At 43.5% G+C, this 72,089-nt stretch overlaps 1 gene segment (V, D, J or C); it reads left to right on the plus strand.

Annotated features, from left to right (window-relative positions):
- The first annotated feature begins 15,447 nt into the window (after window positions 1-15,447).
- LOC140203965 (Ig heavy chain C region-like) lies at window positions 15,448-47,854 on the plus strand. The segment is given in 10 exon segments: window positions 15,448-15,554; window positions 15,666-16,264; window positions 17,027-17,297; window positions 22,560-22,880; window positions 23,899-24,201; window positions 25,924-26,241; window positions 29,534-29,854; window positions 30,019-30,339; window positions 34,695-34,855; window positions 47,602-47,854. Coding segments are annotated over 7 exon segments (1,665 nt in total).
- The last annotated feature ends 24,235 nt before the right edge of the window (window positions 47,855-72,089 follow it).

Consider the following 72,089-nt stretch of genomic DNA (forward strand, 5'->3'; position numbering starts at 1 on the left):
ACATTAGTCAATTTATCATCAAAGTCTATTGTACCCATTTGCCAGGAAGAAATTCAGATCTGGTTTGTTTGGTAAAGGTATATACTAACTTCTCTCCAAGTATACCTGACATCATAGTCAGATAAATTATCACGAGAAACGTTTCTGACTGAAGGGCTTTCGGAAGGGTTGGAACACCCAAAATTTAGGCTGTGATCCTTCGTTCTCAATTGTATGAAAGATCTACAAGTTCACTAACTTGAAACAAACACATATTGGAATATAGAATAACTGTGAGAATCATATCATTCTCTGTCAATGGCAAGATAACACACCTTGTTCTGGACCAATTGTTGAGGTTTTTTGAAAAAGATGCCATAATAACTTTCTGCGAAAATACCAGTTCCTTGTTTTAGTTCCTTTACAATTTGGAAGCTTTAAGCTATATATGCCCTCGGGGCAGACGCTAGGATTTAATTTTGCAACGAAAGTAATCAGAATCAAAATGGCTGTATAACTGTCAATAGTTAGCTTCTTGAAATTATACGGAGAGGATCGAAATTGAGGTTCTGAAAATATTTATTTATTTTGTAATTTGATGTAAATTCTGATGATTTGTTTTGCACGTTTTGCTTTTCAGAGTTAAACCACGATTTGTTCTATAAAATGGGTTACGTTCCTTTACAGAAAGTAGTGAAAAACGCAGATGAGTGGGGACATTAGAAACACGAACTATAATATCTTATATAATACTTATAAGTAAAAAAAAGACACCTCTGGAAGCTTTGCGCTCCTGCTTATGGAGCCTTCAGGCAAGGTGAAGTAGGCATTTAGTAAGAAAATGCAACAAAAGTTACAGAAGGAACTCAGAAGTTCAGGTGGCATCTACGGCAGGAGGTGAACAGTAGATATTTCCTCCACCATTGATGCTGCTCTCACCCACATGTACTCCATTTCCTGGACATACGCGCTCACCCTATCTTTCCGCCACCTTGACAGGGTAATAATGCCTCTTTTCCTATCTGCCACCCCCGAGTCTTCGTATTCAGAACATCATTCTCTGCAACTTTAGCCATCTTCAACGGGACTCTACCACTAAACACAACTGTACTTTCCCCGGCCCTACTTCCACTTTCCATAGGGATCACTCCCTTCGTGATTCCCTTGTGCGTTCATTCCTCCCCCCTCATCACCATCCTGGCACTTACACTGCAAACGGCAGAAGTGAAACACTTGGCCATTGAACTCCTCCATCACCTCCAATGAGGGCAATAAGCAGCCCTTCCAGTTGAGGGAACACCTCACCTGCAAATCGGTGTTTAATGTGTCCAATACTCTGGGCGTGGTCTCTTCTGCACTGGTGAGATCTGACGTACAATATATTGAGGGGCCGCTTTGTGAGCCCTTCAGCTGCATCGCTAAAAGGGGAATTCCTGGGTGGCCAATCATTTCAATTCTGATCCCCATTTCTGTTCCAACATGTTGGTCATGGTCTGCTCTTCTACCATGATGAGGCCATTCTCATGTTGTAAGAGCAACACGTACTCCCTCTAGGTAGCTTCCAACCTAATGGCATGAACTTCAATGTTTGGAATTTCTGGTAATTCTGTCCTTCCCTCTTCCTTCTTCTTCAATTCCCCACTCTGGCCTCCTCCCTCTTTTCTCCAGCAACCTATTACCGCCATGGTGACCATCCTCCTTCCATTTCTCCCGTAATCCACTCTTCTCTCCCATCAACATTCTTCTGCTCCAGCTCTTTTCCTATTGTACGTATCACTTCCCATCTTCTCAGTCATCCCCACCCAGCTGCCTTCACCTTTTATTGTTCTCCTCCCCTCCCTCCAGCTTCATGTTCAGTACCTTCCCTCTTCCTTTCCAGTCCTGGTGAATGATCTCAGCCTGAGATGTCAACTGTTCATTAATTTCCCTAGATGCCGCCTGACTTGCTGAGTTCCTCCAGTATTTTTTGTGTGCTGCAGTCGAAATTTCAGGCCGAGGCCCTTTATCAAGACTGAAAAGGAGGAGGGCAGAAGCCGCATGAAACAGTGTGGAGAGGGTAGAAGCACAAACAGGCGTGTGGCTGGTGAACCCAGATGGGAGACGGAAAGGAAGTAACAGCGGGGAGGATGGGAGAGTGACAATGATGTGTTAAGATGGGACACGATAGGTGGAAGCGCCATAGGATTGAAGGGGAAAGTATATGGTCGAAAAGAGCAATTTCTCTCCACTGTTACACATACCTTTTGGCTATCGAGACAGCTTCGAATAGGTTCAAAATCTGTGTCAGTATTTGTGTCTTTTTCCATACCTGGTGCGTGCATCGTGGCAGCTTCGTTTCCTTTCGCTAGACTCCATACCTCTGGTGGCTTCGGTACTGGAAGACATTTTTCATACGGCACATGGCTGAAGGGAGATTGAAGTATTCAATAGATTTCCTATTATTAGCAGAGACACACTGGTCAGACAGAAGTAGTAGTCTGTCATATGATCGTTCTGCTCTCGCCATTTCATCGGGACAACGAATGCCAATGACTTCTGAGCGCCTCTGAGCCAAGCTCTTAAAAAGTACAGCGCGTGTTGCGCAACAAATGTGAGGAGCCAAGGCTCTGTCTTGATCACGAACTTTGCACCCAAAGTAGCCTATATGTCTTATTAACTAGCGGAGTCCTGCTCCGTCTTTGACATTTAAGTATACTTGCCACAAATACAACAGAAAATATCACGGCTGTTGCAACATTGACGAGACATCTTGCTATCACAAATACTCCTGAAAATACAATTACTTTATCATAATGAGTACATACAATATGCTACGCGCTTAGAGCAAGCGTGTCAACGTGATGGCAAACCGATATACAAGTAAATGCAATGCATAGAATAGTGTGTGCGTGATGCTTTTATCGCTTTTCCAAAACAAGTCCTGCCGAGCAGCATCCGTCCTGCTGAGCTTATGGTCCGTGATGGGGATATTTCCCGGTGATTTGCATCATCAGCAGCGAAGCATCCATGAGATATGCTTAAAGGTATTCACGAAGCAATATCTTCGTTGTCCAGTGTAACTTGGATGAGAATATCGGTGACTTGATTTGCAAACTTGTGGTTAACAGGAAAATTAGCATATAACGGAAAATAAAGACATTTATCCAAGTTCGTTCTCCAGATTTCCTGGGAAACTGAACATATCTCAAAATTGAATAGGTTGAATAATCTGAGACACGTGCGAAATAATACATTTTGAGTGCATAGTTGCCTGAAGGCTATGACAGGTAGCCAGCTTGTTGAAGAAAGTGTAGGACATGAAAGCTTTCCTCGGTCAGAAGACTAAACACGGGTGCTGGGTGCCATGTCACAACTGCACAAGAGGTTTCATTAAATTTTGTCATTTTTGTGTTATCCAATTGCATCCTTTATAACTCCATTAATTTTTTTACTTAACAGTTTATGCAAGATTCAGCATTTGGCAATAACCAGAATCTGTCTATCATGTTCCAAATTTCCCACAACGTTTGGTCTATAAATCGGAGCTCTTCATTTTATCTTACTCAGTACATATATGCCCTGACTTCTCACTACTCCTTCGTTGAATTCTTCCGAACTTCAGGACCACATCTTCAGATCACTCCGATAAATTACAACTGTGCCTTGTAAAACTATCATGTCTGTCTAAGACAGAAACAGACAACATATTTTCTGCACACCAGCATGTAACTTAAGGCTCCGTTCGAGGGATTTCAATTCCACTCTGCTTGAAATTGGAATCAGAATGTAAGTCAGTTTTATTATGAATAACATATAGTATGTCGTGAAATGTATTTCTTCACAACAAAGGTACAGTGCAAGACATAACGTTAACATAAATTGCAATAAATAGGCACATAGAATTGGAATCGCAAAGTCGTACTTATAGGTTCAAGGACCGTTCCCAGAAATATGATAGCTGAAGGTGGGTGTTCAGGTTATTTTACTTTATCCTCGGTGGCAATAATAAAGAGGGTACATCTCGGCTGGTGAGAGTGCTTAATAATGGATCCCTCCTTTTTGAGACACAGCCTTTTGCAATGTTCATGATGGTGGTATGTTTACGTCTGTGAAGCAGATGACTAAGTCTTCCTTCAACCCTTTGCAACCTCTTTTGATACTACACTGGAACCTCTGCACAAGGCGGTGAAATAACCATTCTGAATACTCTCCAGCGTACATCTGAAGAATTTTGCTAGTGCATTTGGTGATATCGCTAATCTTATCAAATTCCTAATTCGTGATTCCATCAATGTTTCCCGTCAGGTATGCGTGTGTGCGTTCACATGTATGTTTTGCTATGAGTGTACAAAGGAATTTAAACTGCGCACAAAAGGTTGTTACCCTTTATCTCGTTGGCATTTTAAGTATATTCCACGAACGTTTCCTTTTCCGGTTTCTGAATCAATGGTGTCGCTAACGTGGTGTACGTGATACTTTGTCTACAGATTTTAGGACTGGGTTAGTTATACTGTTTTTACTGAAGAAATTATTCAGTGTGCACATGTGGTCACTGGGCAAACAATTGCACAACACACGATTTTTGAGAATAGTGGTCATTACAAATGAGAGGAAACATTGGTATTCGGCCCAAGATAGTTCCTCTGAGATGACGACACTCAGGAACTTGAATCTGTTTATCTGTTTCACCACTGACCCATCAATTACCGTAGGACCAGGGACTCATTTCAAAGACTTGAAGATACAGCAGCAAGGTTGATTGGCTTAGGACAACACTTATAGTAATTTTACCATATAGAAATCAGAAAGGCTGAACAAATTGGAAGACCTCCTTCCAAACACGTGATAAATTGAATTGCAATCCATTATTGAACTTCAGGCCCATTCACTAAAATCACAGCGACAATCTAATGTTGTTCGGAAAGTCAAAAACCATCTTAGCAGCCACCACTTTTCAAACTCTTGGATGAATCTATCAAACGCGTGCTCCAACAATTGGATCTGTACTATTAACCTGCCGATTGTAATAGAATTGAATACCCTTCTTTTTTGCAATTTTTGACTTCTGACTCATTCTGGAATGTAACCTCTGACGGAATATGGCACAAAATATCTTTTAGAATACCATCTGATGTCTTGCTGTTTCCCATTATTGATTCCAAAATGACTTAGAGAAACAGAGTTTTAATGTTTTCATCAGCGTATGCTTGAAGCGCACACGCCATATTGGGCATCTGTATATATTAATCGTACTGGTGATCGGTTCTAAAATCTTATCTGAAGAGTTTCTGAGGCTAGCGAGTTTCTGAGGCCACTGTTCAAAACACATGTATTGGAAAATCGTAGGTTAAAGACACAATTGAATCAGATGTTCACTTTCGTCCAACATCACCAATGAATATGCTTGTGGCTTTGATTTTTCAACGCAGTGCAGGTGGCAGCTCCGCTCACTGAAACAGTTGTACAAAACTACTGCCGCCTCCACCCACCTATTCTATCTGTCAATAATTGTATTCAGTGACTCATCCCGTAGTTTTACTTCTTGAAATTAAACTAATGCCTCCTTCTAAAAGCAGCACGGGGCAAACCCGACCCCAGATGTTGCGGTTTTCAATGAACAACAGATGGACAATAACGTATGGCAACTTAAGATAAGGATGCAACAGTCAATTACTGGTCGTTCAGCACGTTACATTCTTTTGTTGGGCTATTCTTTCACAACAGAATGGAGCAACGAAGAGAGGAATTGATTTTCAAAGCTCCATCAGCTAATTTTAAGCACCAACCTCCTTACATCCAGACATGGTACCAGGAATCAAGAATCACCCTAAGCTGTCAGTATGAATGCACATGCATAAAATCACAGCAATATCATTATATGTTCTCTTGTTAGGCTGACGAAATTTTGAATATCGATTTCAATGTCAAACTTTTTCTGCGCCTTGGTTACTGCTCTGACATGGGTAGCACATTAATTTCAAAAGATAATAAAGTATTTTGTTGGAATACTCGGCCACCTCAAATGGTGTCACTGAACAGGCATGGCTCTCTCAGAGAAACTTGGTCTCTGATCTTGGTTCCCTTGTCTATCCAATTTATTCATTCGATTGCTATTAACAGGAAATAACATTTCATAATGAAGTAAAAACTGAGGATGCCAGTGACGAGTCCAAACCCACATCAGTCTCTATGTAAAATGCATGGCATTTCAAATTTTCAATTTCAAATTTTCAAATTTCCCTCTTTTCAAATTTCCCTCTCACCATCAATGCATGCTCTCTGGTACTACACATTTCAATCCTGTTGAAAATATTTCGGTTTCCTGCACTTTATATGCTTCCCGTAATTTTCTAACGTGCTCTCAGTTCTCTCCTTCGTAGGCCACTCAAGTACAAACAACCCTAGTTTCCCCAAGCTCTCCTTATACGGACGTTACCTCTAATCCGGACAGAATCCTTATAAACCTCTTCTGCACATATCAAATTGCAACTTTACTTCGTGAGGCTTGAACACATATCTCTGACTAATAAAATCAAACATGCGATTCGCTTTCTTTACCACACTATCAAATTGTGCTGCCACTCTGAATGAGCTGTCGACATGGACCCCCAAGATCGCTGTCTACCTGAAAGGCGCACAGACATATGACATGCTCGCCTGGGGTCTCCCAACTTCTCTGAAAACGCGCCCCACTCCCCCGTTTGTCGAGCTTATCAGAGAATTAAGCGAGGAGGAGAATGCGACAGAGGCGCGTCACACCTCCGTCAGCAGGGTACAGTCCTTGGTAGTAGCCTCCGTTGCTAGTGATCCCTGATAGCCCTCATTTGGGGGTGATAAGGGAACTCGTGGCAGAGTTTAGAAGTGAGATATCCACGTTGTTATCTGCGGGTGCGACCATCCCGCATGACAAAGCCGACTAGCAGTCCAACCCTCTGACGGGACGGACTAAGCGGAGGGGTGCGAGTGAACGGGGTCCAGCGAGAAGGGGAGCGACCGGTATTGTCTGCGATAACTGTGGGGTAGAGAAACACTTCAGGCGGGTTCGTCAGGGCCGGGAAATCTTCGGAGAGTGAGCCCCCAGCTACCTAAGTGGAGAAAGACATCCGAAATTTGGAACCCAGTGAGGGAACGGCCTGGCTTCTCGGGGGGGGGGGGGAATACGTTCCAATCAATGTATCAACGAAGACCCTAAAGCAAAAAAAAAAAAAATCCTATCCTGAAGGCCTAGTGGCCCCAGGCTCCAATGTATCGCTACGGATCGAGGGTATTTGTGCCAGAGCCACATTTGACACAGGCTCTCAGATTACTCTGCTGCACCGTATGTTTTACAACCGGTATTTGACGCATTTACCATTGACGCAGTTCAATGCGCTAAAGGTCTGGAGTCTTAGTACGGATGGCGGCTCGTATGCTGGTCACTTGTCCTTGAATCTGGAGTTTTCGGAGGAAGATGAAGGAGTAGCTGAGGTCCTTGATACATTTGTGTTAGTTTGTCCGGACCCGGTCGAAAAGGGTGAAACTTCAGTTCTTGTGGGGACGAATACCCCTATTGTGAGGAGGCTAATGGGAGCCTGCAAGGAAAAAGTTGGAGCGAGTTTTCAGAGAACATTGTCTCCGAACTGCTTCTGAGGAAGTTTGTGGCCGCACTGGGCTGGATGATGAGCATAAACGAGGGACTGTGTGGTAAACCCAGTCCAACCAGTCGTGTTACGGCCTGAGGAAGTAGCTAAAGTGACGGGAAACTCCAGATTTCCCGGAATGCCTGATGTCAAGGACCTCTTGGTGGATGCTCCGGAAGACCACGAAGAGAAGTCATCCTGACCTGCGGGGGTATTGGTGAGACTCGAGCTGCAGAAGCCCTCGGTTACGCAAGTGAACGGGATGACATTCATTGTCACGAACACCTCGGGGCTGGAGCGCACCCTTAGCCGGCGTATGCCAATGGCATACCGCTTTCCGGCGACAGTAAAATCTAGTGTCCCTGTGAAACAATTCGGGAAGAAACTCTCTCCAAAAAAGGGAAATCTGACTTCTGAGTCATCCAACTTCGGGGACTCCCCGGTACCTGGAAGTTGGAAGGGAAGGTTGACAGAGAAGATGTTGAAGCTGGAAGATGTCTTTTCCACTGACGAGTTTGATGTGGGTTGTTCCAAGAGCACTCGCTACACCATTCAGGAGACAGAGAACACCCCGTTCAGAGACAGGTAGCGGCGACTAGCGTTTGCAGAGCTGTGGACGTTCTGCAGTATCTGTGGAAGCTGAAGGAAGCTGGGATCATCACTGGGTCGAGAAGTCCTTATCCGTCTGTAAACATGGTGGCCAGGAAGAAGAATGGGAAGGTACGGATGTTTGTGGACTATGGGGCTCTGAACAGGCGTACAGTCGCCGACCAGTATACTGTTCCCAGAATGGTGGACACGTCGGCCTGCCTGAGTGGTGCGAAGTGGTTTAGTGTGCTGGAAGTAAGGAGTGAATATATCGGATACTCATGAGTGTGGCTGACAAAGAAAAGACGGCTACTGAGATTCTTCCAGTTTGTATAGCCCAGGGCATATCAGGAGCCCCTGGCGACTTTCCAGTGTGTCATGCAAAAAGCTGTGGGGGATATGAACGTGCTTAAGGTGTTGCTGTACCTGGATGATCTGACAGTATTCCCGTACACCTTGAAGAAATATGAGGCTAGGCTACTGAAAGATGCTGGGCTGCCTGAAAGCTGCAGGATAAAACTTTCCCTGGACAAGTATCAGGACGTCTGTCAACTATGTGGCGTACATAGGCTCACGGTATGGAGTAGCTACTGATCCGTCAAAGATAGAGGCAGTGACCACATGGCCAAGGCCCCAGTCTGTGAGCGGGCTGCCTCGTTCCTTGAATTCTGTGAGAACTATCAGAGGTTCGTGAGGGACAATTCTAAAGTGAGTTACCACTTAAATCAGCTTCTGTGCTTTTAAGCTCCCATGGGGAAGAAAAGGAGGAGGACGGGAAGAAAGCTAGTAAAGATTATTTCAGCCCTTCGGATGTTTTTAGAGCGAGATGGGATCCAAAATCTGACGAGGCCTATCAGTTGCTAAAGGAGCTGTTGACGAAAAAGCCTGTGCTGGGTTTCGCAGACCCCCGATTTCCGTAGGTACTGCATAGTGATGCCAGCAGACAGGGCTCAGGGGAGTTCTGTATCGGGATCAGGGCACAGGGTTGACACCTGTCGCTTTCGTCAGCTGCAGTCAGTCACCCTCTGAGCGAAACTACCCACCACACAAGTTAGAGTTCCTGGCATTGAAATGAGCTGTGGAGGATAAACGAAGTGACTATATGTATGGTGTCTAGTTCGAGGTCAGGACGGACAGCAACCCATTTACTTATATCCTGACCTCGGCGAAATTGGATGCCACAGGCCATCGGTGGTTGGCGGCATTGTCTGCTAATGAGATCTTCCTGAAATGCCGGCCGGGGAGTCGGTACATTGATAGCAACTGGAGCCTTACCTGACAGGTCAAATTTGCCGCATGGCACAACGTTGAGCCCCACCAAAACGGCGATGGACCTTGTCCTAGCACCGGAGGGAGCTGCCCTGCGGGCCCTGCTTGACCTAACGCCGGCTGAGAAGCATGACTATAGGGCTATCCAAGCGGCGCAGGAGCTGCGTTTCTGGCAGAGGCCATTGGAGGAAACAATGAGAGAAGAATTGGGCAGCAGGTGTCGCCGTGTAGGAGAAAGCCTGGAGGGCGTTCGCAGCAGATCTCCGCCACTATGCTCGTCATGGCTTACCCCAGTTCCTTTCCGCGGTCCAAGAAGAGCTTGCCCTGCACGGCTTTGGAAAGGCGCTCACGCCGGAGCGTCTTCGGCAGCATGTTCCCCTAACATTACCATCATCTCTGGCAGAGGCAGAAGGGCGAAGCAACTTCACTCTCCCAAGCCATTCTAGTGTTATTCGGCACGCCGCGAGGCTGGGCTTATGTCAACGAGGTGGAGGATGAAACTGACGAAGAGGAGCCCGTGAGACAATTCCAATCAGCACCGCTCAGACCCCATGGCGTGCCACGGACTGGTCTCTGCTATCAGTATGGCAAGGCAAGCCATCTGGCTTGGAATTGTTCTGCAAGAGTGCCACGCCATAGCCCAGCGCAGCCAGCCGGCGCCGCTCGACACCTCCAGCAGAATCCTTCGGTTGTCGCCTCTCCGGGTGCGACGTTTGGGTGAAGAACAAGGCTTTTGCGTGGACTGCGCGGTACAGGGCATCAGAGGTCTTGCGTTGCTGGACACGGTGTCAATCCTCACCATTACCTATCCGGCTTTCCTCGCAAGACGGCCCATCCACACTGCCTGGGTGGATAACCACGCCGATCCAGCGGGCTACGGTTACTGGCAACTGTGCAGCGCTGAGAGGGAAGAGGTGGCTACACATCGCAGTGGGGAAAACATAGTAGAATACGAGGTGCGTATGGCTGACATCCGTGCCGTTGTCTGGTCCATGAAGTCCGCATTCCGGTTCACGGACCGGTCCATCGATCCTTATTCCAGGTTTTCCGGTTTCCCTTGTTCTGTTGGGTGCCTAAATTGGAGCAGGTGATTCTCATTTTGAGCTGGCTACATAAATAGCTCCTGGGTTCATCTTCAGTTGCTGGACTGTTCCCTTCCCTTCCCTTCCTTTTGAAGCCTTGCCTAAAGCCTTACCTGAAGCCTAGCCTGAAACTTTTGCCTGAAGCCTTTGCCTGAAGCCTTTGCCTGCAATCTTTGCCTGAAGCCTTGCCTACAACCTTTGTCTGAAGCCTTGCCTGCAACCTTTGTCTGAAGCCTTGCCTGCAACCCTTGCCTGAAGTCTTGTCTGCGTCCTTGCCCGTATTGCTGTCAAATCCTGCTGCCGGACCAAGACCGGAGCCTTGTTGTGTCTAGATAAGGTAATGTATTTCGTTGTTTGGAACTGTCGCTTTGTATCCTCGCCTTCGCTAGGTAAGTCCGGCCGTTTGCCACTACCTTGAGTTCGGAACTGTCTCTGTGTTCACTCCTTCGCTAGGTAGGTCTGGCCGTTTGTCTCTGCCTTGTGTTGAGAATCGCCTCTTTGTGCCCTCCCCTCGCTGGGTAGGTCCAGCAGTATGCCGCTACCTTGAGTGGATATCTGTCTCTCAGTGTTCTGTGTATGAGTCCCGGCCCTACGTTCTGCTCCCTAGGAGGGGTGCTGATTCTGTGTAGAGCCCCGGCCCCAAGTCCTGTTCCCAAGGAGGGGCCCCGACTCTGTGCTCCATGTTTCTGTTCTCCCAAGACCAAGTCCCTGTGTTCCAGTTCTGCCAAGACCAAGACCCTGTGTTCCAGTTCTGCCAAGACCAAGACCCTGTGTTCCAGTTCTGCCAAGACCAAGACCCTGTGTTCCAGTTCTGCCAAGACCAAGACCCTGTGTTCCAGTTCTGCCAAGACCAAGACCCTGTGTTCCAGTTCTGCCAAGACCAAGACCCTGTGTTCCAGTTCTGCCAAGACCAAGTCTCTGTGTTCCAGTTCTGCCAAGACCAAGTCTCTGTGTTCCAGTTCTGCCAAGACCAAGTCTCTGTGTTCCAGTTCTGCCAAGACCAAGTCTCTGTGTTCCAGTTCTGCCAAGACCAAGTCTCTGTGTTCCAGTTCTGCCAAGACCAAGTCTCTGTGTTCCAGTTCTGCCAAGACCAAGTCTCTGTGTTCCAGTTCTGCCAAGACCAAGTCTCTGTGTTCCAGTTCTGCCAAGACCAAGTCTCTGTGTTCCAGTTCTGCCAAGACCAAGTCTCTGTGTTCCAGTTCTGCCAAGACCAAGTCTCTGTGTTCCAGTTCTGCCAAGACCAAGTCTCTGTGTTCCAGTTCTGCCAAGACCAAGTCTCTGTGTTCCAGTTCTGCCAAGACCAAGTCTCTGTGTTCCAGTTCTGCCAAGACCAAGTCTCTGTGTTCCAGTTCTGCCAAGACCAAGTCTCTGTGTTCCAGTTCTGCCAAGACCAAGTCTCTGTGTTCCAGTTCTGCCAAGACCAAGTCTCTGTGTTCCAGTTCTGCCAAGACCAAGTCTCTGTGTTCCAGTTCTCTCAAGACCAAGTCTCTGTGTTCCAGTTCTCTCAAGACCAAGTCAAGGCATCGTGTTCTCGTCCTTTCCATGTGCCTCGTCCTGCGCAGGAGTTCCTCGTCCAGTCCCGTAGACACGCCACGTCCTGTAGCCACGCCTTGTCCTCGCCTGGATCCGGAGTCCGAGCCCGAGTCAAGACCCAGATTCCGGATCCCTGTCCAGTCTCTGGCTAGGAGTCCTTCTCCAGGTTCCAAGTTCCTAATTCCTCGTCCAGGTCCAGCTTTCTTAACCCTGTTCCTAGTACTTCAGTGTTTGTGTCATGCATTTGGGACCGCCACCAGCAAGTCCTGCCTCATTGTCCTGAACCTGCTATCCCGCTGGGGGTGGGGGGGGGGGGGGAGGTGGCGAGGCCTGGATGTACTGTGGACAATACTCTACTCCGGCATGGAACCTTCAGAAAGCGGACCTGGCGGGGGCAGCAAAATGCACCACGGTCTCACAGCGACCCGCGACAGTGCAGGACACCGTGAGGTGGCCCAACGCAACACAGCGACACTAGGGGCAAGCGCTTATGGCGGCGCTTCAGATGGCAGCTGGCGGCGATGTAGACTTCCCCACCATTGACCAGCAGCTGCACAGCGGACAGGTGAGTGATCCTCTGCTGGTCTGAGTAAAGGGATTGCTGAGCGTGGGACGATGGCCAGAGTGGGCAGAGGTCTCCGCCCTAGACCCTATTCTCTCAGTGGGCACGCTGGAGAAGCGAGACGGGTTGCTGTTCTGGCCGTGGCCATGGGGTTACGGTCCGTGCACGGTCTGGTGGGGCAGATTGTTTCGGGGTCGCAAAGACGTTGGGCAAGTTGCGCGAACGCTTCTATTGGCCAGGGGACAGGCAGGACGTGGAGGTGTTCGTTCACTACAAAGATGCTTGCACGTCCCAGAAAGAGCCGGAGTACCAGGTGGAGGCCCCGGTATGGGTCTACTACCGCAGCCGGAAGAAGAGACTATCCCCTAGTTTGTAATCCATTAGAAGGGGCCGGGAGAGCTGCTCGACAGCATCTCCGATGTGGTATACCGAGTGTGGTTGCCTGAGTGGCCGAAGCCAGTCGTGCCGAACTGGGACCGGCTGGCACTATTTGCTCCTGTATTTGTGCGTCACAGTGATTGTAACCAGGGTATGTAGTAATCACCTCCCCGTCTACATGTGACTGAGTGGGTTTCTCCTCGGGACATAGCGCCCGGTGCTTGTCCCAATAAAATCGGCTGTTGAATTAAACGAGCTTAACGAGCTTTTTTTTTCGTCTGTCATCATGGACTAAATGCACGCCACTGTGTATCTCATCACTAACGTCGGAGGTTCTGGTACGGAACAACATTAGTGACGTACTTGCAACCAGAACCATCAATCAAGTTCTACACTCTGTCTTCGGTAGGTAATACAGTCATGAATCCAAACGGCCAAGTCACCATGGATAGCATGCTTCTTAATCTTCTGTACGAGTCTCCCATGAGTGGCTTTCTCGCATATCTCCCTAAAGTCCACGTAGACATATTCTAACTCTCTACCTTCATCAATCATCTCCATCACCTTCTCGAAACCTTCAGTACTGATACTAAGAGATGACCTGCCTCGTACAAAGCTAGGCTGATGATCCCTAATTAGGCTATGCTTTTCCAAATGCTCGTAAACACTATTTCTAAGAATCCTCTACATTAGTTTCCCTACCACCGACAATAAGATCCACCAATATATTATTTCCAGATTAACACCATTTCCATTCCTGAATAAAGGACCAACATTCCTCCCCCACGCCCCCGGCACCCAACAGCATCTTCCCTCAGGGTGTGAGAATAATGAATACCCAACCAACACCTATGTATCGTCTCTAGGACAGCGTACTGCTTACTGTACTGTTTACTATTTATCTGTGCTCTGCATTACTACATACATTTATAATTATAATTTGCTAACTTATTTATAGTATACTTTGGTGTTTTGTATGTGTGTGATATATGTTGTGTAGATGCAACGTCGTCCGGAGGAACGTTGTTTCGTTTGGTTGTCTATATGTGCACTCAAATGACAAGAAACGAACTTCAAGTTGAACTTGTACAAATATGTTGGTCATGGCGCCAGCAATCACCGTTCTCGCCTTTCTCTAGAATACTTCAATAGGCCCTGCAAACACTTCAAGACGAATGATTTTAAAGATATTCCTAATCTCAAAATGTCCTGGCAAATTAGCATGCTCCACTCTGGTCTCACTACCCTCTAATTCTCTCCCCTTGGTAAAACATATGCAAAGTACACCTTAGGACTGAACGCTCATAATCGCTCTCCAAAAGCATGCTTCCTACTTTATCCATGAATGGTTCTATCCTCCACCGAGTAATCTTTGTTTCTTAATGTATGTATCCGACTTGCCAAAATATGGCTCGTTCTCTCGTTCTCTCGTTCTCTCCCCCCACCTCTCTCTCTCTCTCTCTCTCTCACTCGCTCTTCTAATTTTCTTATTCAATTCTTTTCTGTCTTATTTATATTTTTTCAGTATCACTGTTCGATTTTATCTCCCTAAACCTTAAGCATGCTTTCTTTATCTTCTTGACGAAATTTGCCACGTATGCCGCTATCCACTCTTCCCAAGAAGTTATATATTCCATTAAAATTATGTATTTTATGCATATCGGCTACCCTCAGAAGTTAATCATTTATCATATTCACTGCCCATCTTCTCCCTTTGACATCCTTATGGAATGTCGTCCGTAGTTTGCCATGTTGTTCGAATTTGACAAATCCCTACACAATGAACAATCTGATAGAATCTTCGTCCCTAAATCCATCTCCTTTCTGTCTTCGGATCAGAAATAACTCCGATTACTACCCTAAATTAGGCAGATCTGAGTTTTTTCATCTCAATGCTTTCTGTCTGGTCGAGTTCCTCCAGTATCTTGTGTGTTGCTTCGTTACTATCCACGCACATTGCAGGCGAAGTCACTAAACCACAATTGATAATAAATTTCGGCTCAGATTTTGTTACTAGGGCTGGCATCAGATTCATGTTGACTACCATTGGTGAATAGAGGAAGCAAATTAGAGAGACAAGGATGTGCTCAGTTTGTCTGCATCAATAGGAATAATCTTTAGTTATTCGTGGTGATGAACTGAATTGGTTTAGAGTATTTCCTGTGTCATAATGAACATTAGACTTTTAACGTCTACTTGCGAAGCTCTCTCCATATAACAGAGCAAAGAGAAATACATTCAGTGCGATGGAAGGAAGCAATGAAGATCTTTCTCTAAATTTCTATCCATACATTCAAGTTAATGCGTCATATATTTTACCGATGTAATTATCGGATACGGTATAATGCATATCATTATCCAAGCTATAATCGTAGTAAATGTGCAGTCATTCTGCATTATGCAAATGAGGCCAGACTCTCGAGGCTTATAAAGTCTTTGCTTCTCCACAAGGTTTCACAGACAGCCTGCGCTGATGTCTGGAACCTTCTCTGTTTAGCAGGCTTTCAGGTCGTGAAGGAACGATGAATATTTTATGTGTTTCGATATTTTTAACCTGGTTGCCGAGTAAGTGCAGTTAAGTTTTAAAGAGAATAATGGTTACTATATTGCCGTTGCGTTGTTAAATCCTGTGCTGCTTCAGATATGCGATGATTAAGTATGTTTTCCTCCCTTCAGATGCCTTCAGTGTATCGGTAGAACAGACACCAAGAGAAGCAACAAAACAACCAGGCGAAACTCTGACCATCAACTGTGTTTTAAGAGATGCTTACTGTGGCCTGTATGACACATCATGGTTCATCCAACGACCGGGTCGATCGGATTGGGAGAGGCTATCTATTGGAGGACGATATACGGAATCAGTCAACAAGCCAACGAAGTCCTTTTCCCTGCAAATCAGAAACCTAATCGCTGAAGACACGGCCACGTATTTTTGCAAAGCTAAAGACCACAGTAACGAAGCTGAGCACACGCCAATTCAAAAAGTTTGAAAATCTTTCACGCGAGAATCTCTGACTGCTTCGCCCTTATGGAAAATAAAATTACTGAGCAGCAGTTGATTCCGCTGTAGAGCGAGCGTACATTAGTACTAAGTTGGCGACAGTCACAATGCCGCTTATATCCAAGTGGACGCAGTTGGAGGTGCAGCGTCAGTATTCTCCCAGAGTTATGTAAATGGAGACCTTATTGCTATTGAATCAACCACTGTGCCAGTATATACTGTCACAGTGATCCAAAACACGGACTCTGCAATTCAAAAACCACCAATGCATTTGGTAATTGGAGAAAAGTCAATGTTAACCCGCTCATGAACTGTACAATGCAGATATACAATGTATAAAACCGTACACTATTTTCGAAGGATTATTGGTTATAAAATAAGTTGTATAGAATAATGCGAAATTAAGCTAGAGTGTAATTTGCGCCGTGACCTCGGTTTCTTGTATTAATGTAGAAGGAACCTTTCAGTACTAGTATCAATGACTGTGTGGATGGGTGTTGTCACAGTGATGAATCTTCAGTCCCGGTCATGCATAAATCGTCTCGGCGGTTATTAATGCAAAATTAATGCAAGGTATTCCTTTAGGGACTAAAACTGCTTTCATACAAACATTCTTTATCTCTGCCAGAGAATGGTATACAAAGCGCAGCCTTGCTCTATATGTTTGTGTAATTGCAGTACATATGTGATCATCATATTAATAACAACGTCTTGATATTATCTACCTGGCTGAGAGCTATTATCGACGGGATTTAAACAGACCAGTGCAACGATTTCATTCATGACCCCTACCGTCGTATCATGGACGTATGGGATTATCTGACGGATTTATGCGCCATTTCCAACAAGGAGGTTATTGTACTCATGTGAACTGATGTGCCAGTACTGTGCCACAGTAGTCTAAGCCATAGCGCAAACCTCCGAGACAGTTTTATTTTTTAAGCTCATCTATTTGTAAAAGGGATTACAAAATATGCCTTTACGTGCATGGATGTTACTCAACATAGTTTTTCATACAATTTTACTTCTCCTTTAGGTTGAATTCTACTTACAGTCCCTGATACTCAAACAGCGAAATTCCAGTTTTATTATCACATGCGTTTACAGTGCACTGAATAAATACAAGGGCAAGTGAAACTGAAGGAAATGGAATATATTGGTCAACACTTTGTTCCTGTATTATTGTGGAAAGCCTCCGTCTACATTTCAGCTATAATGCTTACTTTTTGAATTGCGCTGAATAGGAAGTTAATCATTGTGTTGTAATTACTATGACGGAGCTGGCACAAAGCTGATTGTGTTACCTGGTAAGTAACATTTTTTAAAATTACATTTTGAGAAAGCACGTACTTTTCCCCGAGGTGAAGTATAAATATATTCTCGTTTAAATGATGCAAACTGAAAAAGGCAATAGGATAATGTTATTTTGGAGTATAAGCATTTCATTAGAAACACGTTTATTGACTAAGAACCCCAAAAGAATTGAAGTACACGCCTCTATCCTCCCAAGATAATACTTTCGCTCGTTTTAAAAAAAAAAAAAAACGAAAATTGAACTTGGAGTATTTTTACGAATTGAAGCGCACAAATTCCCCTCGACCTGCTGCACCCTACCCCGGTCCGACGGTTACTTTAAAGTATTACCTGCTGTATTGATATAAGTGCCATGTCTTCATATCTTGGCATATTTGCGTGTTGATTTACTCTGCAATGGTCGTAGACCCAAGCAGAAAGAACTTTGAAGATGAAATAGGTTTCCGTTCAGAAAGGGATCAATAGATTAATAACTTGATACTTCGAGGGGTTGTTAAAACATATACTCGTTGCGAAAAAACTTGTCATTTAGCTGGAATAGAAGAGAAAATGTCCTCTATTTAGAAACGCATAACAGGCTTTAACAAATCTATACATCTGGAAGACCAGGATTAAACATATTTTTACGTTGTCAGAATCGTTGGACTCTATAACTTTGGTTATATTTTAGTGTCAATCGTCAGGATGTTCAGGGAGGGCAGAAGTAGGCGAAAGGTCTGTGCGCAAGGCCAGAATAGATACTGAATGAATTTCAACATAATTAATGTCGTCTTTGAAAGCAGGGCACAATAGTATCAAGACTCTAACTTCTCGCTGAATACTTTTGTCAATTGCCACGGTGCTACATGTAATTAAAAATTACACTCCAGATCTAAGTGAATGACATTCTAAATGTGTTAGTGTCGCTCAAGACACCAATTATAAAGGTGTACAGTGTTAAACAGACTGTGTTGTGGTACAAACGATAAAACTGTCGTCATTGAAGCAGTCTGCTAAAATATAGGTTGCAGTGGAAACATTGCTGAGAAACGGGTTTTACTTTTCATCAGTCAATTGAATGAGAGCATTTACAAGTAGTTCCTCCCCAAAACAAACACAAATGAAAGCAAACCTCTGACACTACTATGGGACCCACAAATGTCAGGGAAGCAATTTGAAAAAAAAATCTATCATTCGTCCAGTTTACTTGACCTTATTGCTGATTGCTTGCTTCATCTTTCCTAATTTTAAACATGCTGTGAAGCTCATTTGTCCGAGCTTAGTCGTGTTTAGAAGTCCGCTGAGTTTCGTTGTTTATGGAGTTTTGTGGGAACCCAGTACAATTCCCGTGTTTTTTTTTGTTAAATAGGCAAGTAAACAAATCGTCTTTGTTCGTATACAGCGCTGTGGTGTATTACTCCGTCTGCCCGGCCCGATGCAGTCCTTGCCCTTGGTTTTTGATCCTATTGGGGAAGGAACTTCTCATACATCAGGCACAACCCATTCCATGCACTTAACTGAGAAACTGGGAAGGAATCGGCATTTGAGAAGAGTACCAGAGGGTGAATGTATTAAATACGTAGAAACACCAACAACACCCCTTCTATTTTTCAATGGAATGGAACCTGTTTCTCAGTCCAATAAAGTGTATTGGACTGTTCTTTCACTTCACTGTCCTCAGTCTTATTATAAGCTCTGTATCTCCCCTCCTTCTGTAATATGCGATTACCTTTTGCTTTGCATGTCCGCAAGGATCTTTGCTTTAAAAGGTATTCCAATTTTCTCATTCTGCATTTGAATAATTTCAATATTTGGAATACATTGTGAAAGAAAAGAAATCTTTACCTAATCTCTGCCCTAAACGGGGAATCCCATATTTATGCTCCATTTTCCTCCCACATCCGAAACACGTTCAGTTGGTTAGCTAATTGGCAAATGAATATTGTCCACAGTGCTTAGAACAACGATAGAATTTGGTGGGATTGATGTTGGTCTGGGGACGAATAAACCAAAATGAATTAATGTAGGATTATTGCAACTCAATTATGTAACCCTAGCCTAATCATAGGACGATTTGCTAACCGTTATGACTTTGGACTATAGAGTTAAATGACAGTACGTGGGAATCCCACACGGTCATGGGGAGAACAAGCACGCTACTTAGAGAAGGCATCAGAATTGAACTTTGTACGCTGAAACTTCGAGTTGTGACGGTGTTGCGCTAACGGCTAAGCTACTGTGGGTCTTGCACTTCTCCATAACTCTTATTAAGTATCCATGTTGCCTTAGTCCATATCATTGAGACTTATTATAAATATTCTGAACCCAAACACCTATCCTTGTCATTCTAGTGAGCAGTTAGCATTGCCCTATTACAATGTCAGCCATATTCCAAAGATGTCTGCTATGGTTTAGTGAATGTGGGCATGCGCTGGAAACGTAGCGACAATTACGGGCAGTCCAGCACCTTCCTGACTAAATGGATTTGACGCAAACTACTCATTTCATGAGTTTGCTTCAGTTTCATTCCATAAAGCCATAAGACCATAAGAGATAGGAACAGAATTAGGCCATTTGGCCCATCGCGTCTGCTCCGCCATTTCATCATGACTGATCCAATTTTCCTCTCCTACCCAATCTCCTGTCCTCTCCCCATACCTCTTCGTATCCTGACCAATCAACAATCTATCAACCTCAGCTGTAAATATACATAAACACCTGGTCTCCACAGCTTCATGTGGCAAAGAATTCCACAGATTCACCACTCTTTGTCTAAAGAAATTCCTCCTCATATCCATTCTAAAATGGCGCCTGTCTCCTTTGAGGTTGTGTCCTCTGGTCGTAGACTCTCCCACTATAGGAAAAATGCTCCCCAGATCCACTCTATCAAGGCCGTTCGCCATTCGGTATGTTTCAATAAGGTCACGCCTCATTCTTCTGAATTCCAGCGAATACTGGCCCAGAACTATTAAACACTCTTTATGCGAGAAGCCAATAAATCCTGGAATCATTTTCGTCAGCCTCCTATGAACCTTCTCCAGTTTCAACACATCCTTTCGAAGATACGGGGCTCAGAACTGCTCACAATACTCCATCTGAGGGCTCAACAATATTTTATAAAGTTTCAGGATTACATCCTTGTTTTATATTCTAGCCCCCTAGACATGAATGCTAACATTGCATTTTCTTCCTTCAACCTTGAAATTAATCTTTAGGGAATCCTAAACAGGCACTTCCAAGTCACTTGGCGCCAACATTTCTCCCCATTTATTTCTTCTATCAAGGTGTATGACCATGCACTTCTCGACACTGTGTTCTAACTGCCATTTATTTTTCTGCCGATTCTCCAAATATATCAAGGGCCGCTCTGTGGCCTTTCTATTTCCTCAAAACTACCTGCCCCTCTACCTATCTTCTTATCATCTGCAAACATTTCAACAATCCTATCAATTACATCATTCAAATCATTGACATATAACGTACAAAAGAATCGGTCCCAACACAGATCCCTGTGGAACACCACTAGTCACCGGCAGCCAACCAGAAAAGGCTCGCTTTGCTTCCTGCTAAGCGGCCACTGCTTCCATGCTAGAATTTACCTGCAGTTCCATGGGCTCGTAGCATATTCAGCAGACTCATGTGTGCCACCTCGTCAAAGGCCTTCTGAAAATTCAAGTACATAACATCAATCCGTCATCGAACCGGGCACTGCAAATTGTCTCCCGGAGTGTAAAAATGGATCCTTAATTGGTTGGGTGGACTCGGAGATTTAAAGTGGCATTATGATCAATGTTATCTGTTGCCAGCTCTATCTCAGCTCTGTCAACTTGCCATTGTTGATTTCCACATTCAGTGCGCCTCAACAATCATCAACAGCAACTTGCAGTTTGAGAAAAATAGAAACGTGCTGAGGTTGAAAGATAACTTTTGTCCCGTTCAGGTAAACCTAGTCGAAAATTGTGCAGACTATAAAATACAATATTCTGTAATATGGACAGACTGGTGACGTTTCAGATGCGATTACCATTTAACAAGCCTATATTACTCATGTTTTTGCTGCGACTAATACATATCATCATCATTATCATCATCAAATTTCAACGTACGTATACGTCATCATACACAACCCTGAAATTAATTTTCTTGCGGACATTCACAGCAAATACCACGAAACACAACAGAATCAACGAAAGCCCACGCACATTAAGACGGACAACCAAAGGGCAAAAGACAAACTGTGTAAATCAAACAGAAAAAAAACAAATAAAATAAATAAACAATAAATATCATAAACATGAGATGAACATTTTTTAAAAACTGAGACCATATGTTCTGGGAACAGTTCAATGTCAGGGGGAACGAAATTGAGTAATGTATTCCTTCTGTTGAAGAACCTGATGTTGAAGGTGTAATATTTGTTTCAGAACCAATTAGTTTGGGTACCCAGGCTTTTGTACCTCTTTCCTGATGGCGGCAGCGAGAAGAGAGCGTGGCCGGAAACCTAAGGGTACTTGAAGATAAATGCTGTAATCCTGCGACAGCGCAGCGTATAGATGCTCTTAATGGCGGGGAAGGTTGCATTCGTCATGAACTGTGCTGTATTCACGACCACTTTTTGTAGACTGTCCGTTCAGGGCATTGATATTTCCATATCAGACCTTAATGCAACCAGTCAGTATACACTCCACCGCACATCTACCTAAGTTTGTCAAAGTTTTCGATGACATACGGGATCTTTTCAAACTTTTAAGAGAGTAGTGCTTTCTTTCTAAGTGCACTTACCAGCTGGACTCTGGATAGATCCTCTGAAATGATTACGCAGAGGAATCTGTAGTTGCTAACTCTCTCCACCTCTGACAACTATATGAGGACCTGCAGATGGACCCGCGGTTTTCTCCTCCTGTAGTCAATAATCAACTCCTTGGTCTTGCTGACTTTGAGTGAGAGATGTTATTCTGACAGTTAGATTTTCAATCTCTCTCCTCTAGTTGATTTGTACGGCTAACAACAGTTTTGATACGACGAAGAGTAATCAGGCGAAATTTCAAAGTACCATTCAAGGTATATAAAAAAAAATCACCATAAGCTGTGATACCATTATGTTGAAGGAAATATCTCGGCTTCAGTCATCCCTTCAGCCAAAAGGTAGCTCTTGACATGTAGAGATTCCTATGATGCAAAGAATATTGTAGCTGTCTTATGCCTTACAGGTTGTCAGAAGAACAACGTAAAATTGATCCAATCATCTCAAAGACTTTTGTTTTTGTTAATTTTAGCACAACAACCGTCCCCACCAAACATCAATCTTGTCTATTCTGCAACTGCCGAACAAAAAGCACAAGGTTTTGTGGAATTGATTTGTCTCATGAGCGAATACCTACCTGAAAACATCGCAGTGACCTGGCAGAAAAACGGACAAGCCGTACAGTCCGGCTTTACCACCACTTCTTCCACTGAAAGTTCAAGCGAAACGTTTACCTCAGCAAGTGTTCTCAAAGTGCCTGTAAACGAATGGGCCAGTGGTGCTGTGTACTCGTGCCAAGTATCCCACTCTGCAACCAGCAGCAACATCCGCAAAGAAATACGAGCTGAGTCAGGTAAGAAGCAGTTCCCAGTCCATAGGTGCAGTATTTCCACTTTCGTCCTCAGTATTTCATTTAGTGGGCTGTAATCATCTACGGACAAGATTTTAAAATAACTAGACTACTAAAGTTCATCATCAAGTTGGGATAAGGGACAGATAAGAGTGTGATTCGGAATGTTTAGGCAGCAAACATCAAATATCAGAGGTAAGAATTGCAAGGAAATCTTGCGAAGTATAGTCAGAAGACGTCAGGGCACATCACCGAATATTGATTTCTGATGATGTTAATGCATCTAATAGAATTTGGATATCTGAAATGGTTCTAAGGAATCCGGACATCTTAAAAGATAAGTACAGGAAAGGGGCGGTAAAAAAAAAAAAAAAAATCTTCCGTGATCGCCTTTAACTTTCTATTTTAACAGCACATTAATTTTCACTGGTGTGTTATATCTGTAGCTGGTATCAGCATGCAATAGTGAAAGTTTTGGAAAATAAATAAATGAAAGGAAGAAAGTAGTCGAGGCAGCCACTCGACTTATCAGACAGTTAAACCTCGTGGTAAACTGGTCCTTCATTCTTGCATAAATAGATCGAACATTGCATATGTATTTAGCACTTCTTTCCATCTAACGTTCACTTACATCTTCTAGCTTTCTGTGTTCTGTCCTCCTTCAGTCAATCTCTCTGTCTCGCTGCATCCCATTGACCGTTCTGCAACAAGCCACTGCCCCTTCCCCACGCCGGTGTTTCATCACTGTCGTACTTTCCGGGGATGTCCGGCTGTATCTCTCCCTCTATCCTTCGCCACACTTATTTATGAATGACGATATGTTATTCATTTTCAACCATTTCCTTTCTTTTCAATATAGAAGAGTAGCATCTGACTCACGGGGTCCCGAAAAGACGACTTACGCATGATTAAAAATGAACAAATTCCACTTTAAGCTCTTAACGTGTAGCAGGTTATTATTAAATTGAAATCTTTTCTAAACTTCAGATTCCTCATGAGTCCTATCAATTATCTCTTCTAGAATTCGCATTATTTCTCAGAGATCCTACCGTTGAAGAAATATGGATAAACAAAACCGCCACACTGGTGTGTGAAGTGATCGCCACAACTCCAGCTGAGGTTTCCATCTCTTGGACAGTGGATGGAAAGGAAAGGGCTGATGGCGTTCAAACAGAACAAGCAGCAAAGATCGGGAGTCAGTACGTGACAGTCGGCCGTTTGACCAGCAGCGTGGCCGAGTGGGACAGCGGGGTAGAATACTCCTGCTCGGTGCAGGACAATCAATCAGCTGCTCCCCAATCAAAAAGGACACGAAACGCAAAAGGTGGGTGCAATAACAACAATCGAAATGCAAAGCAGTGTAGGTGCAGAAAGAAGAACAAAAACTGCTGGATACCGGGCAGCAGTATTCAGAGGAAAACAGGCATGATGGTGAACGGGTTGCCCTCTGCTAGAGTCATAATGCATTATCTTATTCAAGGGAAGACAGGTTTTCTGACAAGTGGTACACCGATAGCGTTCCACCCAAGATTTCGTCGCATGATTTGTTGAAGTCATAGGACCCGACAGCATTGGAACAGACCCTTCGGTCGACAGAAACCAAGCCCGCTTCAGCACTCATTCAGCGAATTCCACTTTGGTCTATTTTATTGTTTCATAGCTTCAACAACTCTTTGCAGATTCTACTCTATATTAAGAGTAGGTTTTGGTGGTCGACGTGGCTAGCACTGGCATGATGTTCGATATGGAAATCGGAGAACTTAAAACAAAACTCTCACCGGTATAAATCGTATAAACTCCAGTAGAGCAGGTGATGATCGAAATCAAAGTTTCTGGAGACTTGCAGCAGGCATTCTAATAGTTGTATCCTTGTACTACCCCTCTAAAAAGTTGTAGTCATAAAACACTGCACAGAAATACAGTTGGCCCTCCGACCCCAATGTTCAAAGATGTTTCACGTCTACCTCAATCCAATTTTCAGCAACAGAAAAAGAAATTCTTTCAATGTCTTTCCTATTTCAGTGAACGACTAAATGTTTGCCAAATGCATTGACGTTAAGGTACCCTTTAAAGCTCCTTCCACTCAACTTAAACACATACTCTGTTTGGATTTCATAGTCTACACATACGAATGCTGTTGTCTACTTAGTTTACCCGCGTTGCTGATAATTTTGCGTGGCGTTATCGGGTCACTACTCGGTTTCTTTCACTCCAGAAAATAACAAGCCCAACGATTCTAATTACTCCCCATAACTGACGTTCTCCAATCCAGTTAACATACGGTTAAATCTCTTATGCATTCTTTCCAGCGCAATGCCATTCACCTTACAACGAGGCGACTAGACATTACAAAATCGAGTACACTAGTGTTTAGTAAAGTTGAAACAGAGCGACCTAAATTTCATATGCTAATCCTAACCTGTGAAAGCAAGTATACCGTCTTCTTTTGTCAACCCACCAACTACTGTTGCTGCCACTTTCAGGGAACTATGGACTTAAATCCATGTATCTCTCTGTTCATAAATATTCCTTAATAACGAGCAATTTTTTTCAATTCACGGGATACCCCCTTCTTCAGTTGCCAAACTGCATCGACACGCATTTGTCCATCTGCTGCCGCACAATCTAACATTGTATTTGATCAGTATTGAAGCAGCTTTGGGCACCCGTCATGACGATTCAAAACACCACCAAGTGTTGTCTTATGCATGAGCACAGAAATCTTATTTTCTATATGCACATACAAATTGTTATATCACAAACAACAAAGCTCTTAGGACAGTGGTTCGCGCTCGTGATACACTCCAAAACAGAAAGTTATCATCACCATTACCCTTAGCGGCTCACTAACAATAAGACCGCTCACCACGGAACGTTAAACAACTTGACCAGCGCATAGTTAGGAAACTTGCCAAATGCAAAAAGAGCCACTGTTTCCTTCATCGCAGGTACTACAATTCTTGCTGTGTATTTGCACCGTTTCGCTTCAACCACATTTCGGAAAAACAGTTTTTGGAGATTAACACTGGTTGACCTTCTCTTGCAGCCAAAGCAGTGGAACCAAGGGTAGGCCTCATGCCCTCGTCTGCAGAGGAGATTCAGACTGCGGGTATCGTTACGCTCACATGCATGATAACGGGATTCTACCCCGATGACATAACCGTTTTGTGGCAGAAGGACGGAGCCGCATTCTACGCTAACGCTACCAGCTTCCCCACTGCACTTCAACAGGATATGACCTTCAACACCAGAAGCCTCCTTTACTTGACTTCAGCCGATTGGAAGAAGGACGCAACATACTCCTGTGTCGTCACGCACCCACCTTCACAATCTACTGTGAAAGCAAACATCAGCACCTCGAAAAGTAAGTACAATTTGCCAAAAGGCTCACATCCATTCCGTGCTTTACATCCTAGTCAAGAGATAAAAATACAACAAAGCTCGGCAATGAGCAGATTGAAACGATCATTACTGTAGTACTGTATTAGTAATCAGACCTCTCCGACGGTCCGATACAATAACATATGTGAGTGTCAACTAAAATTAGTGTTATATAATCGGATCCCTGTTGAACCTGCGGAGACAAACTGAACTATGATGTGAAAATGCCTCACCAATACGATCTTAATAGGGCAAAGCTGGAAGAACGTGGAAAAATATTATTTGATGAATGACACGGGAAACGGAGCCATTCTTGGCCGTTCTAATTATACTCTAAGATCATACACCAATCGACCACACTTGTAAACAAACTTATTTAAGGTCGAGTGCAATATGATCAATAGATAAGAATTAGCATACTAATAACTTGCAAGTGATAGAGTGGTGCTTTAGTGATGAATCTCCGACATGACCGGCGTGAATAATTGGTGAGAAACATTCTCTGTAAGAAGTTGTACATTCTCCCGTGGAATACGTGGGTTTCCTCGTGGTACTCCGGTTTCCTTCCACAGTCTAATGACGTACCGGGCAGTAGATTTGTTGTTCATTCTGAATTGTCCAGTGATTAGGCCAGGGTTATATCGGGTGTTGCTGGCGGTGCGGCCCGAATGGCCGGAAGGGCCTATTCTGCGTATATCTCAAAATCAGTAAGTAATTAAATAGATAGATAGATAGATAGATAGATAGATAGGTAGATACATCTTCGATGGAACAGGAAAATAGATATGCTTCTCGGTGTGGAGAGTGAATCCACATTTATGGCCAGTTTATTTTCATCTCGCATGGTGTTGATGATGCTCGGCCCTGATCTCACAACAGCGCACAATGCCATCCACGAATATCTACAAGGACTGTTCATTCCACGCTGTACGGAGTTCAGACCATAGCCGTTTTTACGGAAAAACTGACATGTAGTTGACAGGAACATGCAAAGCAAAACTAGTTGCGTGAATCGTTTGGACAATTAGATCTTATTATACAGTGAAATACAATACATTTATTTAGCGATACAACGCGGAGTAGGCCATTCCAGCCGTTCGAGGCACAACGCCCCAGCAGCTGCACAACCCCGCTTAACCCTATCCTAATCCAAGACAATTTACAATGACTAATTAACCTACCCAGTCGGTATTTTGACTGTGTTAGGAAAGCGGAGCATCCGGGAAAACCAATGCATTCCACCGGGAGGACTTACAGACCTCTTGCAGAATGGTACAGGCATTGAACTCCGAACTCCAGAACGCTCCGACCTGTAATAACGTCGCTCTGCCTCTGCGCTACCTTGGCGTTGTGTTGTCGGTTGGCAATGGTTGGAGCCATAAATTGCCCCAAAGGAAATGATGAAAATCATTGTACAGGCGCAATAACATCATCGTATTAGATTCTCAGGGCAGGTTTTAAATACCCTTTCGGAATTTCATGAATGTTAACTTCTTCCCGTGATAATGGCAGATGGTTGCTTATGTATGCATATTGCTCAACTCAAATCACAACTCCTTATCAAATGAAGCTGTCCACGTATTGCTGCGGAAAGATCTATGTGGCAAGTGGAAGTGAAATTGCTATGACATTAGTTCCAGACAATATTTAAAAGAAACTGTAACAACCTGCGCTAGATATTCAATGCATTACGTAAAAGAACATGCTGACAACTACGAACCCCAACATTCTTCAGTCTCCGACTATTTATAGAATACACTATCGTTCTATTCATTTGTCCTAAGTTAGTACCCTCACGTTTTCCACCAATTAGCTAAGTATTAGCAAATTATTTTCTTGTCCATATCCCACCAAATTTTCCAGGAATCCTTCTCAGAGATCTCAGCTTGTTTTCCCAGCAAATATACATATTACAGTATATCCAACCGTAATATCATGGAAATAGATTAAGAGCAGCTGAGGCCCCAGTACCGGTCGCTGCTTTTACGACCGTAAACCCTTATTTCATTCGCTTCTGGTAAATGGTTGCTGTAAGGTTTAACATGTACAAAATAGACTGCTTTTATTCACCTGAGCTACTCAGACAGTACTTCCCAAACACAAGATATCGTTATGACCAGGGGCGTCAAATACACGGGTAGTTTTCTTCTTCCATGCACACCACATCCTGACTTGGAAATGCCGTATAGCGCCTTCACTTCAGTTTCGATGGGTTACATCCTGTACTACTCAAAATGAGTGCACATCACGCTACACCAGAAGCATTAAAATAGTTCAAGAAAGTAGCTCACATTCTCAAGGCTAAGCATGCCTGACAGGTAAATCATGAACTTGCCAGCTGCATCGAAACGACATTAAAATATTAAAACAAAAATACTAAAGGCCTGTACACATTTGAAAGTGAATTATTCTGCCAAATTTTTTACTGTATTTTAATAGCTCTGTTTAATTCTGTTTCTGGAATGCGTTGGGAAATAAATATTGCAGTTGTCGGTTCATACATTGCAGTAGACTTCTGTAATTTTCAGGATCAATTATGCGGCAAGAGATCGCTGCGAATACATGGTTCTATTATATTTTGTGACACGTGGTAGCCTACAGAGACAGTGTTTCACTTTACTGCCAAGTTTTCCTATTTCTAGTGGAGTCGTTCCAACAAAATATGATGGAAGGTATTGAGGACATAGCAGTCAGTCCTGGGTTCATAAATTGTTGGTTGTATTGAATGCTAACCACACAGCAGCGCTCTCGTTAGAATTCCTTATTTTGAACAGCATTCTACTCCGTTCGTAATGGGAAAAAACAGTCAAACTTGGTAGTTTTTACTGAGTATAGCTCTACGCTTATTTACCCTATTCAGTCAATTTGTTTCGACATCACAATAGAAACCGGAAGACGAACTTTTTGCCTATTTTGTGCGAATCCTTTCCAATGCAGTCACGTTCAGGCCAATGAGCCACGTTTTCCCTCAGTATTCTGTTGATCTGATGGTGAACGTTTGCATTCCCGAATGTAGTCAGGGTTAAATTCGTGTTAATGTAATCTTTGCGCTATGTTATAAATAAACGGGAGGATCATTTAGGATATCATCTAAAGAAATCAGAGGAATCAAGCTGATAAGGCAGGAAGAACGGTATTAGCGAAGCAAAAGAAAAAAAAAAACACTGAGAAATGCAGAGTGTGGGATTATGAGCGACTGTGACCTGATTACAGTTGTAATAATCCACATCTTTAATATCATAAAATGAAAATAACCATTCCCACTTTTTTGCCAGAAGATTGTCATGAGGCTGATATTAATGTCATCATAAAAAAGCCTTCATTTGAAGAGATTTGGACGCTTCAGAGAGCGACAATTATATGCGAAGTGGTTTACGCAGATTTACAGAATGTCACAGTCTCTTGGCGAGTAAATGGAAGTCGGAGAATCAACGGAGTAAAGACACACGGTCCAGAGTGGAGGGGAAGTAAATCCGTCATCGTCACCAAACTGAAGGTCAGTTTAGAGGAGTGGAACAGTGGAACCGAATACCTGTGCTTCGTAGAAGACCGTGATCTGCCAACACCGCTGACAATCGCCACCAAAAAAACTAAGGGTAAGTGCAATTAAGCGCCGTGTTGAGGCCACAGAGTGCATTAGATAAACTGTTGGACAGTGACATTCATGAATAGTAAATAAAATCTCCTCTAATCTGGAGTATTACGGAGTAATCTGCAAATCATAGACGAAACTAATTGAACATATATTTTTCTATTCCAGTTACTGAAGTGCACCGTCCGAAAGTCTACCTCTTGTACCCATCAGCTGAGGAGATTCAAGCCGAGGAAGCAGCTACCCTAATTTGCCTTGCGACCGGTTTTTATCCGGAAGATATATACGTCGGCTGGATGGCCAATGACACTCTTTTACCTTCCGGTAACTCCATCCAATTTAACAGCAATGAAGAAAAGGGCTCCAACTCGGTTACTAGCAAACTGAGGATCAGCGCAGAAGATTGGGAGAAGGGAACCACCTATCGTTGTTTGGTTGGACATCCGTCGTTACCAACACATTTAGTCAGAAGTATTAGTAAATCCCATGGTAAACCTACTTTAGTTAACGTGTCACTCGTACTAACTGACAGCTTTAAATTGTGCGACTAATTATGCTTGATTCAATGACTAATACTTCGGAAGTGTTTCTTGCTTACTGCGTAGCTGTTTGAGTTTCCGTTTTACTGATTTACAAAAGACTACGCATGGCATTCACTCTTCAGATTATCCCACCACAAGTGAAATATTCCATTAATCTCATCAGTTCGTTAACGTTGTGATGAGCTCTCGACAACATTAGAATGTTTTTAACGTTACAGTGATTCTGAAAATATAGTGCTTCGGAGATATTAGTAAGTCACGGAATCGATAGCAGATAGCGATTTATTCTGTATGCCACATTACATTGAAATAAATTCAGCATGAAAACCTCTTAGCTTCCAGGTGTGTTCTCTTATCTTTGCAACTCAGAGTAACCCATGATTTGGTTTTATATATTCGCTTCATTCATATATCTGGTATACTTCTATTCTTTCCTTCTGACATATTGCAAATATGGCAGGGTGACGGGAGAGGCAATGATGTGGGGGAAATTACTGAGGTTATTCAGATCCTAGCAGTTCATGGAGATTACATTCGAGATCTAGTTTGACAGATGGACTATTCGTGCATCCGTACCTCTCATCTGAACTTTGAAAGGAAAAGGTCCATTGACAACAGCTCGGAATAAGGATGAGGATCAAGTTTATTTTCATGTACATATGTCGTGAATTTTATTGTTTTGCGGCATCAGCATAATGCAATACATAAAACGTATTAAAAATTACAATAAGAAAGCGATAAAAGAGAGCAAAGCAAGCGAGCTATGTTCATGAGTTCACGGATTGTTTAGAATCTGTTGGTGAAGGGAAAAGAAATCTGCTCCTGAAATCTTTTGTGCGTGCCTTCTTGCCCCTGTATCCCTGGTGACAGTAGTGGAAAGAGGTGTCCTGGGTGGTGGGAGTGGGATTCCTTAATGACAGTTGCCAATTTTTTGAAGTATCTGTTTTTGAAGATGTTCTCAATGTTGGGGAGTGTCGTGCCCATGAAGGATCTGGGTGTAACCCTCCACATCTTTTACCGATCCTTTGCGGTAGCGCCTATATACCTGATGATGATTCGACTGATTAGAATGTTAGCCTTCCGCAGAAGATTAGTGGTGGCTTTGGTGACATACCAAATCTTCTCTAACTTCAAATGAAATATAACACTGGCCGTTTTTTTTTCCAATTTGCATCTATGTTTTGGGATCTGGATAGATATTCAGAGAGACTGGCGTCTTGGAGCTTAAACTTCACCCCTTTCCATTGTTGACCCCTCATTTAGGACTGACGTGTGTTCCTTCGCCTTCCCCTTTCTGAAGTCGACAATAAATTCCTTTCTCTTACTGATGTTGAGAGCAAGGTTGTTGTTGCGGCACCACTCAGCCAGCTGATTAATTTCACTCTTGTGCGTCTCTTCCGTCACACTCTGAGATTCTGCCGAGAACAGTTACTTCGGCAAAGTTATAGATCATGTTTATGCCAAAAACGTATGTGAAAAGATCAACTAAGCTGCTGGTTTTCAGATTTCACTTTAGTCTATCCAGAATTCGCCAAGAAATTTCCTTCAATAGTATCTCTTCTTACTTCTGGATTATGGCTTTACCGTTTCCATGGGGAATATTTATGAATACAGTAAGTGATGCTTGGTTGCTGATTTCAAGCAGGAACATACCTGATGCTAAGTAAATAACATTGTAGTCCATGCTCTATTTGACCTTTGACGCTGAGTATACTTCATCCAGTGCTCAAGAGAATGAAGAAGACCGAAGCCTTCGACATCAGCGAATACAAAAATCATTCACCTGGCACCATCCCTATTCCTTGTAATTGATTGAAACGGAAATAGATATCCATGTTCGCTATAACCTGCTTCTACACCTGCTTCTACGTCTGTATCAACTGAACGGCCACTACAAGCTTATCCTTGCATTATTTCTGAGCACCCACAACTGTGGCAATTCCCTCCCGAGAGCCCTTTTATACAACAGAGGGTGTATCACCGTGTTCCAGCAGATAGGGTATTTGGCTTATCTTCCCTATGCATATCGACGTACATGAGTTAAAGATCTGCCAAAGTCTGTCTGTGAACATATTTATCTTGAAATTCAGAGCTTCCACAGCCTCGACCTTGACCTCTCAATCTGGTTGAGCCCGACCAGATATCTCAAGGTGAACCCATTTTTGGGCAGTCATGTGGAAGTCCCAAATAGTGCAAATAGTTCAAGAACTGTCTGCACCTTTTCTCATCTATTTGTATTGATATGCTACTTAAATCTAGATATTTAGATCATGCGTTTTAAAACCGCAAGGCGTTTGCTGCTAAATATTCCCTGAGATATTTTTTCGGTGAATGGTACAGTGATATACTAAATAACTACAAGTCAGTGAGTACTAACTGCTCCACTCCTCCCTGCGCTTTCCTTTGCTGTGCAAGACAAATTGAACATCAACGGGCAAATGAATCTCTGGCGACCTATCCTAATAGTCCTAATTCTGCACTGTATTGGTGTCCTTTAACTCCTTGCAATAATTCTGAAACATACCGGTTAATACGTTGATACTGTCAGGTCACTCGTCTGAGTGCTACTGGCTCCATGTAACCCAGTACTACCTGTGGCATGGTCGGGTGGTCGGCGACTAAACTAGCTCCACCACCAGACTTGACTGGTGAGGAGGGTGGCTAGACACCCTGCAGGACGAAAAACAAGACCTGTCAAAGGGCTGGTGAACCCTCTCGCAGGGTCAATGGCCATCTAGCAAACACCTGCCGTGAAGTGCGGAAAGGGAATCCCTTGTATCGAAGCTTGGTCTGGCCATTCACTGTAACAGGACTTCTCTCAGCCGTCTTCGACCCCACCATCCCGCTGGGAGGGGATGTCGAGAGGGTGGCTTTGGACTTTGTAACCCCCTACTCACCTAAAATACATTCACGCACACACTGTTCCTTTTTACTGAGCCTATGGGATGGATAACCGAGAGGGAGAGAGAGAAAATAATGTGCAACAAATTTATTTTGAAAGCACCAGTAGTGCTAAAAATAAAGAAAACACAGACAGAGGCTGCAATAGACAGTCGCATGTCCATAGTTAATAGATTTTCAAGGAGATGTAACTTGTAGCTATGTAAGTATCGTTGAGTCATCTGCAGTCGAATTCAATCCAATGTTACTGTATCGGTCCTTATGAATTCCAGATGAGCCCTAATATGATTCTGGAGTGGTGATATCTCTCATTTCACATCTAGAGTGGTGATATAAGTATCTTCTTATCTTGGCTCGGCTTCGGGTAGGTGAGTTTTGAGGATTATATGGTCTTGCTTGGAGGGGCCCATTGCATTCCCTTTAGCACTCCTTTCCTCAATTATTAACCGCTCAGCTGACCGTATAGAGAAGTGCAAGTGACTGATGGCTATAATATTGACAGCATTGTGAACAATGTGATCTTATGAAGGATAATTAATGAATGAAAGAATGGGCTATGTTGCGGCAAAGATTGTAAAGTGTCAGGTGCTCAGATTAGAGGAAAAGTGAAAATATATTTAAAACATCAGCGTGTTAGAAGCCGTGGATATTCGAAAGAGAAGAAGGAAATTCATGCATGCAGATTACTAAAATGTCACGGATTAAAGCAGTCGCCAAGAGCGAAGTATAAATTTGCATTTAGAAGATTAAAACGCTCAAGTAGAAGGCAAGCTGCAACTACATAAAGTAAAGCTCGCCAGAAGAAAGGGATATCACAGTATTTATTGAATTATATCTTTCCTTTACTCGATGGGGATGGGATACGGAGGCAACTGCTCGGAATATGTTAGGAGTGTGGAGGTGAATATCGTCAAACGCCTGTTCCTCATTTGATGTCAATTTCATGAATTTAACTGCAATTATGACAAATGGAACTGTACGTCTTCAGATGAATATAATCGACTTCCTATATGTGGAAGATGAATTCCACTTCCTCAACACCTAATTAATTCTAAATCTAATTCGCTCTAGACACTCATGTACCAGAGTTAAACTAGAGAAAAGGATTTCACCGTCTGCGAATGTACTATCGGAAATCTGGATCGAGTGGATCCGTAATCAGTAATTTTAAAAAGCACATCAAGTAAAATTGACAAGGACGGCATAGAACTATTTTCTTTAGTTAGGACATGGTCTAACCAATTGAGTCATGCAAGTTTGGAATCCGGTATCTAGTAAATGCCATTGAACGAATGTTAAATTGAAATCTGAAGTTCAGAACGGTCTGATAAACAAGTACTTCAAGGGAAGTGGTCAGCAGTGTATTTTGCTTTCCTAAGAAAATATATATTTCGATTTCAGAAATCGGTGAAATTCCGGAAGACCTGGATGACTATTCAGACGGTGGAGGAGAAGTATTCGTAAACTTAGATGAAGAGGTTTGTTCTCCTTCAACGCTTCTCGTCTTTGTGATCCTCTTTATGATGAGTATGATGTACAGCGCATTTACAACGACTATTAAGGTAATAACGACTTTCAATGGTCCAGTAGCCGAAGCAAACACATTACAATCTCTGACGTATGTTTCACATTTTATCGGGGTGCAAGTTGTGAATTAATTATTCTAACGTAAGTAATTCAGATTTTCCCCAATGTATGGTTGGGATTCGCTGTAGTTTCCCTCGTGTTTACATTCCATACCGAATAACGCGAATTAATGTGTTGTCACTGCATAAGATAACTAAAATACCATGCACGAAGATTATAACTCCAAAGGAAGGAATTACTGATAATGTCAGCGGGATTTGCCAGGAGTATGCGATAAACGAGAGGGAGGAAGCTGAGAGAACGATAAGTTTTAACTCATTATTTGAATGCGTATAGATTAGATTCTTCGATTCACGCGTGCGCGCGCGTGTGTGTGTGTGTGTGTGTGTGTGTGTGTGTGTGCGCGCGCGTGTGCGCGCATCTATCTTTGTTGGTTTAAGTGAGTGAGAGAGAGAGAGAGAAAGACACAGAGAGAACTAACAGCTGGGACGGAGACGAGAAATGGTCAATAAAACAATTACTTATGCTTAAACATCTTCGTGGTGAAGAACTGAGGAGCAATGGATGAGGAAGAGGTGGGATACTTCTCAGTTAGGAAGCTGATGGGAAAACAAGGCCATTTTTCCAGTAGGTTATTAGCGTGTCCAAATCCAGGAAGAGTAAATGTAATTAGAAAGTGGAATGGTGGGACTACTAAATTAGCATTTATCAAATAACGTTGAGTTATGCTAATCAACATAGGTGACGTTGACAGGATTGACAACTGAACAACGAATGGAACGTGGTAATCAAATTTTATAATGAAATCTCTATAGAATTCTGTTCATCTTCAGAGTAATAACAGCTACTCCACATACAAAGAACAGAGTGATCGTAAAATTGGATGTGACAATGTTGTATAGAAACAGGGCACAAGTGATTGATTTCTCTCGCTTTTTCATACACCTTTAAATAATTCTTGATTTGGATGAACAAGCAACCTATGTAGCTTACACGACTAATACAAATTAAACAATTACCTTTGAGTCATTCACCCACAGCAGTAATAGCTTCCTGAGCAAAAGTATTCCTTGCGAACCTCAGTGCCAGTGGCTGAGGAATATTTTCAGTTTATTCCTATCTTATTGCACTATCTTCATCTGAAAGAAAAATGTTACATTTTCTTAACCTTCAATACTGCGAAGAATTAAAATAGAAAACGGTGAAACGCTGGCCATACTCAGCAGGTTAGGCTGTATCTGTGGGAAGTGAAATGCAGTGAACAATTGAGGTTGAAACCTCTTCTTCAGAACTTGTGAGAAGATAAAGAAACTTGTAAAGCACAGTGAGTAATTAGGGTTCCTGATAGAATTAAACCGGGATGACCACGATGACAAGATATGACCAAGGTTGTCTTATCTAAGAATGAATGTAGACCGTTCAGGAATTAGGACGCAAGGAGAGGTGCACAGACATAGGAATGGGCCACAAGACTCTGCAGATGCTGGGAATCTGGCACAGTAACAAACCACTGGAGAAATTCGCTGGGCCATGCAAGATTGTGAGGGGAGAATTTCGGATATCGAAGCAGAAGTGAGTGTGGAGAAGGAAGGTAGCCTCTATGAAGAGGAGAGCGGGGAGTTGACCCAAAAGGGTGGAGGTGAAAATCTTACCTAGCCGGGGTGATGGACACGGGCAGCAGCAGATAAATGTGGGAAAGGGAGATAAGTTGTTGCAATGTGATAGTTGGGGGCAGACAAAGGCAAAGGAAAGAATCATACAGGTGTAGCCAGGCGGGTAGGATTGGATGAATATGGAGATAGAGGATGGAGGGTGGCAAGCGGGGATAGAAGGGCCATTCTTGCTGGAATCTGACAACTAAGGGATATGATTAAGGGGGGAATTCATGCAAGAATTCCGAAGTTCTCAGCAGGTTGCCGATCACGGCATGGTGTTCTGCGTGTGTCCTCGACTCAAAGCGAAGTAAGGGGAGAATGTGGCAAACAGGGACAATAATACCAACCAAGAAATGACTTAGACAGAAAAATCGTTACGTAAATTTGTAGAACTCATTATTCTGGGAATTATAAAGCATTGAGTTTTATGTCCCCGCTGGGCAAGCTATTAGAGCTAATTCCTAGAGACAGCGTTTACCAGTATGTGACAGAGCCAAATCTGATTAGGGATTCTTACCGTTCCTTTGTGAAGTTGAGGTAGTGCCTCACGAGAGTGATGAACTTTTTCGAGAAAGTGAAAAGAAGAAGCAATTAAGATTGAGCACTGGACGCAGTAAATATACATTTTAGTAAGGCACTTGTCAGGGTTACCCATATTAGGTTAATCTTGAAAGTCAGGAGACAGGCGATCCTGGCACATTTACAGAATAAACTGGAATTAGATCGCCCACAGAAACAGATCTGTGGTAGTAAGTGGAGGGTATTTCGACTGGAGGGCTGTGAGTAGTGATATTCCGCAAGGAACTGTTATGACATCCCTGTTGTTTGGAATTGTTACAGATGACTTATATAAAGAAGTGGGAGGGTGCTTTAGTTTGCTGGCAGATGACAAGAAGATTGGCAGTGTTATAGATATTCCAGATGGTTGTCGCAAGTTACAATTGGATACTTGCAGGATTCAGAGCTGAGTTGAGAAGTGGCAGATGGAATTCAATACAGAAAACTGAGAAGACGTTCACCTTAGAAGGTCGAATTTCAAGACAGAAAACAGGATTAATGGTAGGATTCTCAGAAGCATGGAGGAACAGAGGAGACTTGGTGTCCACGTCCTTAAGTTCCTGCTTAACTCTATAAGTTGGTTAAGAACGTGTAAGCTTTGTTAGCCTTTATTAGTTGGAGGATTGAGCTCCAGAGCCGCGGGATAATCTTGCAGCTCCATAAATCTCTGGTTTACCAGATTGTGTCGTGTTCATTTCTGATCGCCTCATTATAGTAAGCAAGTGATTGCTTAGAGTGTCCAGAAAAGATTTATCAGGATTTCGGTGAGATTAGAGAGTATGTTGTCGGATGAAAGGCCCAGCGTGCTTGGGCTTTTTTTCTTTGGAATGAGGGGGATGAGTAGTGACTTAATAGAAGTATCGCACACAAAATGATGGAAGAACATGTCAGGCAGCATCTATGCAAAGGAATCCATATTTCGGGCCGAGACCCTTCATCAAAGTTGTAAAGGAAGGGGAAAGAAACCAGAATAAGATTAGCGGAGGGGAAGATTTACAAGTTAGAAGGTGATAGGTGAAGTTAGGTTATGAGGAAGGTAGATAGCTGGAGGAGGGAGTACGAAGTGAGAATCAGGGAAGTAATAGGTGGAAAAGGTAAAGGACTAAAGAAAAAACGAATTGCAAACATAGCTTGGAGAGCAGAGTGGCCCATAGGAAAAAGGCAGGAAGAGGAAGTCGGAAAAAATACTGGGTTAGAGAAATCGATGTTTATGCTGCCATTTTGGAGGCTACTCCGATGAAATTTGAGGTTCCTGTCCTCCAACCTGAGAGTGGCGTCATCTTGACGGTAAAAGAGGCTATGAACGAACGTCGGAATGGGAATGGGGATCAGAAGTGAAATGGTTGGCCACGATTTTCTGTTTGTTTTTTTTGTGGACAGACGGTAGGTGCTCGTCAAAGCGATCTCCCAATTTACTTTGTAAAGACAGCTGCAGTGTGAGCACGGGATACAATAGATGACTCCAGCAGTCTCGCGGGTGAACTGTTGCCTCACCTAGAGGACTGTATAGGGCCGTGAAAGGTGGTGTGGAGGGACATTTCGGACGAGACCCTTCAGCGGTCTGAAGAAAACAGATTGCGAATAGATTTAAAAGGCGGAGGAGGGGAGAGAGAAGCACAAAGTGATAGGGCAAACCGGGAGGGTGCCAGAATGAGGATTAGTGGGGAGTGACGAATGGAAAAAGGAATCTCGGAATTATAGAGTGTATAAAATGTTAAGAGGCATGGATGAAGTGTATAGCCAAACGCCGTTTTCCAAGTGGCATTGGTTAATAGGAGAGGATATATTTTTAAAAAGACTGGAGGAAGGAATATGGAGAATGTCAGAAGTAAGCTAGGCATCATCTATGGAAAAAAGTACCGTGGACGTTTCGGGCCAAGACCCTTCGGAGGACTGTAGAAAAAAAAGGAGTAGATTTAAAAGGGTTGGGGGGAGAGGGGAGGGAAGAAGACAAGGTGACGGGTGAAACTGGGAGGTGAAGAGCTGGGAAGTTGATTGGTGAAAGGTCTGGAAAAGAACATCGAGCAGGAATATCGATTTCTCGAAATCTTGGTAATGCAAACCTCCTTCCCCACTCCCCATCCCTTTCCCCCTCTCTCACCTTATCTCCTCGCCTGCCCACGGCCTCCTTCTGATGCTCCTCCCCGTCTTCTTTCTTCCATGGCCTTCTGTCCTCTCCTATTAGACTCCGCACTTCCCCAACTCTGTATATTTTTCTCCAGTGAACTTCCCAGCTCTTTATCTTGTCTCTCCCTCCCGGTTTCACTTATCACCTTGTGCTTCTCCCTCCCCTCCCCCACCTTTTAAATCTACTCTTCATCTCTTTTCTCCAGATCTGATGAAGGGACTTGGCCCGAAACGTCGACCGTGCTTTTTTCCCCCTATAGATGCCGCCTGGGCTGCTGTGTTGCTTTGATTTCCAGCAGCTGCAGATTCTCTCTTGTTTCAGATTGGAGAATGTCAGACCAAGGAGTGGTCAGTCTGTGCAACGCGCTGCCATAGTGTGGTGGTAGATGCAAGTACATCCGGGATATTTAAGAGACTTTAAGATAGACAGATGTAAGAAAAGTGCAGCGCTATGCTGGAGGGCATCGTTATATTGATTTTAGAGTAGATTTAAAAGTCGATAGAGCAATGTGAGTCAAAGGACCTGCATTGTGCAGTACTTTTCTATGCTCTGTTCTCTATATTCAGAAGAAGGGCGGCGAACCTATACTCAAGGTACACACACATATTAATCCTCGCAGTATATTGCTACAAGTCATCCAAAGTTGTGCGTAGGTTACTGCGGCTTTGTCTCACCTTGCAATATTGACACCAGGATAAGCATTGCTGTTTGCATATGACGTTCTTTGAAAGGAGAGGAGACTATCAATACCACTACGTTTTAATCTAGCTTACAGCCTGATCATGGCTGTCACTTAGCAAGTAAAGGATGTTCTTGATCCACTTTGGGAAAGTCGGAAACTATGGGCAGCTCTTTGAACGGGAGTTTCTAATACACTCATTTACCTGGCGGATGAAACCATCATCACATTGAACAATATATCCTTCAACATCTCATAGTTTATCCTGATGAAAGGTATTACCATGACAACTCAGATGAAACTTTAGGAGCGTCTTTTCGAGGAACAGATGGCACAGCCTTTGTTTCAGTTTGCTCGCCACCTCCATCAACGGGCTTTCCTGTGCTACGAACTACATTATTGCTGCTTCTTGCCTTCACATAGAACTACATTATTGCTGCTTCTTGCGTTCGCATCATTTTGCTCTGGTCTTCACGTGGGTCTAATTATGACCTTTGCTTTTTGAACCTATTCGTCTCTATTTCAATAGATAAGTAAACCGGATCTTTAGCTTCAATTTTACAACCGCCCCTGTCAATGATTCATGCCTCACTATTTCTATTGAAGCCAAAAAAATTCCAGACCAATACATATTCTTCCTTTGCATCATGTCTTCTGCGCCCCTATACACCGCAATTGCTTCTCCGAAACCACTATAACATTTCCTCATGCTACTAGAGAACGCAAGTCCTTTCATCCCGATATCAACGGACCCACACAATTCAGATACAGTAGAGTTTCAGTCTAATTCAGACTTCTAATCTAGTGCAATATATTTGACGTTCACGATATGGCCTCCTCTACAATGGAGACACCACCTGAAATTGGATGATTACTTTGCAAAAATCTGCTTTTCATCCTCATAAGTGATGTGGGACGTCCATTTATCTCTCTATTTAATGCTACATCCAGGTCTCACTATTGGAAAATCTCTGCATGGACCTTAGTGAAACCTTTGAAAACGATCTCCAAAGTAAACTGGAAAACTAGATCTATCATTGGCTTGGAGATAGGAGTCAAAACCTAATGAATTTCTGATTGGAAAGCTCTGGAGTGGTGCATCGCAGTGGTCACCTCTGGAACTACTGCTGACTGTAACATTTATTAATGACCTGAATTTGACGTAGAATATGTTATTTGTAAGTTTGCCCAAAATGTTTATCAACGGATACAGTAGGATATCCGTAGGCGAGCTGACCAGAACGTTGGTCATCTGTCAAGTTAGTCCAGTGACAGATGAAGGGAAGTATTTTGGAAAGTGAAATACTCTAAGATTAGAGCATATGAGGGTCAGATTAGGGCACTACGAAATTTTGATGAACAGAGACACACTGGAGTATAAATCAATTGTTCTCTGTAGGCGGAATCACAAGAGGATGTGGCAGTAACGAAAGGATGTGGCAGTTTTCTTCAATGGACTAGTAATAGATTAAAGAAGTTCGAGCTACATGTTTCCAATTTTTAAAAAAAGACTCACCGGACCGGGATTGGATTATTCTACGCAGTACTGGTCACCATACTATGATAATCACTCGATCGCGCTGGACAGAATGTAAAAGACATTTTTCGATTTGTCCATTCCTTGACCGGAGTTTATTAGAAGAAATTTGGTAGGCTTGGTTTATTCTTCCTGGAGCGAAGGAGACCAAGGGCTGGCTTCAAAGATATATAATCAGATGAAATATAATAAGTATGGTTGGGGTAGTTAGTTAGAATGTTTGTCATGTTCTGCTGTATGGAAGAAGAGGATGGACATTAAACGTGGAAACGAAGACAATTCCAGAGGAAGTGGTAGAGGCACATTAAACAACAACTTTCAGTAAACATCTGGCCAATCACTTGAATAGACAAGATGTCGCATGCCGTGAAACTAATGCGATTAATGTTGGATACGTATAGGTGGGTCTTTTAGGACAAAGTGGACGGTACAGCCTGTTTCTGTGCATTAGAACTCGACCTTTAATTTCATAACTTTCCTTCCTTCATTTTCTGTTCGTGTTGTCTGGATGTAAACACGATATTATTCCACACTGTCAGAGAAAGTACACTTATTCCACCTTTTCCACTCTATCATCTTCTCTCGTGCCTGGACTGTCAAATTATCCAGCTTTATGTGACTCGCACGTTATTTCTTTTTGCATCAGAACTGATCATTTCTATCAGTAATCCATCTGTGATTTCGTTCAAATTTTCTCTCTCCATTAGTACAGCCTAGCCTGCTGGGGACGTTCCACGGCCCTGCTATTTGCAACACTCATGGCAAGTTGGCACAATCGGTTGCTGGCTGTCAGGTTAACCAATTCGTCACCATCTACAGAAATGGCTTTGGAGTCAAAACGTTAGCTTTTTCGCGGTATGCGTCGCTAGATGTACCCTGCTCAGTGCGCCCTACATTTCGTCATTTTTAATCTAATAATTTTAATTTTACATGAAAGATTCTATAACATTCAATTATTTCATTTTCCATAGTGATATAGGTGGTATTAGGTTTCATTATTGTCATTATTTATGTTTTCCAATTTGTACTGCAATATAGATTCCCATCATTGTAGTAGCCAGTCATGTTGATACTGTGAGTCTTAACATAGACCCCACAGTTCATCCAATTGTACGCAAGGTAGCTGGAGCATACTTCATGTTCACTGTGATGTTGGTATTCAGTTCCATTATTTCTAAAGGGAAGTTATTATCTAAACCCCGGAACCTGGTTCATGAAATTTAACTCAGCCTTCGAGCTGCACCGCCCTGTAACACGTGGGCAAATCACACGATAATTTACAATGACCAATTAATCTACGAAATGAATTGCGGATGGAATTGACCAATCTGCCAACCGAACTGCAGGTGGAAACCTGAGCACGCGGAGAAAACCCATGCAGTCACTGAGGAGAATGTAAAAAAATCTTTACAGGACGGCCCCAGAAATTAAATCTGTGCGCTAGTACTCCAAACCATTTTTCTAACCACTACGCCTTTGTAAATTACATTTTGAAACATTCACCAGAAGGCTCAGAAACGGAAACAGCCAAATACTTCAGGAGGGAAAAAAAGCAGGAGCAGACAAGATAGAAAAAGGGGTAGACTAATCAGACCCCCGAAATGTCATTCATTGATATCACAGGTGACCTCATTATCAGTTAGAAACATCGATATTTTGAAAACATACAGCACAATACAGGCCCTCCGACCCACAAAGCTGCGCCAAACATGTTATTACCTTAGAAGTTACCTAGGGTTACCCATAGCCCTCTATTCTTCCTGAGCTCCATGTACCTGTCCAGGAGACTCTTAAAAGACCCTATCGTATCCACCTCCACCGTCGTCGCCGGCAGCCCATTCCACGCACACACTACTCACTGCATAAAAAAAAACTTATCCCTGACATCTCCTCTGTACCTACTTCCAAGCACCTTAAAACTGTGCCCTCTCGTTCTTGCCACTTCAGCCCTGGGAAAAAGTCTATGACTATCCACACGGTCAATGCTTCTCATCATCTTATACGCCCCTATCAGGTCACTTCTCAGCCTCCATCGCTCCAAGGAAAATAGACCGAGTTCGCTCAACCTATTCTCATAAGGCATGCTCCCCAATCCAGGCAACATCCTTGTAAATCTCCTCTGCACCCTTTATATGGTGTCCACGTCCTTCCTGTAGTGAGGCGACCAGAACTGAGCACAATACTCCAAGTGTTGTGTCCTATATAACTGCAACATTACCTCTCGGCTCCTAATGTCAATCCCACGATTGACGAAGGCCAATGCACCGTATGCTTTCTTAACCACGGAATCAACCTGCGTAGTAGATTTGAGTGTTCTATGGACTAGAACCCCAAGATCCCTCAGATCCTCCACACTGCCAAGAGTCTTGCCATTAATGCTATATTCTGCCATCATATTTGATCTACCAAAATGAACCACTTCACACTTACCTGGTTGAACTACATCTGCCACGTCTCAGCCTAGTTTTGCAACATATCAATGTCTCACTGTAACCTCTGACAGCCCTCCACACTATCGACAACACCCCCAACCTTTCTATCATCACCCAATTCACTAACGACTTCCTCACCGAGGTCTTTTATAAAAATCACGAAGAGGAGGAGTCCCAGAAGAAATCCCTGAGACACACCACTGGTCACCGACCTCCATGCAGAATATGACCCGACTACAACCACTCTTTGCCCTCTGTGGGCGAGCCAGTTCTGGATCCGCAAAGCAATGCCTCATTGGACACCATGCCCCCTTACTTTCTCAATAAGCCTTGCGTGGCGTACCTTATCAAATGCCTTGCTGAAATCCATATACACTACATCTACTGCTCTACCTTCATCAACGTGTTTAATCACATCCTCAAAAAATTCAATCAGGCTGGTAAGGCACGACCTGCCTTTTACAAAGCCATGCTGACTATTTGGAATCATATCATACCTCTGCAAATGTTCATGAATCCTGCCTCTCAGGATCTTCTCCATCTACTTACCAAACACTGAAGTAAGACTCACTGTTGTATAACTTCCTGGGCTATCTCCACTCCCTTTCTTGAATAATGGAACAACATCCGCAACGCTCCAATCCTCCAGAGCCTCTCCCGCCCCAATTGATGATGCAATGATCATCGTCAGAGTCTCTGCAATCTCCTCCCTAGCCTCCCACAGTAGCCCGGGGTACATATCGTCTGGTCCCACTGACTTATCCAACTTGATGCTTTCCAAAAGCTCCAGCACATCCTCTTTCTTAATATCTACATGATCAAGCTTTTCAGTCCGCTGTAAGTCATCCTGACAATTTCCAAGACCCTTTTCCGCAGTGAACTCTGAAACAATGTACTGATTAAGTAGCTCTGCCATCTCCTCCGGTTCCATACACATTTTTGCACTGTCACACTTGATTGGTCCTATTCTCTCAAGTCTTATCGTCTTGCTCTTCACATACTTGTAGCATGCTTTTGGGTTTTCCTTAATCCTGTCCGCCAAGGCCTTCTGAAGGCCGCTTCTGGCTCTCCTAATTTCTTTCTTAAGCTCCTTCCTGCCAGCCTTATAACCTGCTAGATCTCTATCGTTACTTAGTTTTCCGAACCTTTTGTAAACTCCACTTTTCTTCTTGAATATATATACAACAGCCTTTGCACACCACGGTTTCTGTACCCTATCATCCTTTCTCTGTCTCATTGGAACGCACTAACGTAGAACTCAACGCAAATATCCCCTGAACATTTGCCACATTCCTTCCGTACATTTCTCTGAGAACATCTGTTCCCAATTTATCCTTCCAAGTTCCTGCCTCATATTTCCCCATACTCCAATTAAACGCTTTCCTAACTTGTCTGTTCTTATCGCTCTCCAATGCTATGGTAAAGGAGATAAAATTGTGATCACCATCTCCGAAATGCTCTCCCACTGAGAGATGTGACACCTGACCAGGTTCATTTCCCGATACCAGATCAAGTACATTCTCTCCTCTTGTAGACTTATCTACATATTGTGTCAAGAAACCTTCCTGAACACGCTTAACAAGCTCAACCCCATCTAAACCCCTCGCTCTAGGGACATGTCAATCGATGCTTGGAAAATTAGAATCTCCCACAACGATAACCCTCTTATTATTATCCTTTCCAGAATCTGTCTCACTATCTGCTCCTCGATGACCCTGTTACTATTGGGTGGTCTATAAGAAGCACCCAGCACAGATATTGACACCTTCCTGTTCCTAATTTCATCCCACAGAGACTCCATAGACAATTGGCCCATGTCTTCCTCCTTTTCTGCAGAAGTGAGACTATCTCTGATCAACAGTGTCACACCCCCACCTGTTTTGCCTCCCTCCCTGTCCTTTCAGAAACATCTAAAGCCTGACACTCGAAATAACTATTCCTGCCCCTGAGCCATCCAAGTTTCTGTAATGGCCACAACATCATAGCTCCAAGTACCGATCCACGCTCTAAGCTCATCCGCTTTGTCCATAATACTCCTTGCATTAAAATAAACACATCTCAAATCATCGGACCGAGCGTGTCCCTTCTCTATCACCTGTCTATACTCCCTATCGCACTGCCTCCAAACTCTCTCTATTTCTGAGCCAACCGCCTCTCCCTCCATCCCACACCCCAGCAATCCTCTCCGCAATAGCTTTAGCAAACCTCCCCACCAGAATATTGATCCCCGGGGATTCAAGTGCAACCCATCCTTCTTGTACAGGTCAAAAGAGGCACCAGTGATCCAGAAATCTGAATCCCTGCCCCTACTCCAATCCCTCAGCCATGCATTTGTTTTCCACCTCACCCGATTCTTATACTCACTGTCCTGTGCCACAGGCAGTATTCTCGAGATTCCTACTTTTGTTGTCATACTTCTCAACTTCCTGCCTATTCTTCCTGTCTGTATTCTACACAGGCAACCTACCTCACCTCGACCCGGCCTTCCTAATCACTCGGCGCAACTATATTGATAACGATGCAATATTTTATGTTCTGTAAGACGACCTTAAAAGTTTGTATGGGTTCACGATTTAAAGGTTTTATTACACTTTGAGAGACGAAATTCGTCCTCATCACGGTCTTTACTTCATTGCTGTTTCTTCTGAAACTATATTTCTTCGCTGCAGATCATTCTGCACATGTTGGAAATCCAGTGCAACGCACAATAAATCCTCAACGAACTCAGCACGTCAGGTAGAATTTATGGAGAGGAATGAAGAGTCGCCGTTTAGGCCGGCAACTACTTATTCCTCTCCACAGATACTACCTAATCTGCTGAGTTCCACCATCATATTCTTTCTATTTCTCTTAGTTCTACGTCACTCATACGCGGAAACTTTCACAATATTGATCATTACCATTCACAATGCGATATTTTTTTGTTTCAAAGCATCAGCATATATGATTCTATTATGTGTAATTGCAATTTTTTCAATTCTCACTCCTGAGGCAAGCTATTCATATTAACGAATAAACTACTGAACCTTTACCATAGTGCCCTCAATGCAAATGTCTGATATTAAACAGACTAAAAATATCGGTATAATTCCAAGAATGCCCTTAGCCGCACGTTGTACTTTTCGACTTCCACTTATTGTGCAATAAAGGTGGACGAGCCAAAATACACCCTGATTATTTGCAACCGTGCTCGGCAACATTTTCACTTTTACGTCCAGAGACTATGACCAACAACACAACAGTTCAGACCAGGGCAAAGAAGAATTTATTCTTTGTGCTTAACGTGGATGGTGCTTCCTGTTCGCCAAAATAATATGTAAAACTACGCACAGTGTATTTTAGAATATCCGCTCACTGTAACGGGTTAAGAAAATACGTCAGGTCAGACTTAGTCCGAAATTACACCACGCATGAGGTATCAGATCAAGTAGAAAGCTGCAAAATACATCAACTCCTTCATATTTGACATATGAGGGATCAGATGTGGGTTGAAAATAAACCAGTCGACCAATCATTTCCCTGTATAATTCCGACTTATAAGTACCCTTAATGGAGGGTACAGAAATATAACATGGGGATGCAGCCTGGAGCTGATAATGAATCTAACAATTTACAAGGAAAATATTAGAACATTTTATTCTGTTACTGTACTGTTTCGACCATTCGGTCGCTTTGAATGTTTGCCTCTCTCAGCTGCTCACTGGATTCTCTGTTCGTGTTCTATCGTTACAGGTGAATTAGAGAATGCTAAAACAGACGCAGCTCCAGCTTTTGTTTTAATGGACCCGAAGTTAAGTGATGACGTATGGTGACCATCCTGATGAAGCTTCTCAGCCTGGAGCGTCGATTGTTAGTCTGCTCCATAGATACTGCCTGACCTGCTGAGTTCCTCCAACTTTTAGTGCGTTGTTCTGGATTTCCACTATTTGCAGAATCTCTAGTGTACAGTACATGATATCAATAAACCACTATTCTCTGCGTCAATTGCGATGTTGTGCTTGTGAAATTGCAGTTTTGTTTCCCTTTCTTCCATCGGTTTGATTCTGATTTTTTCTTGTGAAACACTTGTTTTGCTTAGAATTTCACAGAAATGTTGCAAAGCGTATTCCTCTGAATAATGTAACATAAACTGGGATTAAAACATTGTCGAATAGTGAGAGATTTGAAGTCTACCACAAATGTGAAAAAAAAATTCAATACGCCTTGCAATCTGCCATTCTAATTTTGTACTTGAACGAAACAGTTAATTTAATTTGACTTCATGAGCGTCGCCCTCTCCTACTACCCATACTCACTGACAAAGCAATAAGTTGTTTAGGAATGAGTCTTCGTATTTCACTCCGTTGACTGAGTTCCAAAAGAAGGTTTGATACTCAAGGCTGCGCACGAAGAAAGTGTAGCTGAATTAAACAAACTATATGTCTCTGTGTCCGGCAGCTTAACCAGTTGCCTTGCTTTAAAAAGTCGGGGTGGGGGACCATGATCATTATTAGCAAACTACGTGGAACTATTATAAAGAAATTGCGCGAATACACAATCTTAACTATTTGCATTTGAAAAAAAACATTATCCCATTTAAGAGTTTCTTTCAGGTAGAATTTTACAACTGAAATATATTGATTACCATTATGTTTATGCTGAGTGATACTCTGCCACGACAGTAGGTATTCTAGGAGATTGTGCCTCTGCAGTTCCTATCAGTGAGCATGGAAAATGGGAGAATCATGTCATGCTGCTCGGCTGAAAACAAAGGCTACAATCCTCCTTGTTGACCTTCCACTATAGTTGGGAATCACCGAGTCCTGCTGTTCACTGAGGGCAGAAAGTTGCTTTACCGGAACTCGGAAGCTGCATGACTGCTCACATTCGAAGAACAACGGAGCTCTAAATGTATGCATTACTCGGTTCTTGACATACATTGGTAGCCAACGCTGATTTGCAAATTTCCTGCATTTATTTTTGCAAATTTAACGGAAGTGTGACAGCCTGCAGATTGTTCAATTGCCCGTGAAAGGAGACACTGCGCGGGCCCTTGCAGTGTAGCAATAAGATCACTTGATGGAGAACGCATACTCTCGCCAGAGTAACCGGAGAAAATCCAATTCCTTTACGTCAGGATCTAAACCTTTCATGCTTGCAGAAAGCCGGAAAAAGCCAAAATCTGATTTTTCTGGCATGAAGTCAGAATGGGTTGGATCACTCAAATTCCTAACATCACGGGGAAATTACATAACCTCCTCAGAAGATTTTATGCTTATCGCCGTGTTGCCCGATACTGTTTGTTTACTTATTTGTGAGACACTACTGTTAGAACAAAGAGAATGCAATATAATGCTCATTGACTTCTTTATTACTGCTGGGAATTCTGGTCTAAATTGCACATGCTTACGCGTTCTGTTAAATATTGTATTTTTTTTTTACCATGTTCTATTGACTATTGATAAAACTGAACCACATTGCCAATTAAACCTACATGTTGAGTAACGAAAATAAGGAAGATTTAACTCAGACAAGCAACGTAATTTGAGGCTAAAGATAAATCAGATAATCTTTTGGAAAATTTGCCGTGTTGCAAATCAAAATGGAAATTATTAAAATGTGTAATTAATTTAAAATATAACCAATACAAAATTATTTAAATTATTCTACGTTAGTGGTGTAACGTTAATAATTTTAATTAATTTGTTCACTTAACTTTCCAAACAAATGTTTTAAATTATTTCAAGAACAACTAAGTCAAATTTAAGCATACTTAAATTAAAGTGTACGAGTAGCAGCTGGGAAATGAATAATGTAGATATATATTGCTGAAGGCGACGCGCTTCGTAATACTGTATACTACTTGATATGTGAAGACTTTCGTCAAAATGGTTGTTCTTTCATTGAAACGATTATCAAATAGTGTCGTATAATTGCTGTTAAAACTTTTTAACATGTGCGAATGAACTGACGTTTAAAAAGTTCGTGTTGTGGTCCATAGGTTTGCTCACAACAAGAAACATTGGAACTTAGATCACAAAGCCTTGCTGGTTTTCTGCGGGGCAGATCCCACCTCTTGAGCATGACTCAGTGTTTAGAGAATGTGACTAAACAAATTAATGAAGATAGGTAGAGTGGTGTACGTGTTTTTAGTTAGCTGTTCGGCAAGGTTACCCATGGCAGGCTTTTCCACGCAGACGTGAGGGGTGAGATCCATGGAAACTTGGCTGCGTTGACTCGAATTGGCTTTCCGACAGAAGACAGTGCATGGTAAAACATGAAATGTGTTCTGCCTGAAGATTGGTGACGAGTGGTGTTCTGCAAGGATTGTTCTGTGACCCCACTCCTCCTATTTTTTTTTCTGATTTTTATCATTGACATAGAGGAGGAAGAGGAAGGGTGAGTTAGTAAGTTAGCAGATGATTCTGACAAGGAAATGGAAGGCTTGGACAGTAAGTTTGCAGATGGCACGAACACTGGTGGTTTGTATGCTGTAAAACGTTGTTGTAGCTTACAAAGAGCTGGATGGGAAAATGGCCGCTTAACACTGCGCCGTACTTAAAGCGAATAGGTTTTAATAACGTCTGTTGTGTGTGTTTGTGTCCATAAAAATCAGTGATATTTGGCGAGAAATAAGCAGAAAAACAATTCTGAACTCTGTTGCTCACTAAGGTTTCAAGCATTCATGCCTGGAGATGCCAATAAACGACCAGGAGCGAAAAGAAAACCACTTGACATCTTCAAGAGACGAGAAAATCTGCAAGTACTGTAAATCCAAGCAACATACACAAAATACTGGAGGAACTCAACAGTCCAGGAAACATCTATGGAAAAGATTAAACAGTCGACGTTTCAGGCCAAAACCCTTCATCAGGACTGGAAAAAAAGATAAAAAGTTCGAGCAAGGAGTTTGGGTGAGGGGAGGAAGACACACAAGGTAGTAGCTGATAGGTGAAAGAAACAAAGGGCTAGAAAAGGGGGAACCTGATAGTGGAGGATAAAAGACCATTGAAGAAAGAAAAAGGGGAGGAACATCAGAGGGATGTGATGGGCAAATAAAGAGATGAGGTAATAAAGAGATGAGGTGAGAGGGGGAATGTGGAATGGGAATTGTGACCGTGCTGGGAAACTACCGGAAGCTCGAGTAATCGATGTTCATTCCAACAGTTTGTCAGAAAAAATCGGGATCTCCTGGTGACCACCCACTTCAATTCTACTTCCCACTCTCATTCCGACTGTCATAATGGGGTGTCTGGGAACGGACCCAAGTGCAAGACACAGACACTGAAGTACTAGGGACAGGACGAGGATGCCGGGTGAGGGCTAGGACATCGACTCGAAAACTGGGAACCCGGAACAGGACTGGACAAGAGAGCTAGGAGCTCGGGCTTGGACTCCGAGCCAGAGACTGGACAAGGACCCAGTACCTGGGTCTTGCCTCTGGCTCGGACCCCAGAACTAGGCAAGGACGTGACTTCGCTAGCAGGCAGGACGGGGCTGGAGTCTTCAGACTTCAGGCGAGGCTTGAGGCGAGGCTGGAGACCAGAGACTTGAGTCGAGGCTGGAGACCACAGACTTGAGGCGAGGCTGGAGACCAGTGACTTGAGGCGAGGCTGGAGACCAGTGACTTGAGGCGAGGTGGAGACCAGAGACTTGAGACGAGGCTGGAAATCAGAGACTTCAGGCGAGGCTAGAGACCAGAGGCTTGAGACTAAAGACTTGAGGCGAGGCTTGAGACTAGAGGCCTGAGGCTTGGGGTCTTGAAGCTTGGCTTGGGGCGAGGCTTGAGGCTTGGGGTCTCGAAGCTTGGCTTGGGGCGAGGCACGGCTAGGAACTTGAGGCGAGGCTCGGCTAGAGACTTGAAGCGAGGCTTGGCTAGAGGCATGGGGTCTTGAAGCTCCTCGTGGGCAGGGCACAGTACTCCTGGGCAGGGTGTGGATCACCTGGGCAGGGAGCGGATCTACACCTGACGGAGACAAGGGACAGGAAGGGACAGAAACAATCGCAGGTTAACGGCAATCTGGCCTGGTTTACCCGACGGAGGCAAGGGACAGGAAGGGATCTAGATACAGAGTGGCTCCAAGAGAAGACTTCAGGCGAAGCGAGGCGGGAGTTACCGGCAAGATAAGGCAAGGCTTAAGGCAATGCAAGGCGAGACAAGAACTTCAGGCGAGGCGAGGCGAGAGTTATCGGCAAGACAAGGAAAAGATTCAGGCAATGAATCAGAAGGCAGGGGAAGGGATACAAGGAGTGAGGACAAGAACAATCCAGCCACCAGGCGTTGGTCTTTCGAGGTATTTATGCAGCCAGCCCCAACGAGAATCAGCAGCCTCAATTAGTGCTCAATAGGAACAAAAACAGGGTAGACAGGAAAACCTGGAACAAGGGTCGATGGATCGGGCCGTAAACCGGAATGCGGAGTTCACGGACTGGACCATGACACCGACACGTCATTGCATTGCTTAGTCTGCTGCACAACATCCTGAGCCAAGGGCCCATAATATGCTGGATTGTGTTCCGTGTTCCAGGTTCTACGGTTAGTGTGCTACTCAGAATCGGAATCAATTCTGATCCAAGTGCAAGACACAGACACTGAATTACTAGGGACAGGAGGAGGATACAGTGTGAGGGCTAGGACATGGACACGAAAACCAAGAAACCGGAACAGGACTGGACAAGAGAGGTAGGATCCCAGCCTTGGATTCCGAGCCAGAGACTGGACAAGGACCCAGAACCTGTGTCTTGCCTCTGCCTTGGACCCCAGAGACATAGAAACATAGAAAATAGGTGCAGGAGTAGGCCATTCGGCCCTTCGAGCCTGCACTGCCATTAATTATGATCATGGCTGATCATCCAACTCAGTACCCCGCCCCAGCCTTCCCTCCATACCCCCTGACCCCCGTAGCCACAAAGGCCATATCTAACTCCCTCTTAAATATAGCCAATGAACTGGTCTCAACTGTTTCCTGTGGCAGAGAATTCCACAGATTCACCACTCTCTGTCTGAAGAAGTTTTTCCTAATCTCGGTCCTAAAAGGCTTCCCCTCTATACTCAAACTGTGGCCCCTCGTTCTGGACTTCCCCAACATCGGGAACAATCTTGTTGAATCTAGCCTGTCCAATCCCTTTAGGATCTTATACGTTTCAATCAGATCCCCCCTCAATCTTCTAAATTCCAACGAGTACAAGCCCAGTTCATCCAGTCTTCCTTCATATGAAAGTCCTGCCATTCCAGGAATCAATCTGGTGAACCTTCTTTGTACTCCCTCTATGGCAAGGATGTCTTTCCTCAGATTAGGGGACCAAAACTGCACACAATACTCCAGGTGTGGTCTCACCAAGGCCTTGAACAACTGCAGTAGTACCTCCCTGCTCCTGTACTCGAATCCTCTCGCTATAAATGCCCGCATACCATTCGTCTTTTTCACCGCCTGCTGTACCTGCATGCCCACTTTCAATGAATGGTGTATAATGACACCCAGGTCTCGTTGCACCTCCCCTTTTCCTAATTGGCCACCATTCAGATAATAATCTGTTTTCCTATTTTTGCCACCAAACTGGATAACTTCACATTTATCCACATTAAATTGCATCTGCCATGAATTTGCCCACTCACCCAACCTATCCAAGTCACCCTGCATCCTCTTAGCATCCTCCTCACAGCTAACACTGCCACCCAGTTTCGTGTCATCCGCAAACTTGGAGATGCTGCATTTAATTCCCTCATCCAAGTCATTAATATATATTGTAAACAACTGGGGTCCCAGCACTGAGCCTTGCGGTACCCCACTAGTCACCGCCTGCCATTCTGAAAAGGTCCCGTTTATTCCCACTCTTTGCCTCCTGTCTGCTTACCAATTCTCCACCCACACCAATACCTTACCCCCAATACCGTGTGCTTTAAGTTTGCACACTAATCTCCTGTGTGGGACCTTGTCAAAAGCCTTTTGAAAATCCAAATATACCACATCCACTGGTTCTCCCCTATCCACTCTACTAGTTACATCCTCAAAAAATTCTATGAGATTCGTCAAACATGATTTTCCTTTCACAAATCCATGCTGACTTTGTCCGATCATTTCACCGCTTTCCAAATGTGCTGTTATCACATCCTTGATAACTGACTCCAGCAGTTTCCCCACCACCGACGTTAGGCTAACCGGTCTATAATTCCCCGTTTCTCTCTCCCTCCTTTTTTAAAAAGTGGGGTTACATTAGCCACCCTCCAATCCTCAGGAACTAGTCCAGAGTCTAACGAGTTTTGAAAAATTATCACTAATGCATCCACTATTTCTTGGGCTACTTCCTTAAGCACTCTAGGATGCAGACCATCTGGCCCTGGGGATTTATCTGCCTTCAATCCCTTCAATTAACCTAACACCACTTCCCTACTAACATGTATTTCGCTCAGTTCCTCCATCTCACTGGACCCTCTTACCCCTACTATTTCTGGAAGATTATTTATGTCCTCCTTAGAGAAGACAGAACCAAAGTAATTATTCAATTGGTCTGCCATGTCCTTACTCCCCATAATCAATTCACCTGTTTCTGTCTGCAGGGGACCTACATTTGTCTTTACCAGTCTTTTCCTTTTTACATATCTATAAAAGCTTTTACAGTCCGTTTTTATGTTCCCTGCCAGTTTTCTCTCATAATCTTTTTTCCCCTTCCTAATTAAGCCCTTTGTCCTCCTCTGCTGAACTCTGAATTTCTCCCAGTCCTCAGGTGAGCCACTTTCTCTGGCTAATTTGTATGTTTCTTCTTTGGAATTGATACTATCCCTAATTTCTCTTGTCATCCACGGGTGCACTACCTTCCTTGATTTATTCTTTTGCCAAACTGGGATGAACAATTGTTGTAGTTCATCCATGCAACCTTTAAATGCTTGCCATTGCATATCCACCGTCAATCCTTTAAGTGTCATTTGCCAGTCTATCTTAGCTAATTCACGTCTCATACCTTCAAAGTTACCCCTCTTTAAGTTCAGAACCTTTGTTTCTGAATTAACTATGTCACTCTCCATCTTAATGAAGAACTCCACCATATTGTGGTCACTCTTACCCAAGGGGCCTCTCACGACAAGATTGTTAATTAACCCTTCCTCATTGCTCAAAACCCAGCCCAGAATAGCCTGCTCTCTAGTTGGTTCCTCGACATGTTGGTTCAAAAAACCATGCCACAGACATTCCAAGAAATCCTCTTCCTCAGCACCTTTACCAATTTGGTTCACCCAATCTACATGTAGATTGAAGTCACCCATTATAACTGCTGTTCCTTTATTGCACACATTTCTAATTTCCTGTTTAATATCATCTCCGACCTCACTACTACTGTTAGGTGGCCTGTACACAACTCCCACCAGCGTCTTCTGCCCCTTAGTGTTACGCAGCTCTACCCATATCGATTCCACATCTTCCCGGCTTATATCCTTCCTTTCTATTGCGTTAACCTCTTCTTTAACCAGCAACGCCACCCCACCTCCCCTTCCTTCATGTCTATCCCTCCTGAATATTGAATATCCCTGAACGTTGAGCTCCCATCCCTGGTCACCCTGGAGCCATGTCTCTGTGATCCCAACTATATCATAATCATTAATAACAATCTGCACTTTCAATTCATCCACCTTATTATGAATGCTCCTTGCATTGACACACAAAGCCTTCAGGCGCTCTTTTACAACTCTCTTAGCCCTTATACAATTATGCTGAAAAGTGGCTCTTTTTAATGCTTGCCCTGGATTTGTCAGCCTGCCACTTTTACTTTTCTCCATAGTACTTTTTGCTTCTACCCTCACTTTACACCCCTCTGTCTCTCTGCACTGGTTCCCATCCCCCTGTTGTGAACTAACCTCCTCATGCCTAGCCTCTTTAATTTGATTCCCACCCCCCAACCATTCTAGTTTAAAGTCACCTCAGTAGCCCCCGCTAATCTCCCTGCCAGGATATTGGTCCCCCTAGGATTCAAGTGTAACCCATCCTTTTTGTACAGGTCACGCTCACGCCAAAAAAGGTCCCAATGATCCAAAAACTTGAATCCCTGCCCCCTGCTCCAATCCCTCAGCCACGCATTTATCCTCCACCTCATCGCATTCCTACACTCACTGTCGCGTGGCACAGGTAGTAATCCCGAGATTACTAGCTTTGCGGTCCTTTTTCTCAACTCCCTTCCTAGCTCCCTATATTCTCCTTTCAGGACCTCATCCCTTTTCCTACCTATGTCATTGGTACCTATATGTACCACGACCTCTGGCTCCTCACCCTCCCACTTCAGGATATCTTGGACACGATCAGAAATATCCCGGACCCTGGCACCAGGGAGGCAAACTACCATCCGGGTCTCTGGACTGCGTCCACAGAATCGCCTATCTGACCCCCTTACTATCGAGTCCCCTATCACAACTGCCCTCCTCTTCCTTGCCCTACCCTTCTGAGCTACAGGGCCAGACTCTGTGCCGGAGGCACGGCTTCTGTCGCTTCCCCCGGGTAAGTTGTCCCCCCCAACAGTACTCAAACAGGAGTACCTGTTGTTAAGGTGCACAGCCACCGGAGTACTCCCTATTACCTGACTTTTCCCCTTCCCCCTCCTAACCGTGACCCACTTGTCTGCCTCCCGTGGCCCCGGCGTGACCACCTGCCTGCAACTCCTCTCTATTACCTCCTCACTCTCCCTGACCAGACGAAGGTCATCGAGCTGCAGCTCCAGTTCTGTAACGCGGTCCCTTAGGAGCTGCATCTCGATGCACCTGGCGCAGATGTAGACGTCCGGGAGGCTTGGAGACTCCAGGGCCTCCCACATCCGACACCCAGAACAGCAAACTGCCCTCACACTCATACTGCCCCTCTCCTCAAATAACAACAGAAAATGAATGCCAAACTTTCCTCGCCTGTTTCCGCCTAAGCCCGTTGAGCCGAAGCCCTTAAGTCTTCACTCTGCTCCCGGCTCACTCCGCAGCCCGCAAACTACGCTGCCCGCTCTATGAGGCTCTGTTCCTTTTAAATCTGCCGCGCTGCACTGCCCAACGTCACACGCCTGCGCAGTCCCGCCTCTCTGAACGCCGTTGGAGAAAAAAAAAATAACGAAAATTTCAAAAATGTCTTTCTCGGCACTCCCACTCAGACTCTTAGACTCCTTCTTCGAATCAAACCCGAAGCAGGATGTCTGCCCTTTTAAATCTGCCGTGCTGCACTGCCCGACGTCACACGCCTGCGCAGTCCCGCCTCTCTGAACGCCGTTGGAGGAAAAAAATAACGAAAATTTCAAAAATATCTTTCTCGGCACTCCCACTCAAACTCTCAGACTATTTCTCCAAATCTCCTTCTTCGAACTAGGCAAGGACGTGACTTGGCTGGCAGGCAGGACGAGGCTGGAATCTTCAGACTTGAGGCGAGGTTGGAGACCGGAGACTTGAGGCGAGGCTGGAGACCAGAGACTTGAGTTGAGGCTTGAGACCAGAGGCTTGAGACTAGAGACTTGCGGCGAGGCTTGAGGTCTTGAAGCTTGCCTTGGGTCAAGGGTCGAGGCTTGGGGTCTTGAAGCTTGGCTTGGGCCGAGGCTTCGCTAGAGACTTGAGGCGAGGCTTGGGGTCTTGAAGCTCCTTCTGGGTAGGGCGCGGATCACCTGGGCAGGGTGCGGTACTCCTCGGCAGGGCGCAGATCACCTGGGCAGGGCGCGGATCTCCACCTGACGGAGGCAAGGGACAGGAAGGGACAGGGCCCACCGCAGTGTAACGGCAATCTTGCCTGTCTTACCCGACGGAGGAAAGGGACAGGAAGGGACCTAGATACAGGGTGGCTCCAAGACAAGACTTCAGGCGAGGTGAGGCGATAGTTACCGGCAAGACAAGGCAAGACTTAATGCAATGCAAGGCAAGACAAGAAATTCAGGCGAGGTGAGGCGAGAGTTACCGGCAAGACAAGGCAAGGCTTCGGGCATGGAAAAAGAAGACAGGGTAAGGAATACAAGGAGTAAGGACAAGAACAATCCAGCCGCCACGCCCTGGTCTCTGGAGGTATTTATGCAGCCAGCCCCAACAAGAATCAGCTGCCTCCATTAGTGCTCAACACGAACAGAAACAGGATAGACAGAAAAACCTGGAGCAAGGGTCGATGGACCGGGCCATGAACCGGAATGCGGACTTCACGGACAGAACCATGACACCGACACTTCATTGCATTGCTTAGTCTACTACACAACATCCTGAGCCAAGGGCCCATAATATGCTGGATTGTGTTCCATGTTCCAGGTTCTACGGTTAGTGTGCTACTCAGAATCAGAACTGATTTATTCTGAAATTCATCAGGCGATATTTACATAAACTAGGGCAAGGAGGTAGGTTTTAAAAGATAGCGCCATGTTAAGGATCCACAGCGTTCACCGAAGGAATTCGAGGGCCTCGACTTTTAAAAGCTAATGGTAACATGACAAAGGATGGAGATGATCAACCTGAGAGTATTAGGGAACTGAACGTATTTTGGAGATTGACAGAGTCAGACTTTCTAGAGGTAAGATGGATAATATAGGAAAGAAATTTGAGAAGAGATGTGGGAATTTTAAAACTTTCTCAATGGGTTTCAAGGATAGGACGAATGATGTGAGGAATGTTCAGAATTTAGCCAGGTGCGCTTAAGCGTGATGCCTGGCGGATGCATTCTGTATTTGCGGATACTAATCATTTGAAGGAAAATGCCCTGTGCTTATTTTCCAAAAGTGCTGCCAACAGGCAACAGACCCGTTGGTCGTTCCTTCAATCTCAGTTGCGCTGACACAGAAACTGGTCCTCGGTGACAATGTTATCGGAACTTATAGCATAGAAATAGGGCATTCAGCCCAGCATGTGAAGGCTGACCTGTGAGTACACATCCGTGTTAATCTTACCTTGCAGAACTCGGCTCAAAGTCGCAGAGCTGATTCCTGTGCTCCTCCAGATACATTTTAAATGCTGTTTCACCATTCCCTTTGGGCACTGAAAACTTGGAACTGGGTCTTCTCTTGGAAATAAGATATCTCTAAATCCCTCCATATATTTTACCCCGTTTACCACCTTTATCTTAATTTTTTGTCTACTGAATTAAATGCTTCAAAAATGAAGACAATTTAACCACTAACCTCTCCCAGCTTCCCCGCCCCCACATTATCTAGCGTCACTTTAAACATGCAAAGCATGTAATAATAGTTAACTGTACATTTTGTTTTATATGATTGATTTTAGATTTTATATATTGTGTGGTTTTATTTTAATCTGATCTTTATGCTTACTGTGATCTTTTTTTTTGCTGCATTGGACCCATATTAACAATCTTTTCATTCTCCCTTACACTAAAGAATGACAACAAACAATATTGCATTTTGACTTACATTTCCTGCGATCCACCCCACGCATAATTTTCCTAATACTAACTATATTTTATGCATCTTCTCTTAACTTCCTCCCACAAACTCCAGTTTCTCGTAATAAATAACGCCATGCAACATCCCAGTGAATCCCCTCTTCACCCTCTCCTGTGCTATCACATTCTTCTTCTCATGTGTCGACAAGATCTGCATAAAATATGGAAACTGAGATCATACTTTGCTATTATGTCATTAGAGTATAAGCTCCTTGCTTTTTGATTGTTTGCCGGGTAAATGACAGCTCGTAGACCGCATGCTTTCATAATATTATCCACCTGTACTGCTAACTTCAATGATCGACGGATTTGCACACCAAACAACAGGAATTCTGCAGATGCTGGAAATTCAAGCAACACACATCAAAGTTGCTGGTGAACGCAGCAGGCCAGGCAGCATCTGTAGGAAGAGGTGCAGTCGACGTTTCAGGCTGAGACCCTTCGTCAGGACTAACTTCCTTCAGTTAGTCCTGACGAAGGGTCTCGGCCTGAAACGTCGACTGCACCTCTTCCTACAGATGCTGCCTGGCCTGCTGCGTTCACCAGCAACTTTGATTTGCACACCAAGGTCAGTTTGCTCCTCATAACTCGTTGGTACATGTTTCGAGCCTCTTTGATACTCCCAGGTAGCATGGGCTCACGTTTAACAGGATTAAATTCCATGGCTAATTTCAGGAAAAGATCGATATTACTCTGGGGTAGGAAGATGCTGCGGGTGAATCACAGTGACGTGCTGCAAACTGCTTTCAAATGTTCTAAATCTACAGTACTTCTTTTGAATTAGTCTCACTGCAATCTGCATATTCCTCAATAGACCCATCTGATCCTTGCTTCCTACACCTCATGTATGTTGCCTTCTTCCACCTGACTAGATTTTCCACCTCACTTGTCACCTATGGTTCCTTCACCCTACCATTCTTTATCGTCCTCACGGGGGCAAATTTATTCCTAACACCCCGCAAGAGATCTCTAAACATCGACCACATGTCCACAGTACATTTCCCTGCAAAACATCATCCCAATTGACACCCGCAAGTTCTAGCCTTATAACCTCATAATTTGCCCTTCCCCAATTAAAAAATTTCCTGTCCTCTGTGATTCTATCCTTTTCCATGATTATGCTAAAGGGCAGGGAGCGGTGGTCACTGTGCCCCAGATGCTCACTCACTGAGAGATCTGTGACCTGACCCGGTTCGTTACCTAGTACTAGATCTAGTATGGCATTCCCCTTCGTCGGCCTGTCCACATACTGTGACAGGAATCCGTTCTGGACACACTTCACAAACTCTGCCCCATATAAACCGTTGGAACTAATCAAGTTCTATTCGGGGTAAATAGCATGATCGAACTGCTGATTCGGAGAAGGTAAAAGGTAGGGAGGTGCCATGTTTCATGTTAAACTCCTTGTGATGTTTGGACGTGGCGATTTTGTCGTAATCCTGTCCCACCCCCACCCCGACCCCCGACTTGGAAAATCTAATGATTAAGGGGACTAATCAAGGGAGTATTCCTCCGTGAACCTGACCACTGTTTACATATCCCCAAAGGCTTACGTTAATGAGACACTCAAAGTATTGAATGCTGCCACGGGCAAACAAGAAACTACGCACGACTAACAATTTAAAATCCTACTTGCAGACTTCAGTCAAGCTTGTTTGAAGGAACCTATGCCCAACCAGAAGTCCTGGATGAATCAAAAAATCCACAATCTGCTGAGGGCCACATCAAAGGTCTAGCAACTAAGTAAGATACAAGAGGTCCATGTACAATATCGAGAAAGCTATCTCACAGGCGAGGTGGCATTTCCAGACCAAAACTGAAACAACGTAGGATGCTCAACAACTGTGGCAGGGCTTAACTGCCATTATCTCTTCCAAAGTGAAAACAAGTGACACAGGCGTCAACAAGGTTTCACAGCCAAATGAGTTAAATGCCTTTTATGTTCGTTTTGACCATTAAAATCATGACGGAATCTTCACGAACCCACATAGCCCCCGATGACCTGGTCAAGTCAATTTCTGAGGCCGATGTGAGAGTAACCCTCTAGTGGTAACACCACGGAAAGCATCTGGCCCCTGAGGAATAACTTGCTGATTACCAAAGAACTATGCGTGAGTGTTCACTGATAACTTTAACCTCTCACGTCGGTAGTCTGAGGCACCCACCAGCTTCAAGGCAGCTGCAGTTACATGGGTGTCCCAGAAGAGCGTGGTAACCACTGGAATAACAATCGTTAGTATTTACATCAGCTGTGATGAAGTGTTTTGAGAGACTGGTGATAAAACATATCAACTCCTTCCTGAGAGGCAGCTTGGATCCGCTTCAATTTGCCTACCAGCGAACAGACCCACAGCAGATGCCGTTTCATTGGCTCTTCACTCAACATTAGAACATCTGAACAGCATGTTCTTCTTTGACTACAGTTCAGCATTCAGTACTATCATCCCCTGAAAACTAATCAATAGACAGCAAGACCTTGTCCTCCATTACTCACTTACAGTCCCCAGTCAATTCAGATTGGCAACACTATCTCCTCCACAATCTTCATCAGCACATGTGCAGCACAAGGCTGTGTGCGTAGTCACCTGCCCTACTCGCTTTATGCTTTTAACTGTGAGGCTAAGCACAGCTCAAAGTCATATTTAAGTTTGCTGATGACACCACTGTCATTGGCCGAATCAAAGGTGGTCACCAATCAGCATATAGGAAAGAGACTGAAAATATGGCTGAGTGGGGCCAAACAACAAACTATTACTCATTGTCAGTAGCAGCATTATTATTGACTTCGGTGGGAAGAAATCGCAGATCCGTGAATCAGTCCGCATCGGGAGATCAGAGATGGAGAGTGTCAGCAACTCAAATTTCCTTGGTGTTATCAGTTTAGAGGATTCGGCTTGGACTAGCACGTAAGTGCTATTGCGAAGAAAGCATGACAGCATTCCACTTTCTAAGAAGTTTGCTAAGGTTCGGCGTGTCATGTGAAACTTTGACAAAGTTCTATAGCTATATGGTGGAGCTATATATTGACTAGTTGCGTCAGGACCTGGTATGGAAACACCAATGCCCTTTAACGAAAAATCCTACAAAAGGTAATGGGTACGGCCCAGCCATCATGGAAAAGGATCCCCACCATTAAACTCATCTACATGGAGCATTACTGCAAGAAGGAACATCCATCACCAAGAACCCCCACCACCCAGGTCATGCTCTCTTCTTGCAGGAAGAAGATACAGGAGCCTTAAGACCTACTTCAACCAATGGGACTTGCTTCACTCAACTTCACTTGCTCTATGATTGAACTGTTCCCACAACGTATCGGCTCACTTTAAAGGACTCTTAATCTAATGGTGTCGATACTTATTTATTATTATTATTATTATTATTGTTGTTATTGTCATTATTATAATATTATTATTATTATTATTTCTTTTTTCCCCATTTAGTATTTGCATAGTTTGTTGTATTTTGCAGCGTGATAGTTTGTCCGACATGTACTGTGTGGTTTTCATTGATTCTATTATGCTTCATAGGTTTACTGAGAATGCCCGCAAGGAAACAAATTTCATTATTGTATATGGTGATAAATATGTACTTTGATAATAAATGTGCTTTAAACTTTGAACTTTGTAACTTAACAATAAGTCCCGATGCACTTTCATGCCATTCACATTTATTGAAAACATAAATGGTCCCAGCACCAATCTTTTTACCTCTTAAATATCACAGAAGAAACCTTCTGAAGTCACCAGGAACATCATTTTAGCATAGCTCCCTGAATCTAGTAGGCCCTAATATTTCAGATTACTTTCCTAAATTGGACGTATTGCTGGCCTTTCTGATGTATCTACTATGTCAGCCGTATCTACTATCCTGCCCTCACCAATACACTCAATTACCTTCTTTTAAACATACACATTGGTTACCGAGATGTGCCCTTAACATGCCCGGTATCCCTTGTTGATCCACCCACCCCAACACCCCCACATCCCCACCCGGGCACACACACACTGTTTCCAAGTGTATCACTCCAAGATTTCCAAAAGTGTAATACCACCTCCTCTTTGTCATCTTCCCTCGTCTTCTCTGAAACCTTTATACCCTGTTGACTGATTAGCTGGCTTTTAATTGCGTCTCATCAATGGAAATAAAAACCTTAACCAAAATCAAAATCAAAGTTTTAACTAAAGGTCTGACTTCAACTACCTAAATTAGACTGCTTGCATTTAAATAGATCGAAATTAGTTTTGTATTCCCCCTTCTCTGCATTTATCCATCAGCTTTGCCAATCGATGTACTCACTTTTTCGCCTTCAGCTGAATGCACATTGCCATATAAACATCCAAGGAGTGGCCCGTTTCTCTGTGGTCATCCTTATTAGAAGGTTGCAAGTTCATCCACGACTTAACTCCAAAAAAAAAAAGATGGTTTTGAATTATTGGGATCAGTCTCAATTAGTCTATTTAAAAGTAAATGGTTGTCGGCAAGTTGCTGGTTACAGAATTTGGACAGCAGGTTGCGATTCGTTTGGGCAATATTAACACCTGTTATCAAATGGGAAAAGGTAAACAGGCACAGTGAGTAAAATATACATGCTGGAATTGAGGATGTGTTTCATTGAGGTGTGATTCTGGAATACTGGAGTTTTTTTTTCCTCCAATGAGTGAAAGACGCGGCGCTGACATCTAATTGAACGTCGTCGCCCTCGTTAGACATGGCAATCTAGCACAAAACATGGAAAAGAGAATAGAAAGGGATTTAGAGAGAAGAGCTGCACCTGGAAAAGGAAAAAAAAAAGAGTGTAGATAGTTTTTTATTTTCCCTCAATAGATGCTGCCTAGCTTGCTGAGTTCCTTCAGCATTCAGTCCGTGTTGCCGGAATAAGTTTCAGACACGTTGCTGTGAACGTGGGTGAAGGAAAGAAAAAGTGTGTGAGCTTTGATAGAATGGATGGTTAATTTGAAAACATATACGCCACTAGATTAGGAGCCAGCAATATGAGTTAGAATCCAACAGTGGCAACTCGAGAATTTGAGATCATCATCTCATTAAAAATATTTTAAAGTTAGCTTTGGCAGATCGCAAGGCATGAGAGAAATAAACAGGAAAAAAAAAATGCTCCCCCGTCCTCTGTAGGAAAGAATGTCTCTTCTCATTCCCCAGTTCGCTCCAGTGTCACGAACTGAACTTCTTGACATAACCACGATACATTTAGGATCCTCGTCCTTACAAAGATAATAATCCACCTTAATTGAATCCAAACATTAAAAAATCTGGAATACCATAAGAATTTGAATTTGAAATCTCCAATTCTGCCTTATGGACTGGAATATATTTCATTTCAGATAGACTCCGTTACTGCCATCCTCTGGTCATTGTTGGTATGCCAAGACAAGATTTAAGCATTCATCATATTCAAAGTTTCTGTGTTCTAAATCCATTTATCCGCCTTATCTCATGAGTATCAACACGTTCATCTAAAAAAAAACTAAAAGCTATTGGTCTCAGCCAACCCAAAATTTGCCGGGTAAAATTTAGGCAATATTTGTTTGAACTTGTGAGGGAATAAGTAGGAGGTTTTACTCATATCTTACTCATTTTATTCATATCCTTTTATAGGATCCTACACCAGCGTTACTTTCTGCGTAAATTTTATTCACACTTCACACTTCAATGCAATCACTCTTATTCTTATAAAGTGTAGAAAAGACAATGGACGTGTCTGTTTTGTACACATTTGGCCACTGATATCATTTCACCAATTCAACATTGAATGTCCAGGGAATATATGCCCGTAAATAAAACAATAGCTCGGAAGATCATGGTTCACAATAAAATCCCTTTGTGCCTCTTACAGATGCAGTACCACCGGACGTGTTTTGTGTTACAGACATACGCGTTTGTCACTTTCCTAAGAATTACCAGCATCCGTGAAATTCAGCATTTGTGAACGCTTGCTGAATTACGTGCTTGCTGCCTTAACTGTAGTCAGCAATATAACTTTCCTACAGTTGGGTTCTGTAGGACGCAACTGAACTCAAAAGCAGAAAACGCTGAAAGTAATCAGCAGCTCGCTGCATCTGTAGGAAAGATGCAATGTTGACAGTTGAATTTGATATCCTCGAATTAGAAGTGTGAAAGTTAACAATAAAAGATTGTTTCGGAGTGTGTGTGTGTTTGTGTGTGTGTGTGTGTGTGTGTGTGTGTGTGTGTGTGTGTGTGTGTGTGTGAGAGAGAGAGAGAGAGAGAGAGAGAGACAGCACGAGCGCGAGATGAGAGGCAAGCGTTCTGTATCACGGCTTATTTCTGTGTGTTGTGTTTGCGTGAGAAACAGAGATAGACAGACTGAGAAACAGGCAGTAAAAGAGGACAGTGATAGAGAGAGGGATGAGAAAGGGGAGAGGGAGAGAGAGAAAAAAAAGAAACAGAACAGTGAATTGTCATATTTGCTAATTCTCGAATTTAAATACCGATCTTTATTTACATGCGACTTCGACAGGACATGGCATGTCCACATGCATATTGCCAAATATCGTCGCGAGCTGACATTTTGTTTCAATTGTTCCTTACTACTCCCTGAAAGCCGAGCGAATACATTCGCAACCTGTTCAATATTCTATTTTAAGACAGGTTACCCAACCCCACCGTTACATCTATCAATTCAGGGAGTCTTTATTTCCAAAGAAGCAATATACAGTATGTCCGTAAACAGATTTCCAGGTGTTATATCAACAATGTCCATTAAAACTCTAGCAAACCTCCCTTATTTTGCGTCAAATTTCTCGATAATAAACTGTAACATTCTGTTACTTTCCCGGATAATTTGTGTAAATCATATATATTCTTAGCATCAGTCGCTGGATGACGAGGTGACGTTGGGAATCGACTGATAAGATACTAGAAAAAGTAGAAATAATCTCTCGAAAATTACGAAAATGTGATGCATAGCTTTGGAGGTACAAGAAACCACGTGGGACTTCACGGAATAATTAGGAGCTGATGATGCTTCAGTTTAAAACAAAAACACCGAATGCTTTCAAGCAACTCGTAGGGGTTGCTTGGAATTCTCCATTCAAGCTGGTCGTTGAGGTTCAGGTGACGGGAATATTCCAGACGAAATTGATAGTAAAGTAATCACGAATATACAGTAGACGAAAAGAGTCAGCTATGACCCTACTGAATGGTAGAGCTTATTATTGCTTTAATTGCGTACATTGCAAATAAAGGGTAAGTAACAGAGTAAGCAAGGTGAAATTTCGTAGACTGGACGGACGCAATGACACCTTGAAAGGTATTAGCAGTAGAAACTGGATGGAAAAGATGCATCCAGCAGAGAAATGCTGGGCATGAGATATCAGTTAAATAAAAAGTAAAAGGGAGGTGAGAGCTAATAGTGGACCACTGGAAAATTATGCTGGTGCGGTAGTAATGGGGTCAAAGAAATGGCAGATGAACTTAATGGGTACTTTGCATCTGTCTTCACTATGGGTGATACTAGCAGTATACCAGTAGTTCGTGAGTGTCAGGAAGCAGGGTGAGTGTAATCGCTATTACAAAGGAAAAAGTGCTGATCAAGCTCAAAGATTTTAAGGTGGATACGTCACCTGGGCCAGATGGTCTTCAGAGAGGTTGCCGAAGAGATAACAGATGCATTGGTCATGATCTTTCAAGAATCACTAGATTCTGGCATGGTCCCAGAGGACTGCAAGATCGCAAATGTCACTCCTCTAAGAAGAGGGTGGGGGGTGCAAATGAAAGGAAATTATAGGCCAGTTAGCCTAACTCCTGTGGTTAGGAAAATGTTGGAGTCTATTATTAAGGATGAGGTTCCGAAGTACTTGGAAACTAATGATAAATAAGTCAATGTCAGCATTGGTTACAGAAAGTCCCGTCTTTAACGGGAAATTTTGTTTGACAGATCTGTTAGAGTTCTTCGAGGAAGTTAACAAGCAGGGTGAACAAAGGAGAGGCAGTGGACGTCATTTACTTGGATTTCCAGAAGGGTTTGATAATGTGCTACACATGAGGCTGCTAAACAGGATAAAATCATATGGCGTTACAGGAAGGATACTGGCATGGTTAGCGGAATAGCTGACAGGCAGGAGGCAGCGAGTGGGAATAATAGAGGTCTTTTCCGGTTGGCTGCCGGTGACTAGTGGTGTTCCTCAGGGGTCATATTTGGACAACTGCTTTCACATTGTTTGTCAATGACCTCGATGATGGAATTGATAGCTTTGTGGCAATGTTTGCAGGTGATACGAAGAGAGGTGGATGACTAGGTAATGCTGAGAAAGCAATGCGATTGCAGCAGGACATGGACAAATTGGAAGAATGGGCAAAAAGTGGCAGATGGAATACAGTGTTCGGAAATTTAAGATAGTGCATTTCGGTAAAAAGGAACATAGTGCGAACTATTCCCTAAATAGGGAGAAGATCCAAACATAATAGCACCTAGGATTTAGGAGTCTTGGTGCAAAACTTCCAGAAAATCAATTATCAGGCAGTCTGTCGTAAAGAAGACAAATGTAATGTTGGCGATCATTTCAAGGGGAATAGAATATAAAACAGGGAGAAAATGCTGAGCCTTTATAAGATATTAGGCAGACCGCACTTAGTCTATTGTCAACAGTTTCGGGCACCAGATTTCAGAAAGTATGTGTTGAAATTGGGGAGAGTTCAGAGGACGCTCACGGGATGATTCCAGGAATGAAGCGGTTAACAATGAGGAGTGTGCGGCAGCTTTGGGCCTGTACTCACTGGAATTTAGAAGAATGCGGGGCGATTTCATTGAAACCTACCGAATGCTGAAAGGACTCGATAGGGTGGATGTGGGGAGGATGCTTCCTTTGGTGGGGAAATCCAGAACTAGAGGGCACAGCCTCAAAGTTGAGGGACAACCGTTTAGAACAGGATGAAAAAGGATTTCTTTTTGCCAAAGAAGTAGCTAATCTGTAGACTGCTGTGTCACAGACTGTGCTGGAGACCAAATCCATGCATATATAGAACATAGAAAATAGAATATACAGCACAGTACAGGCCCTTCGGCCCACAATGTTGTGTCGACCCTCAAACCCTGCCTCCCATATAAGCCCCACCTTAAATCCCTCCATATACCTGTCTTGTAGTCTCTTAAACTTCACTAGTGTATCTGCATCTACCACTGACTCAGGCAGTGCATTCCAGACACCAACCACTCTCTGAGTAAAAAACCTTCCTCTAATATCCTCCTTGAACTTCCCACCCCTTACCTTAAAGCCCCGTCCTCTTGTATTGAGCAGTGGTGCCCTGGGGAAGAGGCGCTGGCAATCCACTTTATCTATTCCTCTTATTGTCTTGTACACCTCTGTCATGTCTCCTCTCATCCTCCTTCTCTCCAAAGGGTAAAGCCCTAGCTCCCTTAATCTCTGATCATAATGCATACTCTCTAAACCAAGCAGCATCCTGGTAAATCTCCTCTGTACCCTTTCCAATGCTTCCACATCCTTCCTATAGTGAAGCGACCAGAACTGGATACAGTACTCCAAGTGTGGCCTATCCAGAGTTTTATAGAGCTGCATCATTACATCGTGACTCCTAAACTCTATCCCTCGACTTTGAAAGCCAACACCCCATAAGCTTTCTTAACTACCCTATCCGCCTGTGAGGCAACTTTCAGGGATCTGTGGACATGTACCCCCAGATCCCTCTGCTCCTCCACACTACCAAGTATCCTGACATTTACTTATTACTCAGCCTTGGAGTTTGTCCTTTCAAAGTGTACCACTTCACACTTCTCCGGGTTGAACTCTATCTGCCACTTCTCAGCCCACTTCTGCATCCTATCAATGTCTCTCTGGAATCTTTGACAATCCTCCACACTATCTACAACACCACTAATCTTTGTGTCGTCTGCAAACTTGCCAGCCCACCCTACTACCCGCACATCCAGGTGGTTAATAAAAATCACGAAAATTAGAGGTCCCAGAACAGATCCTTGTGGGACACCACTAGTCACAATCCTCCAATCTGAATGTACGCCCTCCACCACGACACTCCGACTTCTGCAGGCAAGCCAATTCTGAATCCACTTGGCCAGATTTCCACGTATCCCATGCCTTCTGACTTTCTGAATAAGCCTACCGTTGGAACCTTGTCAAATGTCTTACTAAAATCCATATAGATCACATCCACTGCTATACCCTCATCTATATGCCTGGTTACCTCCTCAAAGAATTCTATCAGGCTTGATGGGCACGATCTGCCCTTCACAAAGCCACGCTGACTGTCCCTGATCAGACCATGATTCTCTAAATGCCCAGAGATCCTATCTCTAAGAATCTTTTCCAACAGCTTTCCCACCACAGGCGTAAGGCTCACTGGTCTATAATTACCCGGACTATCCCTACTAGCTATTTTGAACAAGTCAACAACATTCGCCTCCCTCCAATCCTCCGGTACCATTCCTGTGGACAACGAGGACATAAAGATCCTAGCCAGAGGCTCAGCAAGCTCTTCCCTCGCATTGTGGAGAAGCCTGGGGAATATTCCCTCAGGCCCCAGGGACTTATCTGTCCTAATGTACTTTAACAACTCTAACACCTCCTCTCCCTTAATATCAACATGCTCCAGAACATCAACCTCACTCATATTGTCCTCACCATCATCAAGTTCCCTCTCATTGGTGAATACCTAAGAGAAGTATTCATTGAGGACCTCGCTCACTTCCACAGCCTCCAGGCACATCTTTCCACCTTTATCTCTAATCGGTCCTACCTTCACTCCTGTCATCCTTTTTTTCTTCACATAATTGAAGAATACCTTGGGGTTTTCCTTTACCCTACTCGCCAAGGCCTTCTCATGCCCCCTTCTTGCTCTTCTCAGCCCCTTCTTAAGCTCCATTCTTGTTTCCCTATATTCCTCTATAAACCCATCTAATCCCTGTTTCCTAAACCTCATATATGCTGCCTTCTTCCATGTGACTAGATTTTCCACCTCACTTGTCACCCATGGTTCCTTCACCCTACTATTCTTTATCTTCCTCACCGGGAGAAATTTATCCCTGATATCCTGCAAGAGATCTCTAAACATCGACCACATATTCATAGTACATTTCCCTGCAAAAACATCATCCCAATTCACACCCGTAAGTTCTAGCCTCATAGCCTCATAATTTGCGCTTCCCCAATTAAAGACAATTCCAGTCCTCTCTGATTATATCCTTTTCCATGATAATGCTGAAAGCCAGGGAGCTGTGCTCACTGCCCCCTAGATGATCACCCACTGAGAGATCTGTGACCTGACCCGGTTCCTTACCTAGTACTAGATCTAGTATGGCATTCCCCCTCGCCAGCCTGTCCACATACTGTGACTGGAATCCGTCCTGGACACACTTAACAAACTCTGCCCCATCTAAACCTTTGGAACTAATCAGGTTCCAATCAATATTAAGGAAGTTAAAGTCACCCATGATAACAACCCTGTTATTTTTGCAAATTTCCAACATCTGCCTCCCAATCTGCTCCTCTGTAGCTCTGCTGCTGCCATATTTAAGGCAGAAGTTGATCTTTCTCTGATCGGTCAGGGCGTCAAAGGATATGGCGTGAAGGTAGGTGTGTGGGGCTGAGTGGGATTTGGAATCAGCCGTGATAGAATGGCGGAGCAGACTCGACAGGCTGAAAGGCGTAATTGTGCTTCTATGTCTCATGGTCTTATGGTCTTATTGAGATGAGGACATACCAGGTGGAGGTACAATGGATCAGAGAGAGACAAAAAGCTGAAATTTGAGCTGCAATATTGGGAACGAACCTGAAATTGCTCGATTTCAAGCCTAAAGCTGAGCTACCGATCTTCATAAAATTGTGGAAACAGAGCTTTGAGTGGAGGTTATATGGAAGTTAGTCCGTCAGGCGAGTGGAAGCTCGTGATCGTTCTAACAAACACCATCTTCTCTGCCAAACGATGACACAATTAGCATTTAGTTTGCAAATGCACCGAATACACTATTCTAAATTAGAGACAAATATGCTATTATTCATTCAGCTGAAACTCGACACAAGTAATACATGTCTGCCTCCCCTTTATATGCCCGACCTTGGCACCACCATGACCTCCACCTGCCTCTAACTGCAATTTGGCCATGTATGTATTTATACGTATCTTCAAAAGCGTTTATTCATTTCTGAAATGGATACATCAATATGTTTTCAGTTCCATAGTTACTGCAATCAGCATTTCAGGAGTTAAGGACTCAGGTTCACTTTTCTCTAATATATAATTATTTTTTTCCAATATTTTTCAATGTGACAACTCAAATCCACATTCTACCTCGATCGCTTTATCTGCTGGGGTTAGGGTTTGGGAAGGAGAAAGAATTGGCAAATATTATGCTCTGTAACTAAGCAAACTAATTGAAAAAAAATACAGGAGCAAGGATAATTGTCTACTTACATATTTTTAAAACATTTTGTGAGGGGCTCACATATGACGTAGTGGCGTAATGACTTATGCCATTCACGTCCATCCTACATATAACCCAGATTGAATTATGTGAACAAAGAAGGAATACTCAATCAATATATTTAAAATATTTCTCTAAAATTAGTGAAATATTAAATACACTACACTCGTCACTGCATAGCTATAAACTCGAACACAATATCGAATGCATCTGAACTCAAATACGTAACGTATTGCTTTCTAGTCAGCTTATATATTATATTATATTATATTATATTATCTTTGTCATGGTCCGGTTCGTGAAGTTTGCATTCCGGTTCACGGTCTGGTCCGTCGTTTCCTTATTCTGGGTTTTCCTGTTTTCCCTTGTTCCATTAGCTGCCTTAATTGAGGCACTTGATTCTCGTTTTGGGCTGGCACATA

Source organism: Mobula birostris, chromosome 10, assembly GCF_030028105.1.
Source record: "Mobula birostris isolate sMobBir1 chromosome 10, sMobBir1.hap1, whole genome shotgun sequence".
Lineage (NCBI taxonomy): Eukaryota > Metazoa > Chordata > Chondrichthyes > Myliobatiformes > Myliobatidae > Mobula > Mobula birostris.